The 72,089-nt window shown below is 44.3% G+C and overlaps 1 protein-coding gene across 2 annotated transcripts; it reads right to left on the reverse strand.

Moving 5' to 3' along the window:
• Positions 1-14,767: 14,767 nt before the first annotated feature.
• On the reverse strand, positions 14,768-37,430 carry LOC147115161 (polyadenylate-binding protein 1). 2 transcript variants are annotated; one of them, XM_085993464.1, is made up of 15 exons: positions 36,463-37,430; positions 29,756-29,949; positions 28,355-28,470; positions 27,189-27,328; positions 26,195-26,289; positions 25,547-25,684; positions 23,419-23,514; positions 22,797-23,069; positions 22,545-22,635; positions 22,289-22,402; positions 20,668-20,801; positions 19,530-19,614; positions 18,518-18,648; positions 18,124-18,223; positions 14,768-15,194 (listed from the first exon to the last, which is right to left on the reverse strand). In XM_085993464.1, the coding sequence occupies exons 1-14, from the start codon at positions 36,653-36,655 to the stop codon at positions 18,137-18,139; spliced, it is 1,887 nt and encodes a 628-aa protein (XP_085849590.1). In that variant the 5' UTR covers positions 36,656-37,430; the 3' UTR covers positions 14,768-15,194; positions 18,124-18,136. The 2 variants fall into 2 exon arrangements, with proteins under 2 accessions (XP_085849590.1, XP_085849589.1); XM_085993463.1 differs by having other exon boundaries at positions 20,668-20,810.
• Positions 37,431-72,089: the final 34,659 nt, after the last annotated feature.

Consider the following 72,089-nt stretch of genomic DNA (forward strand, 5'->3'; position numbering starts at 1 on the left):
AGGAGCTTGGGACATTGGCTGAAAGGTATGATGCTGTGAGTATGACTATGTCAGGCTGTTGCTTGACTAGTCTGTGGGACAGCTCTCCCAATTTTGGCACAAGTCCCCAGATGTTGCTGAGGAGGACTTTGCAGGGTCGACTGGGCTGGGTGTGCCATTGCCGTGTCCGTAGCCGGTGCCGAGGTTGATGCTGGGTAGTCTGTCCGGTTTCATTCTTATTATTGTGTTTCATAGCGGTTAGTTACAATCTATATTAATGACTTCGATGAAGGGACCGAGTGCAATGCATCCAAGTTTACTGACGATACAAAGCTAGGTGGAAAAGTGAGATGTGAGGAGGACGCAAAGAGCCTGCAAAGGAATATAGACCGGTTAAGAGTGGGCAATAAGGTGGTAGATGAAGTATAATGTGGGGTAATGTGAGGTTATTTACTTTGGTAGGAAGAATATAAAAATAGAATATTTTTTAAATGGTGAGAAACTATTAAATGTTGGTGTTCAGAGAGATTTGGGTATCCTAGTACAAGAAACACAGAAGGCAAAATCTTACCTTCCAGGCTGTGTTTGAGGTGGGACTGCTGGTTTTCAGGTTCCAGCCCCACCCCCAGCGACGTCTGATGAACAGACGCTATTTTCCCCTGATTGGCCTTGTTAAGCCCGCCCTGTGGGCTTGCCGGCCAATTAAGGGAAAGCCGGTGTCGGATGACGTCAGTTGATGACACTTCATCTGCTGGTTTTCTTAAAGGCATATGCACCACACTTGTTTGACAGATGATTTGACAGTGTTTGACAGCATTGAGGTGCTGTCAAGCACTGACAATAACTGTCCAAAGGTGAGCCCTTGCACCCAGGTGCTCCAATTACTCTCAAGATAAAACAGATGGCAGTTGCAGCTGAGATTGCAGAAGCCATCTGTCACTTCCCCCGATGAGATGAGGCTACACAAACACTTCACAGCTTGTCACCTGCAGAAACATCTAACCACATTAAAAATAACTTTCATAGCATTTCCTTACCTCTGATACTAACCATTGTCACTTTGCATCCTTCAGACCACTTCTGCAGCTGTCATTCAAACACGCCTCATTTACCCTGGCAGGGATCCCCGACGTCGGGAAGCCCTCAGCAGCAGTCAAAAGGTTGTTAACAGGCAGTTAAGTGGCTATAGTCCTCTTCCCGCCGCTAGGAGTCGGGTCCCTGCGCAAATCGGGGACCCGACTCCCGGGAAGATTGTATGGAGGCGGGTTGGGAGTGGGTTTGGGACCCGCTCCCATTCTTTTTGACTTTCCCAGCAGTCCCGCCTCCAAAGGGCTGGTAAAATCCAGCCCAGAGAGTTAGCATGCAGGTACAACATGCAATTAGTAAGGCAAATGGCATGTTGGCCTTTATTGCTAGAGGGTTGGTGTACAAGAGTGAGGAAATCTTGCTACAATTGTACATAGCTCTGGTGAGACTATACCTGGAGTACTGTGCAGAGTTTTGGTCTCATTATTTAAGGAAGGATATACTTGCTTAGAGGCGGTGCAACAAAGGTTCACTAGATTGACCCCTGGGATGAGAGGGTTGTCCTATGAGGAGAGATTGAGTAGATTTGGCCTATACTCTTTGAAGTTTAGAAGAATAAGAAGAGATCTCATTGAAACATATAAGATTCTGAGGAAGGTTAACAGGGTAGATGCTGAGAGATTGTTTCCCCTGGCTGGAGTGTCTAGAACTCGGGGGCATAGACTCAGGATAAGGGGTTCAGCCATTTAAGACTGAGATGAGGAGGAATTTCTTCACTCAGAGGGTTGTGAATCTTTGGAATTCTCTGCCACAGAGGGCTGTGGATGCTCAGTGGTTGAGTAGATTCAAGGCTGAGATAGATTTTTGGACTCTAGGAGAATTAAGGGATATGGGGATAAGGCAGGAAAGTGGAGTTGAAGTCAAAGATCTGCCATGATCTAATTGAATGGTGGAGCAGGCTCGAAGGGCCGTATGGCCGACTCCTGCTCCTAATTCTTATGATTTGTTCACCTGTATCCCTAGATCCCTTTGCTCTTCTATCCCATTCAGTTTCTTATTTTCTAATGTGTAGATTATGTTCCTGTTTTTCCTACCAAAGTGCATCTCCTCATATTTATCTATGTTAAAGTTCATTTTCCAATTAACTTCCCAGTCTGCAAGTTTTCTAATGTCTTCTTGTATTATGTTGCATTCTTCCTCAGTGTTGGCTATAACCCCCAGTTTGGGATCATCTGCGAATTTTGATACTGAGTTACTTATTCCCGAGACCAAATCATTCATGCAAATTATGAATAGCAGTGGTCCCAGCGCTGAGCCCTGTGGAACTTTCCACCTTCCTCCAATCTGAATAACTATCCTTTACCCCTACTCTCTGCTGTCTATGTTTTTGCCAATTTGCTATCCATTCAGCTATTTGTCTCCTGACCCCACATTTTCCATTGACCCTTAGCCTCTACAGCTTTTTGGGAGTGTTCCAGATTTCCACTACCCTTTGTGTGAAGTGCTTTCTGATATCACCCTTGAACAGCCGAGCTCTAATTTAAGGTTATGCCCTCTTATTCTGGAGTCTCCCACCAATGGAAATAGTTTTTCTCTATCTACCCTATCAAATTCTTTAATCATGAACACCTCAATTAATCTTCTTTATTCAAGGGAATACAAGCCCAGTCTATGCAACCTGTCCTCACAATTTAACCCTTTTAGCCCAGGTATCATTCTGGTGAATCTGCACTGCACTCCCTCCAAAGCCAATATATCAGTGCCCAGAACTGTATGCAGTACTCTTGTTGGGGTCTGACCGGAGCTCTGTACAGCTGTAACATAACTTCCAATCCTCCTGAAAAATTCCAACTTTCCATTAGCCTATTCAATTATTTTTTGTACCTGTCCACTAGCTTTTAGTGATTTCCGTACTTGAACCCCTAAATCTCTTTGCTCCTTCACAGTTCCTTGCTTCTTGCCATTTAAAAAATACTCTGATCTATCTTTCTTAAGTCCAAAGTGGATGACCTCACACATTACCATATTAAACTCTAGCTGCCACAGGTTTGCCCATTTTATCTATGTCCCTCTGCAACTTTCTGCTCCCACTTACACTATTTACTGTGCCACCTAAAAGTGTTACATCAAGTGTACAGCACAGAAACAGGCCATTCGGCCCAACTGATCTATGCCGGCATTTATGCTCCACTTAAGCCTCCTCCCACCCTACTTCATCTAACCCTATTGGCGTATCCTTCTATTCCTTTCTCCCGCATATGCTTATCTAGTTTCCCCTTAAATGCATCTATGCTATTTGCCTCAATTACACCTTGTGGTAGCCAGTTCCACATACTAACCATTCTTTGGGTAAAGAGATTTCTCCATTGGATTTATTAATGACTATCATATTTATGACCTCTAGTTTTGAACTTCCCTACAAGTGGAAACATTTTCTCTATGTCTACCCTTTAAAACCCTTTCATTACTTTAAAGACCTCTATCGGTTAACCCCTCAGCCTTCTCTTTAATTTAGAGAAAAGAGTCCCAGCCTGCTCAACCTTTTCTGATAAGTATAACCTCTCAGTTCTGGTATCATCTTTGTGAATCATCTTTGCACCTTCTCCAGTGCCTCTATATCCTTTTTATAATATGGAGACCAGATGTTTGATACAAGTTTAACATCACTTCTCTGCTTTTGAATTTTACCTCTCTAGAAATGAACACTAGTGCATGGTTTGCTTTTTATATGGCCTTATTAACCTGTGCCGCTACTTATAGTGATTTCTGTATCTGTACCCCTAGATTCCTTTGCTCCTCTACCCCATTCAGACTCTTATTATCCAAGCAGTATGTGGCCTCCTTATTCTTACCGAAATGTTTTATAGCCAGCTTGCTATCCATTCTACTTGTCCTCTGACTCCATATGCTCTGACCTTAGTCATAGGCAATGTTCCCTCTCATTTTTATTTTAGGTGCGCGGTCCTATTAAATTTGCTACACAGCCGCGCATGCGCAGTATCTTTTCCAGTGAAATGGCTGGTGAGCGGCCTGCAGGGGATCTCCCGATCGCTGCACGGCCGTGCACCCGCGCATAGGGGGAACGTTGGTCACGTGTCTATTATGTGGTACCTTGTTGAAGGCCTTTTGAAAATCTAAATATATTACATCTATTGCATTACCCTTGTCTACTATTTCTGTTACTTCAAAGAATTCAATAAGGTTGGTCAAGCATGACCTTCCCTTTTGAAATCCATGCTGATTACTCTATTATATTTTCAGTTTCTAGATGTTTTTCTATCACATCTTTGAGTAAAGATTCCATTATCTTTCCTACCACTGACATTGGGCTAACTGGTCTATAACTCCCTGGACTTGTTCTATATTGGAATAACATTAGCTGTCCACCAGTCCTCTGGCACTGCTTCCTTTTCTAATGAATTGTTATGTATATGTAATAGTGCCTCTGCTATCTGTTCCCTAACTTCTTTTGATATGCAATGGATGCAATCCATCCAGACCAGGGGTTTTATCCTCTATGTTTGATTAGTTTATCAATTATCTTCCCCCTTTCTATCTTGAGTGTCTTAATCTAATGTCATGCCCATCTTGTTATTTTCCCTGGTAAATACTGAAAAGAAGTCACTGCTGTTATATAGACAAATGTTGCAGCCACTTTGCAATTCATCAAATGAAATGAATGACCAGTTTTAGTAGTGTTGTTAAAGGGAGAAGGTTAACCAGGACAATTGTGTGCACTTCCACAAATACCGTTGTGGGATCTTTTACGGTAGATTGGGCATCAGTTTCACGCCTCAACACAACAAAGTTTATACAGTTCCCACCACTTATAGCGGGCATGTTTGTGCGAATACAATTTGCCTGTACACGATGGCCAGTGTAACATGACGGATGAGATTCTAGAGGTGGAGGGCAACGCGGCGCGGGACCGTGCTATCTTCAGTTACTGAGAACTTCCTGGCCAATATCTGGGTTACCTTCCAAAGGTTCATATTTATCTGTATAACTTGCACTGCTTTGCGAGGTAAATAGAAAAAAAGAATCCTGACAAGTGTCATTAATTTCAAGTACATTTTATCACAATTTAATATTTTTAAAGCATATATACTTTATTTATGTATGCTTGTTTGTAATTTAATCATCTGGACCCAGCCAAAAACAAGGCAGTTTATTAATGATTAATAGTGTACTATGCAACTCTAAAGGGAGGTTTAATTTATATGGCAAAACCTAATAATTTGAATGCAGGCAAATAGTAAAACCACTGTGCCTTGAAGAAAATGCAGTAATTCAACTTAAGTTTAGTATCAGAAACACCATTTTCAGAAATGCAATTAGTGAGTTGTTTCTGCCCAAAATACATAGGGCACTTAAAACGCTGCAACCGGAAACTTTGCAATTGACATTAATGCAACTGGGAAATGGTCATCGCTTTTTGCCCAATATAAATGACTGCCCATTTTAAACGTGAACATTTTAAGTGGCGGGGATTGGGGACTGTACTACTAAAACTTCAAGTGTCTCTATAGTTAGGGGATGAGAGGCAGTGTTTCTATTCCCGATTATTATCGAGTGAGCGCATGAATGAGTGCGGATATGAGGTGAGAATAGGATTAAGTTTGGCTGCAATGCCATTGACAATAGCCTGCCAACACTTATAACCACTGACTTGGCAGGGAAGCTATTTTACTCCCTGCATTGTTAAAATTGTGGAAGTAATGCTGCAAAAAGTAAGGAACACCATGGCATTATTCACTGCAACTGTTTTAGAAGGACAGGAGCGTTATAGCATGTATTGTGCAATGTATTGTAGTATACAACTACATTTAACTTTACCACAACGTCTAATTGCTGCATGTTCCTGAAGTCAGTTTAAGACTAATTGCTCCTATCACTAAGGAAATAGTACTCGGTAAAATAATGGGACTAAAAGATGACAAGTCCCCTGGACCAGATGGCCTGCATCCCAGGGTCTTAAAAGAAGTGGCTGCAGAGATAGTGGATGCATTGGTTGCAATATACCAAAGTTCCCTGGACTCTGGAGAGGTCCCAGCAGATTGGAAAACTGTTAATGTAACACCCCTATTTAAGAAAGGAGGGAGACAGAAAGCAGGAAACTATAGACCAGCTAGCCTAACATCTGTCGTTGGGAAAATGCTGGAGTCCTTCATTAAGGAAGCAGTAGCAGGGCATTTAGAAAAACATACTGCAGTCAAACAGAGTCAGCATGGTTTTAGGAAAGGGAAATCATGTTTAACAAATTTGCTGGAGTTCTTTGAGGATGTAATAAGCAGGGTGGACAAGGGTGAGCCAGTGGATGTGGTGTACTTGGATTTCCAGAAGGCATTCGATAAGGTGCCACATAAAAGGTTACTGCATAAGATAAGAGCTCACGGAGTTGGGGGTAATATAGTAGCATGGATAGAGAATTGGCTAACTAACAGAAAGCAGAGTCGGAATAAATGGGTCATTTTCTGGTTGGCAAACGGTAACTAGTGGGGTGCCACAAGGATCGGTGCTGGGGCCCCAGCTATTTACAATCTACATTAATGACTTGGATGAAGGGATCGAGTGTAATGTAGCCAAGTTTGCGGATGATACAAAGATGGGTGGGAAAGCAAGTTGTGAAGAGGACTCAAAGAGTCTGCAAAGGGATATAGACAGGCTAAGTGAGTGGGCAAACATTTGGCAGATGGAGTATAATGTGGGAAAGTGCGAGGTTATCCACGTTGGCAGGAAAAATAAAAAAGCAAACTATTATTTAAATGGAGAGAGATTACAAAATGCTACAGTTCAGAAGGACCTGGGGGTCCTTGTGCATGAAACACAAAAAGTTAGCATGCAGGTACAGCAAGTAATCAAAAAGGCAAATGGAATGTTGGCCTTTATTTCAAGGGGGTTGGAGTATAAAAGCAGGGAAGTCCTGCTACAACTGTACAGGGTATTGGTGAGACCACACCTTGAGTACAGTTTTGGTCTCCTTATTTAAGGAAGGATATACTTGCATTGGAGGCAGTTCAGAGACGATTCACTAGGTTAATTCCAGAGATGAGGGGTTTGACTTATGAGGAGGCTGGGCCTATACTCATTGGAATTTAGAAGAATGAGAGGTGAACTTATCGAAACATATAAGATACTGAGGGGGCTCAACAGGGTAGATGCAGAGAGGATGTTTCCCCTCGTGGGGAAATCTATTACTCGGGGGCACAGTCTCAGAATAAAGGGTCGCCCTTTTAGAACTGAGATGAGGAGGAACTTCTTCTCTCAGAGGGCTGTAAATTTGTGGAATTCTCTGCCCCAGAGAGCTGTGGAGGCTGGGTCATTAAATACATTTAAAGTGGAGATAGACAAATTTTTGCAAGATAAGGGAGAGAAGGGTTATGGGGAGCAGGTTGGGAAGTAGCTTTGAGCCCAAAATCAGCCATGATCTTATTGAATGGCGGAGCAGGCTCGAGGGGCCAAGTGGCCTATTTCTGCTCCTATTTCTTGTGTTCTCCTACAAATATCCCAGTCATTTAGAGACCAGAAAACAGGAAGTGACTGGCTTTCTTTCAGAAGAGTGGTACTGAAACTTGCATGTATGACAAGTGTGATACTTGAATTATGAACACAACTCAAAACATTTAAAATTTGTGTTGTGACTGTCACTCTCTAGAGGGTTAAGTCAGTCAGACTATTGTCAGTAGAAAAAAAACTTTTGCACCAGAATTCAGTCTACTATACATTTTCTTTTTAAATTAGCCTTCTCTGAATGTGCTTGCAGTGTATATTAGTCCTGCTCCCCATGTATTATGTAAGTCAGTATCTACATCAAAGCTCGCACATAAAGGTCAATTTATCAAGGTATTGGAGAGCTGTCGCCACCTGGAAACATCTATTCCAGCACCTTAAGGAGAAAATGGAGATTTAAGTTAGGTGGGCCCTGTGGTCCAACCTCTCACGTGAAGGATGACCACTTCAGTGAGCTGCTCGCACCTGTGGTACCATACCTCAATGAGTCACCTCAAAGGCAAACTTAAGGACAATACAATCATTTTGAATATCATAGAAACATAGAAGATAGGAGCAGGAGCCTGCTCCGTCATTTAATGTTTTACAGAAATATACACAATACACAAGAGAACGAGGAGAGAGATTGATTTTCTTTTTGCTTGGGGAAAAAAAACTATCCAGAAATTCAAATTGAGCAATTTAAATAAATCAGCACAGGAGAGGTGTTTGCTCAGAAAAGAAATTGAATTGACGAATAATCTGAATTAAGGAGTGAATGTCCAGAGTAAATGTTGAGGACTCCCAGGGCCACTCCTTCCCGACTGTATACCAGTGCCGCCACCCCTGGTGGGTCTGTCCTGCCACTGGGACACAACGTACCCAGGGATGGTGATGGAGCAGTTTGGAACATTGACTGAAAGGTATGATTCTGTGAGTATAACACTGTCAGGCTGTTGCTTGACTAGTCTGTGGGACAGCTCTCCCAATTTTGGCACAAGTCCCCAGATGTTGGTGAGGAGGACTTTGCAGGGTCGACAGGGCTGGGTGGGCCGTGTCCATAGCCGGTGCCAAGGTCGTCCATCTGGTTTCATTCATATTGTTTCATAGCGGTTAGTTACAACCGATTGGCTTGCTAGGCCATTCCAGAGGGCAGTTATGAATCAACCACATTGCTGTGGGTCTGGAGTCATATAGGCCAGGATGGCAGATTTCCTTCCTTAAAGGACATTAGTGACCCAGATGGGTTTTTACGACAATCGGATAGTTTCCCGGTTACCATTACTGATACTAACTTTTTATTCCAGATTAATTAACTGAATTTAAATTCCCCAGCTGCCGTCCCACCCACCTGGACGACGGTGGAGAGGCGTTGGAGAAGGATGGGAGTGGTCAACCGTGTCAAAGGCTGCAGGCAAGTCAAGGAGGACGAAGAGGGGTTTGTCAGCAACAAGGATGTCATTTGTGACTGAGTGGGAGGGGCAGAAGCCTGATTGGAAGGATTCAAATGTAGAGTCGCAGGAAAGATGGACACTGATTTGGGAGGCAACCACATGTTCAAGGACTTGAGGGGAAAGGAAGGTTGGAGACGGGGGCGGTAGTTTACAAGGACGGGGAAGTCAAGGGTTGGGTTTTTGAGAGCGGTGATGACAGCAGATTTGAGGCGGGACAGTACCGGAAGAGAACTATTAACAAAGTCAGCTAACATGGGAGCCAGAAAAGTTGGGTGGTCAGCAGTTTGGTGGGATTAGGGTCAAGGGAGCAGGAAGTGGGTCTCATGGACAAGATGAGCGCAGAGCAGTCATGAGGGGAGATCGGAGAGAAACTGGAGAAAGATGAGTTCAGGGCTAGGGCAGGGGAGGGAACATTGGAGGAGGTTTTGCTCGGTGGGCTAGGGGAAGTGGCAGAGGTAATTGAACGGATGGTCTCAATCTTAGACAAAAGATGTCCATGAGCTCCTCACACTTGTCGGAGATGAGGGGTGGAGTAGACCGGGGAGAGGGGTTTAAGAATACGATTAGCAGTGGAGAATAGAAACTGGGGGTTTATCTTTGCATTCCAGAATGATTCTGGGATAGTGAGCAATTTTGGCCTCTGTCCATGACAGCATTGGTGGAAGTGACCACCGCACAGTCCTTGTGGAGACGAAGTCCCGTCTTCATGTTGAAGATACCCTCCACCGTGTTGTGTGGCACTACCACCGTGCTAAATGGGACAGATTTCGAACAGATCTGGCAACTCAAAACTGGGCATCCATGAGGTGCTGTGGGCCATCAGCAGCAGCAGAATTGTATTCAACCACAATCTGTAACCTCATGGCCCGGCATATCCCTCACTCTACCATTACCATCAAGCCAGGAGATCAACCCTGGTTTAACGAAGAGTGCCGGGAACAGCACCAGGCATACCGAAAAATGAGGTGTCAACCTGGTGAGGCTACAACACAGGACTACTTGCATGCCAAACAACGGAAGCAACATGCGATATACAGAGCTAAGCGATCTCAACCATCGGATCAAATCAAAGCTCTGCAGTCCTGCCACATCCAGTCGTGAGTGGTGGTGGACAATTAAACAGTTAACAGGAGGAGGCTCCAAAAATATCCCCATCCTCAATGATGGTGGAGCCCAGCACGTGAGTGCAAAAGACAAGGCTGAAGCATTTGCAACTATCTTCAGCCAGAAGTGCCTAGTGGATGATCCATCTCGGCCTCCTCCTGAGGTCCCCAGCATCACAGATGCCAGTCTTCAGCCCATTCAATTCACTCCACGTGATGTCAAGAAACGGCTGAAGACACTGGATACTGCAAAGGCTATGGGCCCTGACAACATTCCGGCAATAGTACTGAAGACTTGTGCTCCAGAACTAGCTGCGCCCCTAGCCAAGCTGTTCCAGTACAGCTACAACACTGGCATCTACCCGGCAATGTGGAAAATTGCCCAAGTATGTCCTGTCTACAAAAAGCAGGACAAATCCGACCCGGCCAATTACCGTCCCATCAGTCTACTCTCAATCATCAGCAAAGTGCTGGAAGGTGTCATTGACAGTGCTATCAAGCGGCACTTACTCAGCAATAACCTGCTAACTGACACCCAGTTTGGGTTCCGCCAGGGCCACTCAGCTCCTGACCTCATTACAGCCTTGGTCCAAACATGGACAAAAGAGCTGAACTCAAGAGGTGAGGTGAGAGTGACTGCCCTTGACATCAAGGCAGCATTTGATCGAGTGTGGCATCAAGGAGCCCTAGCAAAACTGAAGTCAATGGGAATCAAGGGGAAAACTCTCCATTGGTTGGAATCATACCTAGCACAAAGGAAGTTGGCTGTGGTTGTTGGAGGTCATTCATCTCAATCACATGACATCACTGCAGGAGTTCCTCAGGGCAGTGTCCTAGGCCCAACCATCTTCAGCTGTTTCATCAACGACCTTCCCTCCATCATAAGGTCAGAAGTGGGGATGTTTGCTGATGATTGCACACTGTTCAGCACCATTCGAGACTCGTCAGATACTGACGCAGTCCGTGTCCATATGCAGCAAGACCTGGACAACATTCAGACTTGGGCTGACAAGTGGCAAGTAACATTCGCACCACACAAGTGCCAGGCAATGACCATCTCCAACAAGCGAGACTCTAACCATCTCCCCATGACATTTAATGGCATTACCATCGCAGAATCCCCCACTATCAACATCCTGGGGGTTACCATTGATCAGAAACTGAACTGGACCAGCCATATAAATACTGTGGCTACAAGAACAGGCCAGAGGCTGGGAATTCTGCAGCAAGTGTCTCACCTCCTGACTCCCCAAAGCCTTTCCACCATCTACAAGGCACAAGTCAGGAGTGTGATGGAATACTCTCCACTTGCCTGGATGAGTGCAACTCCAACAACACTCAAGAAGCTCGACACCATTCAGGATAAAGCAGCCCGCTTGATTGGCACTCCATCCACCACCTTCAACATTCACTCCCTCCACCACCGGCGCACTGTGGCTGCAGTGTGTACCATCTACAAGATGCACTGCAGCAACTCGCCAAAGCTCCTTCAACAGCACCTTCCAAACCCGCAACCTCTACCACTTAGAAGAACAAGGGCATCAGATGCATGGGAACATCACCACCTACAAGTTCCCCGCCAAGCCACACACCATCCTGACTTGGACCTGTATCGCCAATCCTTCACTGTCGCTGGGCCAAAATCCTGGAACTCCCTTCCTAACAGCATTGTGGGTGTACCTACACCATATGGACTGCAGCGGTTCAAGGCGGCGGCTCACCACCATCTTCTCAAGGGCAATTAGGGATGGGCACTAAATGCAGGCCTAGCCAGCGACGCCCACATCCCATCAATGAATAAAAAAAAGAGGACCTGATAATGCTTTATGCGGTCCAGCCAGATCTGGCAGTGAATGGCTAAACCAGTTGTCCGCCATATCTATTCAAGTCTGCATCCCTTGGACTTAAGGGAGCGAAGATGAGGGCCGTACCAGGGGAACAGCCAGGGTGAGCGAGAGTAATTGTTTTAATAGGGACGAGGGCATCAAAGGTGGTAGTGAGGGTGTGGTTGAGTAGATAGGTAGCTACAGAAATGTCATGGTGAATGGAGGGCCAAAGGCTGGACAGTTGGGATTTCGTAAGTGCAGTTGTAAGAGTTGGGAGAGTTATTTCCAGGGGCAGACACAGAAGGAAGTAGGGTCAGGTGGGTGGAGAGCGATACAAGGAAATGGTCAGAGATGGCCTTATCTGCGATTGACACGGTGGGAGTAGCGAAGCCACGAGAGATGGCAAGGTCAAGGGGGTGGCCGGGAAGGTCGGCGAGAGAGTAGGATGGGACAGTTGGGGTTGATGCCCGTAAGGAGGCAGCGATGAGTGCTTTGATGGGCCCTTCGTAGGATGCCAAGAGGGACCGAGGGAAGCTGTAGGTTTATCTAAGAGGGAGTCAAGCCTAGGACGGTGGCAGGAGTAGGAACGTTTTGAGTAATTAAGGATGGGGTAGGGATTTGGAAGGGCAGAGTATCTGGGAGGAGAGATGAAAGGAGGCATGACAACAGGAGAGCAGGGTCAGAGGGAGAGAAAGAAAAGGGAAAGGGAAGAGAAAAAAATGGAAGGCTCTAGTCCAGAGCAGCAAAGTGCACACACGAACAGACACAGGGAAAAGCTCAGGTTACACAGGCCTGGTTATGTTGCAATTAATGGGATACATGTTCCCTGGTAGCACGGAATAGGTTGGAGACAATAGTAGGGAGACCAGGGTTGAAGTCACAGGTCCCATGGAGGGACAAAGCCGGCGCAGAGCATCGATGAACTGCTGTCCAAATTCAGAGACAGGTGTAGCAGAGTGAAGTCCAGAAGCTATTTGAAGGTAGAAAGTTTGAGGATGAAGGTTGTTGCTGTAGGAATGAGAGTCGGTAGCGGTGCAGAAATTGACAAGTTGGAAGTCACCGTACATCAAAGCGGCAGAGAAAATATAAAACCACAAGTGAACGACCAACAAAGCTGAAAAACCAGATGAGTCACCGTGCAGTAAGTAAAACAGCAGCTGCTAGCCAGAAACCAACAAAGCTGAAAAAGTCTGCCATTTCCTCATTTCCAATTACAGTATTGCCTGCATGTGTCATTAAGGGGCCCACATTAGTCACGCTCCAATATATTTGTAAAAAACCTTTAGTGTTGTCTTTAATAAACATGTAAGCTTTTTCTCAATGTCTAATCACTACTTTCTGATTTACTGGTTTTTAAACTTAATGACTGCATTACACTAAATATTTGCATGGTATCATCCTTCTTAAACATTTGATTGGTATAACACAAAGTAGAACAGCAATTACTGGACTTTGTACATTTATTTTCTTCCTTTCCCATCCCACTCTTGCCACAAGTCATATGGGAGTGCAGCGAAGGCCCACAATCGAACCAGGTCCTAATGGTCATGGAAGACTTTTCACAGGCAGAACCTCCGGCCACCCCAAACATGCTGTCCCACAGCAGAGGGACCTGATGAAGGCATTTTCTGGAGCAACTTTCCAGCACTGCCTTTTCTGGCTCCACTGTATTGGCAGACATGCACAGCGGCATGGATGCCATCCAGAAAACCTCTCTCTGATGCCACTATCTGATGGGGGTCAAAGGCAAAAGATCGCAACATTTACATCCCAGCACTTACACCAAGATACATTAATTTGGGGTCTAGATTTGGAAAGATTTCTCAGATCTCTATATATATGAAAACAGATCTCTGTAGAGATCACTATACACAATACTGACCAGCTAGGTCTCCTGGAATGTTGGCAAATTAAGCCCAGATATAGATTAACGTGGGTATATGTAGAGGCCATGAAAGTACTGTAAACAATTTACCAGCGTCCACTGACAAGATGACAACCTGGAATTTCATCACATCTCTGAAAGGGTGTGGAAAGATCTCAGCTGTGTAGGGACTTCCCTCGTGAGACTTGCTCAAGAACCTTGTGTTGAGTATTGAACACTGCTCACAATTTATGATTCAATGTGTGGAGCATCTGTAACACAATGTAAATTCTAAAGCATGGTGGTAGAACTGGGCAGGGGCTGAGGTAAAGCTGACCACACTAGGGAGAGTAATACTCTGGTGTAAAGTGAAAAAAGTTTCCTAGACTTTCAGGACTGCTGGAAATGAATATTAAACAATAATTTACTATTTTTTTCTGGTACACTGCAGGAGGTGATTCATTGCTGGCAGTGAGAAATTCAGAACTACATATAGCAAAGCAGGTAGATTTCACAACTTTCCATACTTGTGTTTTAAAAGGGACTTAACCCCCAGGTTTTTTACTTTATGGATTGACAGCAATGGCCTATTTACGTGAAGGCTGAACAAACAGGGAGGAATGATTGCCACTGGTTTTCAATGTTCATCGAAAAAACAAAATCAGACTTTGGATACCCTCTGTTATCTCAGCCATCATTCAATGGCAATTAATCTACTGCATTTGTATCTTCAATGAATGAAGATCTGCACTTCAATTTACAAGATTACAAAAGAGTAAAATCTTAGCAAGTAGTTCTAAAGAAAATAACAAATAGCTAGTATGGTTATAGAAGATGGAATGTCCTTAATCTTTGGGGAATGGGGATGTTTGTAAATAAGCAAATTAGATTCTCCCCCCCCCCCCCCCCAATGTACAATCCAACAGGTACAAAAACAGTTACCAACCCATTTCCGGTCCCCTCAGTAGTAAGCGCACCACCTGTCCAACAAAAAGCCTTGGACATGAAACAAGAATCCAAACATAGTCATTATTCAGCATTTTTATTAAAGCAAGCATTCTATAATCCAAACGTTCAGTTTCAGTTTCTAATGCTCAACCATCAAACACACTGCCAACTAAAAACAGTGTGGATCTGCTGAGCATTTCCACAGTAATGGATTACAAAACTTTAAAGAAAGGAATGCATCAAACAACATTTCTGTGCATAAAACACCTACCCCGGCCTAGAAAACTTTTCATTTTACAATTTTTTTTTGGTATTTTCCCATTAAGTCTAGGACTAGCATCACTTATGCCAGACCTGGCAGTGACTTGGTTTCATAAGCTTAGAGGTTTCCTTTCTTTTTTTGTATACATTTTTTGTTTTGCGATGTTTTAAAATTTTTTAGCTTTTTCCAATGTTTAGAATTTTTTTCTTCGGTAATGCAAGCTTCATTCATGGTCCTCCTCTCCTACAAGGAAAAATAAAAAATGTTGTAGAATTAAATTTCATCCACAAACATCTAAAACTAATACAGGTAGACTATCCTTTATCCAAACTTCCAAAAACCAAAAGCCTCTAAAAACCGAAAGTTTTTTCGTTCAGCGTAAGTCGTGCACACGACATGACCCGAGTGGCGCAAAACATGACCCGACGCGGCCGATGCTTGACCCACGCAGGTGTGAGGCGTCAGTTGTGTCTCAGTGCTGTCACACGTGCGCCTGCTGCTCTGATATTTGTTGGTTTTTTACGATTTGTGAAAATGCTAAAAAGAGCTGCAGATACCCCTATGGGTAACAGTGAGAAGCAGAAAAGGAAGCATCTCATTATCGATATCGCAGAAAGTGGAGCTATTGCAGAAGCTTGATTCTGGTGTGTCTGTGCGACGTCTTACTGAAGAATATGGTGTGGAACTACCACCATATATGACTTAAAGAAACAGAAAGACAAGTTGTTGAAGTTTTACACTGACAGTGATGACCATAAACTAATGAAAAGTAGGGAAACATTGCATAGGGCAAAAAATGAAGATCTTGACCGTGTGCTGATTGAGTGGATTCAACAACGCAGAGGTGAATGTGTGCCACTGACTGGTTTGATGGTCATGAAACAAGCTAGAATATACCACGAAGAACTGAACATTGAAATTGAGTGTGAATATTCAGAAGGTTGACTGCATAAATTTAAGAAGCGTCATGGTATAAAATATCTGAAAATCTGTGGTGAAAAAGCTTCTGCTGATCATGAAGCAGCTGAAAATTACATAGATGAATTTGCAAAAATAGTATCTGATGAAAACCTCGGTCCTGAACAAATTTACAATGCTGATGAAACAGCTCTGTTCTGGCGCTACGTTCCTAGAAAAACATTAGCAACAGCTGATGAGAGTGCACCAGCAGGTTTTAAGGATGCTAAGGACAGGTTGACTGTTCTTGGGTGTGCCAATGCTGCAGGCACACACAAGTTAAAGTTGGTAGTGATTGGAAAAAGCCAACATCCAAGATGTTTGAAAGGTGTATGCAATTTACCTGTGCATTATTATGCGAGCAAGAAAGCATGGGTAACCAGAGGAATATTTTCTCACTGGTTCAATAACCACTTCGTACCAGCGACACGAGCTCATTGCAGGCAAGTTGGACTGGAAGAAAACTGCAAAATGTTATTGTTCCTGGACAACTGCTCCGCACATCCCCCCTCCAGAACTTCTTGTGAAAAGTTATGTTTTCGGCATTAACTTTCCCCCTAATGTGACATCTTTAATACAGCCTTGTGACCAAGGAATTTTACACTCCATGAAGAGCAAGTATAAAGACGTTTTTTTGAACTCTATGCTTGATGCAATCAACAGAGGCATAGGAATCCAAAGCTTCCTGAAAGAATTCAATGTTAAGGATGCCATTTACGCAGTTGCTAATGCTTGGAATGATGTTGGCAAACCAACATTAATAAATGCTTGGCACAGACTTTGGCCTTCAACGATGTTTCATGAAGATGGACCTGCAGATGAAGATTTTGAAGGATTTCCCGTCAGTCAGGAGAAGATGATGATATCAAACCTCCTTACTTACGCCAAAGGTTTATCATCCGAAAGTGTAAATAAGTTAGAGGAAGCTGACATCGAAGAAGTGCTGAACATTGACAATGATGCACCTGTTGTGCATTCGTTGAGTGATGGGGAAATTGCTGAAATGGTGTTAAATAAAGACAAGCATGAGGATAGTAGTGATGATGATGACATTGTGAACACAGGTGAAAAAATCCCCATAGACGATATGGTGACAATGTGTGATCAGTTAATTGCTGGCCTTGAACAACGTGCATTTATCAGTGAGCAAGAGATTATGCAAGTTTACTCAATTAAAGAGAGACTGCTTAGACAGAAACCAATGTTAATGAGACAGATGACACTGGAAGAAATCTTTAAAAAGGCCGCCTGTCGTAGTGCTGCTTCATCACTTGATAATCCTGTTCCTGGCCCATCTTCAGATGTCCGACTCCAACCTGATGACAATGATGACAACACTGATGTACCCTCTTCTCCAAGATCCTCAAGCCAGATGTAATGTACCTTTACTGCATGTATATGTACAGGTATTTAGCTTAGTTTGTACCTGTATATGTTTGAAGTTTTACTGAATGTTTTCCTTACAAATAAACTGTACTAGAGTATTTATCCCTGTAATACTACAGTATTTATAGTCTTTATTTATCCCACTCAGTGTGAATACAGGTATTCATAAGGTTCGCTGCAGAAATATTAATGTGGTGGCTTATGGGGTGCTGCCCCGTAATACCTTCTGAAATCCGAAATTTTCCAAAAACCGAAACACGGCTGGTCCCAAGGTTTTCGGATAAAGGATAGTCTACCTGTAGATATTTTATAATAGGTTTGCAAAATTTGAATTCAGCAAATCTGGATAGCACTGCAGTAAAATAAGCACATTTTTGGTCATTTCAAAAGGGAAATCAAAGAGTCTTGAATCAAACTATAGTAAGCACAAATGTGTGTTCATTATTGCAATCAAAAAATATGACTTGAGTTGCTGTCAACTTCTTAGAGTGAATGTCAATTGTCCACATCAGTGATTGTACAATCTCAATTATTTTTACCCTTGCAATCTATATTAGGAGACAAATGAGAACTGACTACTTTGTTCCAATTGCAGTTAGGGTGAACTCACCAGAATCAAGGAGCAACTGCATGTGAGAATTTTGCACATGTGGTTTCACCGGACCTCCAACTTCACCCAGCAGTACAACGTAAATGTGGAGTATATGCTACCAGATCTTATGGAATTGCTGGCACAATAAAAATTGGGTGCAACATACTACATTCATAGTAACAGAATTTTGACCACAGTAAGTGTCTGTGAAAGGGTACTTTCTCCATTAGTACTCACCTCCTGAAAAAATTTAAACACCTGCGGCATTTGGCACAACTACTTTCTGAGCAGCCTCTTTTGCCTGATGGGCCTGCAGTACAGCAACAGCTTCGTCAACCTGAATTAGAAAAAAAGGGTCAAATCTACAACAAAATGATTGCACAGTACTGTATCTTAGCAGAACTCAACTGTAGAAATATCACAAACATAAATTTTACTGGCGTGAGCTACGTTAATCTGGACAACATTGGAAATCTGAAGCTACTCCATATTTCTGCAGTAATTAAATGTTAAACTGATAGCAATATATTACAACTGCATCTTGTGGTTATTATTTTCTACATAAACTTAATTATACAGATCTTCCCAAAATAAAAGCATCTCAAATTTGAAACCAAAAGCAATGTTTTACCTTGGAGCGCAGAGACTCTGGGGACTCCAGCATATGAAGTAATTCAGAGTTGTCTATCTCAAGAAGCATCCCAGTGATTTTACCCGCCAGGCTTGGGTGCATGTTCTGAATCAGGGGGAAAAGCCGTTCACCTGTAAGACAACATTTCATTGAATAACTGAGGACAATGTAAAGATTAGTTGCATGTTAAGCATTTTTACAAGCTGCAGTAATAGAAACACTCCCTTCAAATCAAATTGACATCCCAGACATCTGCAATTGCCATTTTTTTCAAACTTTGTGCAATCAAGCCGAGGAACATTAGTGGGAAATGGAACTCTTTCCACCTTAGTCACCCTGTGGCAGCATCAAATATTCCCAAAATCATGTACAGCATGGTTACATGCAGTCTAAAGCTCCCATAACCAGGTCAACAATGTTCCGCAGCCTGAACAGCCCCTACTGCGGCCCCCAACTCCATCACTTAGTGCTAAATCAGAACTGAATTAAGACTGACTGAACTCATTCAATATCAAACCCTTACAAACCAGCGGAATGTTAAAGTTGCATCTGACCCAGTAGACTATCCAGCCCCCCAAATGTCACTGATTTTAACTATAATCTACTACACAGCTGTCTGTGTGGAGTTTGCACATTCTCCCAGTGTTTGCGTGGGTTTCCTCCGGGTGCTCCGGTTTCCTCCCACAGTCCAAAGATGTGCAGGTTAGGTTGATTGGCTATGATAAATTGACCCTTAGTGTTAGGGGGATTAAATACGTGGTGTTACGGGGATAGGGTAGGATATGTGTTGGTGTAGGGGTTACGGGGATCGGGTGGGATATGTGTCGGTGCAGGCTCGATGGGCCGAAATGGCCTCTATCTGCACTGTGGGGTTTCTGTGATTCTGTGAACATACTATCACAGTAACCAATATATCTAAATTCCAATATTATAGCAGTACATCTGCTCACCATTGTGTAAAGAGCAATTTCCTTTTTCACTATTCATCTTTATTAACTGATTGGATTCTTACCCAGCATCTGCTTTTGTTCTTGGGGAGGGGCAGCAGCCAGCATGGAAGCAGTCAGGGGTTCTTGGCCTTGTACATGAACTGCAGGCTGAAAAGGAAGAGTGTACATCCAATATAGTTGATTATGTCCAGTTTCATCAGGGGATTACTATTTTATAGAAAAATCTAATTCGGTGATTAAAATTGCCCTTGGAATCAGCAACTATACCACAGGATACATAATTTCCATGCATCCATTGCAGGGTTTGCTGACAGCAAACAGTACACCCTAATTATGGAACTATGCAGATAGGGCTACCGCTGATACTAGAGTAAAATAAACTGGGAGAATAGCTCAAGGAACCAGTGCAAACAGTTGTACCCAAAATATGGAATCATTTAGCATGCCAACATAGAGCCTAATTTATAACTTCATTATACACTTATTTGAACCACCTGCCAGCACATTATTTTATCCAGACTATTAAATATTCAAAAAAGCACTTGGAAAACCCTTCCCCATTTGAAAGAATGGCAGATTGTATTCAAACATACCACCGATGAAAGTTTAAATAGGCGCATTTATGTAGCAATAAACAAGACCGTGAATTTATATAGCGTTTTTCACCCCAGGACATCCGAAAGCATTGCACAGTACTCGAGTGTAGTTACTGTTTTAATGTAGGGGAATATGGCAGACAATTTATGCACAGCAAGGGGTTTCACAAACAACAATGAGATAAATGCGCAGATAATGTTTTAGTGATGTGGGTGGAAAGGATAATTGGTTTAATGTCCCAACCAAAAGTCAGAACTCGGTCAGTGCAGACTCCCTCAGTAGTGCACTGGAATGTTAACCTAGATTACAGGCTCAAGTCTCTGGAGTGGGGGCATGAATCCACAACCTTCTGACTCATGCAAGAGTGTTACCACTAAGCCAAGACTGACACTTGACTGAATATAGGCCAGGATATGCCAGGTTTACTGACTGGTCTATGTGGAGTAAGCCGATGTCAGTCAGGGAAGTACTAGGGGTACGACCAGCTTCCCTATTAAACTAATCTTGTGTAGTGATAGTATTCTACATAAACTTCAATAGTTTAATTTACAAGACACCGCAGCATAAATATTTGGAGCAAGAATATTTGCATAGTGTACATACCTGTTGCATAGCAACTGGAGGCTGAGCATTTAGATGTTGTTGAGGATTGCGTACTCCTGCAGCATATTTGTATTGTGTAAACGAACGGACACCAGGAGCAGTAGCACCAGGGCGAGGTCCCATTGTCTGTGTTGCTGTGTTGGCTTACAAAAAAGTAAAGATAAAACACTCCCAAAAGTTCAAAAACTTCCATCTTTTGTCAGCAATTGTCTAACCTATCACAAAGTAATATAAAGGAAAAGATTGATAGGTAGTATTCCTATCCTCCCTTGTTCCATTATTGGTTAGGCAGCCTGGAATTCTGCTGTTATCAGGATATATAAGTGAACAATTTTATTTAACAGCTCACTAAATGAATCATCATCCTCATTCTGAGGAACATTCAACCCACAGGCATGGTACCACCCAAGGATGAAACTTTCAATCTTTCTAGTCTGTTTGGCTCAGTGCATGACCAGTCTTCATTTATCCCGTGAGTCAATGGGAAAGCCCTTGCTTTGGCTCAAACCTTCATGACTCAGGAGGTCCCAAAGCACTACACAGACAATGCAATACTTTAAGTGCAGTCGCTGTTGTAATGTAGGGAAACGAGGCACCACAAGCAGCAATGAGTTAAGTGACTGGATAATCGCTGCACCAGTCTTCATCAAATATGGCACCGAGGGCAGATGGAGCCTTGGTTTAAAGCGTCTCATTTAAAGGCAGCATCTCAGACAGTGCAGCACTCCCTCAGTACTGCAGTGAAGTGTTAGCCTAGCCTCTGGAGTAGGGCTAGAACCCATGAGTTTCTGATTCAGAAGCAGGAGTGCTATCACCGAACCAAGGCTGGTAAATGAAAAAGATAAAGCTCGGTGCACAACCAAGTGATATTTCCTTTCAATGGAAATGTGGCAGATAAAATATCACCACCTTGAATTCCCAAGACAATAAACAAATACCAAGTTTTTGTTTCTGACAAAAGCAGATGGGTTCCATTTTGAATATGGTGATAAATTGACCACAGATTTAAGCCCATCTCGTCAAGCAGACTTTTCTTCAAAATAGAACATGAATGGCTTTAAATGAGATACATTTTAGATTTCCGCTTTCGACAAATACAACAAGACGACTGATTGAGACAATGGAATAGTTCACTATTAGCATGGCTGGATAGTTAACTTGAAGATAAATGTAGTTTCATCACTACACCTGCATTGCAACAGTGACTACACTTAAACACTTCATTGGCTGTGAAGTGTTTGGGATGTCCTGAGGTTGTGAAAGACAAGTTCCTTCCTTTAACCTGCACCCACCTACTACCACTTATGGAAGGGCAAGCAGTCATGGCAAAGCTGTGTCTTCAACTCCTCAAATTAAAAGGGGCGAGGGACAGTGGATGAATAAACTGCCTGCTTCTTTTAAAGAAACAGGCAGATGCGCTACCACCTCTAGTTCAATCCTCCTTAGTTACCTCACTCAACTAGAGATTTGACCAGGCAATGAGAAAAGCCATGTTTCCAGAATACACTGAAGTTATAGGAGAAATGAATGAAGCCATGTAGTGAAACTATACCTCAACTTAAACTTAATACAAATATCATCTCCATGAACGCAAGTTTCAAAAAAAGTACAGTCAACTCACCAACACGTTGAGTGCTCATGACACGTGGCACCTGAGCAGAAGTTGGTCTCATGGAGCTGATGGTTGGTGGTCGAGGTCCTGTTGGACGCATACCACTAGGCATGCTCTGGAATGCTGGCAAGATAACAATTTCACAGAAATTAAAGGAAATCTGAATTACAGTATAATAAAATTGTCCAAATGACAATTCATGCCACAAAGGTTTCCATTTGATTAAAATGATCCATTAAAACCACTATCTTGTTCCTATACTTACGTTGGGGTCTGACACTTTGGGCAGCCCACCGAGGGCTTGGTCGAAGCTGTGCAAGCTGACCTGCTGGGTAATATGCAGCGCGGTTCTGAGCCTGTGTGAACAAACCACTTAGTTAACCATTTATCAAACTTTTTAAAATAGCATATACTAATTGTACCAAAAGCATTCATTTTCTATAAATGATATACTCTACCAATACAAAATTTTCATCTCCACGGCCGACTTTTCTTCTGATATACAATATATATTTACCTGAGGGATAGCCGCCATGAAGTAGCCAGAGGGTGGAGCAGGCTGATAAGGATTGATAACAGGATTTGGTACAGCTCGGACACTCGCCATTCTCTGCATGTACTGGTTCGTCAAATGAGCTTGCCGTTCTTCTTTGCGCTGAGCCAGAGCAACATACAAGGGCTTGGTGCTAACGATCCGGCCATTCATCTCCGTTACAGCTTTGGTGGCCTCCTCTGGTGAAGAGAAACAGACAAACCCAAAGCCTTTGCTGCGTCCATGCTCCATCATCACCTGTACAGATAAAATGGAGACATTTGATCCCGTTGAATCACTGATTATTCCATTCATTACCCATATTATCTGAACATTTCAAAACAATTGTCTAGCCACAGTTTGGAAATTTCATTTGAAGTTTCACTTCTGTAATGTCTGCCTTCTAGATAGATGTCTAATGGAAACCATGCCAGCCACAAGTGTCAGAGCTTAAAGCAAAACACTTAACTGGAATTTAAAAAAATTTAAAAATCAAGTTATCTGCTAATTTATCTCTACAACTCACTGGCACAAAATTGTTCCTCTCCCAACAGGCATTATGGTAGCAACACAACTGATTATAGGGGAATAAAAAAAAGATCAATACCTTAGCACTGGTAATTGTACCAAATGGTGAAAATTCTTTGCGCAGACGCTCATCATCAATACCATCATCCAGATTTTTGACGTACAGGTTGACCCCCTATAACAGATAAATATCCATATAGTTGAAATTAAATAGTTAAGCACAAATTTACTTAAAATAACCACTAGCAACAGCATTTTCCAGGCTAGTTTCTGATCATAACTTGCCCTTTGGACTATTAGCAGGTCCAGAGAAACCATGGACTACATGCATGCTAAACAGCAGAAGCAGCATGCTATAGACAGAGCTAAGCAAGCTCACAACCAACAGATCAGATCAAAGCTCTGCAGTTCTGCCACATCCAGGCATGAATGGTAGTGGACAATTAAACAACTAACGGGAGGAGACAGCTCTAGAAACATCCCCATCCTCAACGATGGTGGAACCCAGCACACGAGTGCAAAAGAGCAAGGCTGAAGAGTTTGCAACCGTCAGTCAGAAGTGCCAAATAGATGATCCATCTCGGCCTCCTCCCAAGGTTCCCACCATCACAGATGCCAGTCTTCAGCCAATTCGATTCACTCCACGCGATATCAAGAAACGGCTGAGCGCACCGGACACCACAAAGGCTTATGGGCCCCAACATTCCAACTATAGTGAAGACTTGTGCTCCAGAACTAGCCTCACCTCTAGCCAAGCTGTTCCAGTACAGCTACAACACTGCCATTTGCCTGACAAAGTAGAAAATTGCTTAAATATGTCTTGTCCACAAAAAGCAGGATGAATCCAATCTGGCCAATTACCACCCCATCAGCCTACGCTCAATCATCAAATTGCTGAAAGGTGTCGTTGACACATCTATCATCAGCACTTGGTGTCACACAAGTGCCAGGCGATGACTATCTCCAACAAGTCTAACCACCACCCCATGACATTCAGTGGCATTACCATCAAATCCCCCATCAACATCCTGCAGGGGGGGGTCACCGTTAACCAGAAACTCAATGGGACAAGCCACACAAATACAGTGGCTACAAGAGCAGGTCAGAGACTGGGTATGCTGCAGCAAGTGACTCACCTTCTGACTCCTCAAAGCCTTTCCACCATCTACAAGGCACAAGTCAAGAGTGTGATGGAATAATCTCCAGTTGCCTGGATGAGTGCTGCTCCAACAAATCTCAAGAAGCTCAACATCCACAGCAAAGCAGTCCGCTTAAATCGGCACAACATCCACCACCGATGCAACATGGCTGCAGCATCCCAAAACCCCCTATCCAATAGCACTGAGAGTATCTTCAAGAAAGCAGCTCACCACCACTACCTTCAAGGGCAACTAGGGACAGGCAATAAATGGGCCTTGCCAGCGAACCCGCAAAAAGTGAATGAATAAATGAAAAATAAAAATCTTTGGATCAGCTCTTACTCAGTAACACAAACATTTAATGAAGTCATTCTGAAGACAGGATTACTTTATTGCAGTACAGTATCAACCTACTAAAATACAGGTAAAAGAAGAAAGGTCTTTCTTTCCCTCCGAAATGGGCACAACTTCCAATAGATTTGGGCTACCACCAGCTATTTTAGTCAATTGAGCAGGGTGTCCGTTGGGTTCCACATGTGCACTGACATGTGTTCTATGTCGCCGAGGGGCAGCATGCAGATGAGAAATAGTAGCAACTGCATACCCAAACACTGAGGTTGACAACAACCAGGTCACTTAAAACCACATTTGCTAGCAGTGCTCAGCAAAGATTGCACATAGAAAAGTAACCTCATTGACAGCTTAGGATCTACCGTTAACTTTAAACCCACCAGTTACTGACAAACAGCAAGCATTCTCTCCCTTATCTTTCATTATAGGGTGAAACTACACCCAACTAGACCAGGCCAAATTTTTCCTTCAAGATCAATAAACAGTCAAGTAATAAGCCACAGATTGCTTATTGTGTTTTATCAAAAATACTAATTGAAAATCTTAATTCCAGTAGCCATTTTACCAAGAATAGCAAAGCTACAGCAAAGATAACTACCAGAAGTGACCTTCAACCAGTTCAACACTAAATCACATATTTGGCACCCATTTTAAGAGGTAAAATTCCACTTGCTTGAGGTCAACAAGTTCACAAACGCCAGCAACTCTGCTACTCACCTGGTACCTTGTGATCCGGTCCTGTTTCATCTGTTCAAACTTGCGCTTCAGCTCGGTCTGTCTCTCAACCTTTTTCTGGGCACGGCCAACGTAAACCTGTCTCCCGTTAATTTCTTTTCCATTCATCTCATCGACAGCCTAATAAATGCATACATGTCAAGAGTGTAATTTCAGTCAATGCACAAGCTGAAGGACAAACAATTTGCTACACCTACATTCTTTCTGCTATTGGACCAGTATAATTGCAGGTTGAATTCCCACATGACTGCACACATCCTCTAGACACAGATAATGCCACTACATAATTGCTTGGAACACACCTTTGGAATCAATGCAAGACAAACACCAGGAGGGGAAAATCCAAGCAGCTATAACATTTGGCCCCTCTTCTGACATTCCTAGTCACTGCACAACTGGGTCACAATGCAATTCCCTCCCTTCTTCTCCACCCCAAGAAATTCCAACAGCACAACTGAGACTTGGAATTTTCCACATGGTCCACTGCAAGGGCTGGAAACCCTTGAACGATATACTAGACTAAGTCTAAAATCTCAGTTGAAAATTATGTACAAAACCCATTTCAGAAAAGTACATGTCTAGGCTTATCACTTGACCTTAAGCAGCAGAACTTTTATGGCAGCTGCTTACTTTTTGTGCATCTTCATGCTTTTCAAAACTGACAAAGCCAAAGCCCTTTGATCTTCCACTGTCATCCGTCATGACTTTTACACTCAGGAATGCCCCTATAAAAAAATGCACAAAATGCTTTATGAACTTGTCAGTACAGAGTTTTTAAATATATTGTTCAGACATTTGCAAGTTAATTGGTTCAATGCAGTACAATATTAAACCCACAAATTGTTACACCATTACATCACATTGTGGTACTTAGACAGTTACATTGCTAAATAGTTAACTGATGATAAAGCCAGAATATCAGGTAATGAAAGCCAAGTTATACGTAGTCATGTGTATTTTAATATTGCTAGATACTGTGCTCAATAGCTACAGCCCAAAATATCTCCCTGCAGACCATTACCAATTGAGATGTAGCTTGCATACATGGCTTGTAAAAACAATAAAAATCTGTTTACATGCCAATTACCTATGACAAGTTTCTGAGCCCTAACAATCTGGACCTTAAAGACAGGCAACATTGTCCTATTTGCTCGATGCTGCTTTGTCTCAATGAGGTTTAGTGCTGTTGTTTCATAGGTGGATAAATCCTATACAATACCAGGATACATTAGGATCAGCAACCTGAAACTCATGCAAATTAAATGGGACACAGACTTAAATCTTCAAATGTAGTTACCATGGCTCTATGGTGTGCCCTATACAATGCGCAAAGGCAAAAAGTTTGGCCATCTCTGGCATAACTAGTCCTGCTTATGCACAGTTCAGGAAATGTAAACTTCAAGACAAAAATGACTGCCAAGTATTAAATGCACAATGACTCCAATCACAATAAATCAGCTGGAAATGTTTAGACAAAACAAGTGGGGTGGGGTAGGAAATCAAGCTCTTTGATCCAAAATCTGATACCCGGGAGTGATAAGTTTTTTATGCAAAAGATAAATCAAAATTACTTTAGTGAATTTGCCAAATTTAAATCGAATTCAAAAGTGAAATGAAAACTCACCAAATTTGTTGAAGATTTCTTTCAACCTCTCATCATCCATATCTTCCCCAAAATTCTTGATGTATACATTGGTGAATTCCTTTGCTTTGGCTCCAAGCTCAGCTTCACGCTCTTTGCGGGATTTAAAACGACCTACAAAACTATAGAAAGCATAATGTTCCAAGTTTAAAAAAGACTGTAAATATTATTTGTAATGTTCTTATTCCTCCCTAAAAGCAGGGGCTCATGCAAAGGTATGGATTGACAGACAGAAGGCCTCTCTGTACCTCACTTAAGCAATCATTCTTCACCTTTGAATCTGGACAGCAAGTGCCAGTTTGTTCAAAAGTGGAGACCATTACAGTCAAGCACCATAATTTCCTCACCTTAACATCCAAATATTCATTTCTATTGAGGGCCATTGAAAAGCAACCAGGAGAATGGACCCTGGCTAATTGCCACACCCCATGACCACCTTAGTTCAGATTGGCCAACTCTTAAGCAGATAAGGGACAAGCCTAGAACTTCCCCAATTTGCATGGTTCAGTAGCTCCTTACCTCACCCTCAATACCATTTTCAACATCAGAATTTTTGGTAAGTAAAGCTTAAATTTAACTAACATACTGTGTTGCTAAGGAATGAGATAAAGAGGGCTAAAAAACTTTTGTACTACACAAGGACAGACAAAAAAGCCAGTGTGTTTTGGATAGAGACCAACATGTTACATCACATTTGAAGTTTTCACAACTTGCAAATTATTATTTTTTAACCAAGTCACTAACAGAGTACCCGATAGGTGCACTTCCTAAAAAACTTTATGGAATTAACATAAAAATTTGATTCTTTACAATTTCAACTGAAGTGCTTTAAAGAACATATTTTTCATTGAAGTGTTAGTATAGCTTCAATTGTCCTGAACCCTCTAGTAAACTAGCATCCAGAGACCGTGTCAAATAAATCACCAAGCCACATATTTGCCCAGATAAAAATCACAGACTTCCTGACAAATTCACTCCTCAGATACTAGAGAAGCAAGATTATGCTTTTATCACCATTTCTGCCAAGCGCCATTGTTCTCATGGGAAAAAAGGCTCCTGATAATTAAGAGTATGTCAGACACTGGTTTCTATTTTCTGCAGCAACTTTTTTATTGAAAATCCAGATATTTAAAAATCCATATACATACACTTTACGATCATTAAGAAGCATGCCGTTCATTTTTTCAATGGCTCTTTCTGCCGCTTCATGGGTCTCAAAATGAACAAATCCATAGCCCTTAGACCCATTTTCATCACAGACCACCTAGGCACAACAAAATCCTTGGTCAACAATCCACATTCAAAAGGTTATTTAGCATGATTTAAAGCCAAAATTGCACTTTCTATATTGATACAATTTGCCTTTGATATAGAAAAATGTCCCAAGGCGCTTCAGAGGTGTAATCAAACCAAAACAGATGCTGATCCTAAGCAGCAGATATTAGGAGGGGTGAGCAAACGTTTTGTCAGAGGTGGGTTTTAAAAAGCAGGAGGGGGAGGGGGGGAGGGGAGAGAGAGAGAGAGAGACAGGTGGAGAGGCAAAGTGGTTTAGGGAAGGAATTCCAGTGTGGGGCCTAGACAGCTGCCAATGGTGGGGTGAAAGGAGTGAAGGATACACAAGAACAGTTGGACAATCGGTATACAGGGAGATGCAAGGCCATGAAGGGATTTGAAGACTAGAATGAGAATTTTAATCTGGAGATGTTGGAGGGCAGAGAGCCAGTGTAAGTTTGCAAAGATAGGAGGACAGGATATGGGCTGCCACAAGAACATTGGATTGGTTCCAGTCTGGAGGTGACAAAGACACTATTGAGTGTTTCAGCATAGGGAGACACTTTTGAAACATTTATCTCAGGATTATTTTGTGACAGGTGGGGTGCTTATTTAACTTAACAACTTAGACCTGGGTTTAAATACAACCCCAAACATTTGGGATTCAAGTTCTAAAGGCCATTGTTAAAGCTACAGTCTCACCCATCTCTGAATGTATATAAAGTATTGTAAAATCTGTAGAAGTGGCAGTTCTAGATCAGGAAGAGTGTATAGCCACAGTAAGGAAATCTAACTGAACCTGGAGATTTATCAAGAGGGATAGAACAATAATCCCTGTATGTGCACCGATACATCCACATCTAGAATACTCTGTTCCGACATCCAAGTATCAGAGGCAGTGCAGAAAAAAGTATCAAGCTTAAAGCATCTGAGGTGATGAGAGGATGAAGAGCTTGGCATTGTTTACTCTAAATAGAAGATTTGGGAGATATTATTTGAGATTCTTGAACCCTAATATGTTCACGATTGCCAAACTCTAGAACCAGGGAAACGGGCTCCAGTTTAGAAGATGGAGGGTACACAATTTACATTTAACTATTTCATACAGAAGGTGGCGAGCTTTAACCAATTATAATACAAGTTATGGGTAGCTGCAAATCATTTTTGCTAGGGGCCACTGTTCTTTTATTTAAAAAAAAAAAAAAATATAGCATGGGAAACTTTAGATAATTGGAAAGATTTGAGGAAGAGATCAATTGAGGGCTATTAATTCTCACCTTGCAAGAAAGTATGTTTCCAAAAGCTGAAAATGTGTCATATAGAGCTTTGTTGTCAATGGATTTGTCCAAGTTCTTAATGAAGATGTTGCCAACTCCAGATTTCCGCAAAGATGGGTCACGTTGAGACCACATGATACGAACAGGCTTGCCTTTGATAACATCAAAGTTCATTGTATCCAAAGCACGCTCAGCTGAGGAGAGAAAATAAAGACATGTTAGTATGTAATGCTTGTTTAGATTAGCAATTTGCCCAGGGGGTTTAAAAAACCCTGCAACACTGAAAATCTGTAAGGGAAAAAATGCTTAAAATACATCAGTCAACATCTGAAACTGTCAACATTTCAGAGGATCAGCTTCATCAATTAACCTGCCCCATTCTTGCATTTTGTTTAGGTATGTTTGAAGTCTGGACTCCTGAAAATTAATTCTTATGGCTTCAATGGTAAATCAGAAGGAAACTGACATTGCATTATGTTGTACAATAATGTGATACAATCATAAGCAAGACTGAATGGAGAATTGATTAATAGCGTCAGCCTCACAGATGGATACATAGCCAATTCATTCCACATCTAACATGTAGGCTTAGAACTTTAAGTGAGTAATTCTGTAGGGTCCTCCTTTATGTTCATCTCCCCCCACCGACACAAAGTTATTAAGCCACTTATAAATCCAAATTTTCAATTTCCAGGCACGTCAATAATTTGCACATATTTTCCCTTGGAAGGTAATTGCATATGTGTAAATATGTCATGGCTAGTGGCTACATAGGGGAGGACCCTGCTCAGCCAACAGGATGTTAATGTTCCCATTCCTTACAAGGCCATAATATAAAATTTAAATGTCAGCAGCTACATCCCTTTCATCTACACTACTCAGAGTCAGTAGTTTATGGCACAGAAGGAGGTCATTTAGCCCATCATGTCTGTACCAGTTGAAAGAGCGCCTAATCCCACTTTCCCGCTCTTGGTCCATATCCCTGTAGGTTGCAGCACTTCAAGTGCATATCCAATTACTTTTAAAACGCGATGAGGGTTTCTGCCTCTATCACCCTTTCAGGCAGTGAGTTCCAGACTCCCCCCACCATCCTCTGGGTTAAAAAAGTTCTCAACTCCCCTCTAATCCTTCTACCAATTACTTTAAAATCCATACCCAATGGTTATTGACTTATCCGTTAAGGGAAATAGGTCCTTCCAATCCACTCATACACCTCAATCAAGTCTCCCCTCAGCCTCCTGTTTCAAAGAAAACAACCCCAGCCTGTGCAATCTTTCCTCAAACCTAAAATTCTCCAGTCCTGGCAACATCCTCTTAAATCTCCTCTGTACCCTCTCTAGTGCTATCACAGCTTTCCTGTAATGTGACCAGAACTGTACATAGTACTCCAGCTGTGGCCTAACTAGTGTTTTATGCAGTCCTAGCATAACCTCCCTGCTCTTCTAGTCTATACCTCTACTAATTATGGAATGTATCCCGTATACAATCTTAACCACCTAACGACCCTGCTACCTTCAGGGATCTGTGGACATGCACTCCAAGGTCCCTCTGTTCCTCTACACTTCTTAGTATCCTACCATTTATTGTACATTCCCTTGCCTTGTTAGCCCTCCCCGAATGCACTACACCTCAGTTCTCCAGATTGAATTCCATTTGTCACTTTTCTACCCACCTGATCAGTCCATTGATATCTTCCTGCTTTCTTCCCCACCATCAACCACATGGCCAATTTTAGTATCATCTGTAAACTTCTTAATCACACCCCCTACATTGAAGCCTAAATCATTGATGTACACCACAAAAAGCAAGGGACCTAGTACCGAGCCCTGCAGAACCCCACTCGAAACAGCCTTCCAGTCTCAAAAAGACAACCATTACCCTTTGTTTCCTGCCACAGACAATTTTGGATCCAACTTGCCACTTTCCCTTGGATCCCATGGGCTTTTACTTTTCTGACCAGTCTGCCATGTGGGACCTTGTCAAAAGCCGTGCTAAAATCCGTGTAGACTACATCAAATGCACTACCCTCATCAACACTCGTTACCTCCCCAAAAATTCAAGTTAGTCAGACTCAACCTTCCCGTAACAAATCTATGCTGACTGTCCTTGATTAATTAGTGCCTTTGCAAATGACGATTAATACAGTCCCTCTCAATGCCCACCACTGAGGTTAGGCTGACTGGCCTCTAATTACTCAGTCTATCCCTTTCTCCCTTTTTATGAAGACACATGTCCCAAGACATTAAATTGTGAAAACTGCAATGCCACCTTTATTTTAACCTGCAACACAAAAATGGACTAAAGAATTAATAGAATAAAGGATGTCTACACTTAACTAATCTCAAACATTTCCCTTATAATAAATAGTTCAATTCCTTTTTCCATAGAACATTTTAATTGCATCAAACCCATTAAAAATATTTGTATTGGTATTCCCTTAGTCTGCAAAAGTTCTGCCTGACCTTTTTTTTACTCCTAGCCTCTAGTTTTAAAAAGGTACATCCAAACATTTGAACTCTTAGAGATATTTGCCCAAATCAACCTGGGCAATCCCTATTATAATCTTGAAACTCTGAATTATGTCACCTTGAAGTCTCTTTTTCCAAAGAGAACAAGTTCCAACTGTCCAAACACCCAATTTAACTTCCCAATGCCCTGGTTACTCCTGCTCTTACTTCTGTACTCAAAACCATTTCTTTCCTACAATTTGGTGATCAGAACTGTGCATTGTACTTCATGAGATCTAACTTCTTGATTTGTACTCTATCCTTCTTTTGATCCAATCCAGTAACATTTACTTTCATTGAAGTTAAATATTCAGCAGTCCATTATATAATTGTATTGAAAGTGATTTAGATTTGCCACCATCACACTTAAAAGGTTTAGCAATCTTCTGTATACTTCACTATTAATAACCAAAAAAAGCAATTACAGGAACCCACTGTTAACCTTTTGAGTGCCTGAAAATTCTATAATGTGAGCAGTCTTTATTTGATTAAAAAATGTGAACTCCTGTGTCTTGATGCTGAAACGAACCCTACAGGTGGCAGGACGAAGTTTTCGCATACTGTAGTAAATACTGCTTATAAAAATTGTTCTGCATGTCTTCATCTTTCCCGTCCCCGTTCTTGTCGGGTTCATCCTCTTTGTGTGGCTCAGTTGGTAGCACCTTCCCGAGTCAGAAGGTTGCGGGTTCAAGTCCCACTGCAGGGACTGGAGCACAAAAATCTAGGTTGACACGCCAGTGCCATACTGAGGGACTGCTGCACTGTCGCAGGTGCCGTCTTTCAGATGAAACGTTAAACTGAAAATGCAAAGATTTGCCAACAGTCCCTTTTATCTTCAGTAACCACCCCCCCACCCCGCTTAATGTCAGTATGCTGTTAATTGTGGGCATCACTGCGAAGCCCAATCCCATCAGCACATGTACTTGCCATGTGTTTTTCCTCCCTACCCCTATAATGAGGCAATGATGCCAATTGCGCTGCTCGACTCATCAGGTCAACTAATTCCTGGGGGGGGGGGGGGAAAAGAGGAAAGAGGTGTCACTCAATTGTAATTTCAAAGTAAGCTTCAAAAAAAATCAGTACAACTTTTCCTATATTCAGGGACTTCTCCGAAGGCAGTAAGTAATAAGGATAATGCACTTATACCCAATCCATGCCAGGGCGCGAATTCCTGCCTTTTGCAAGCATCAGCAACTTAGAATCATAGAATGGTCACAGCTCGGAAGGCCATTCGGCCCATCGAGCCTGCACCAGCTCCTTGCAAGCTAGTCCCACTCCCCTGCCCTTTCCCCATAGCTCTGCAAAGTTTTTTCTTTCAGGTACTTATCCAACTCCTTATTGAAAGCCATGATTGAGTCTGCCTCCACCACCCTTTCAGGCGGTGCATTCCAGATCCTAACCACTCGCTGCGTAAAAGTTTTTCCTCATGTCGCCTTTGGTTCTGCTGCCAATCACCTTAAATCTGTGTCCTCTGGTTCTTGACCCTTCTGCCAATGGGAACAGTTTCTATCTACTCAATCTAAACCCCTCATGATTTTGCACACTTCTATCAAATCGCCTCTCAACCTGCTCTGCCACCTTCAACGATTTGTGCACATATACCCCCAGGTCTCTGTTCATGCACCCCCTTTAGGATTGTACCCTTTAGTTTATACCCTTTAGTTTATATTCCCTCTCCTCATTCTTTCTACCAAAATGTATCACTTCACACTTTTCTGCGTTAAATTTCATCTACCACATGTCCACCCATTCCACCAGCCTGTCTATGTCCCCTTGAAGTCTATCACTATCATCCTCACTGTTCACTATACTTCCAAGTTTTGTGTCATCTGCAAATTTTGAAATAGTGCCCTGTACACCTAATTCCAAGTCATTAATATACATCAAGAAAAGCAGTGGTCTTAGAACTGGCCCCTGGGAAACACCACTGTATACCATCCTCCAGTTCAAAAAACCGTTCAGCACTACTTTGTTTCCTGTCACTTAGCCAATTTCATATCTATGCTGCCACTGTCCTTTTTATTCCATGGGCTTCAACTTTGCTGGCAAGCCTATTATGTGGCACTTTGTCGAATGCCTTTTGGAAATCCATGCACACGTCAACCGCAATGCCCTCATCAACCCTCTGTTACCGCATCAAAAAACTCGATCAAGTTGGTTAAACACGATTTGCCTTAACAAATCCATGCTGGCTTTCCTTAATTAAGCCAATAGAAAACTGTAGTCCAGCCTCACATTGGTCTCTATTACTGAGGGGCACTTAATTCGTCAGACAGCTCCTACTTCCTGTGGACAAAGGTGCCGGCCCACTGTCATCTCCTCGGGTAGGAAGTACTAAGATTGGGAATCTATGCACACAACATACTAACTGAAGATTTAAAAACTGTTTCTAAGAATAGCCTGGGGGGGGTCACCAAGAAAGAAAGGTGATGGTGAGCATTTATTCTATTCATATTGTTACACACCATAATCTGGATAAGAGAGTCAGACAATCTGATGCAACTATTACCCATTTCTTTTCCCATTTCCCCCCCCGGCCGAAATGTCTGGGAACACAGAAAGGCAGTAGAAGCAAAGCCAAAATAATCATTCTAGAATACTGTTGATCGCTTGCTCAAATACCATTGCTGGCATTGGTCCACATTTTCTCTAAGTCCCCAGTTGTGCAAGAGGAAAATAGTTTGTTTCCTTATTCGCAGATGCAGCTGGTGTACAACTTACCTGATGTGACATTTAGCTCTAGCTCAAAACAAAATGTTTGCTTATAGTGTGCCCATCCAACAGGTCAAAACACAAGTGCAACAGATTGTGGCACCAAGTGTACAGACATCTCCTTTACAAATTAGAGATTAATTCTCTCAATTTCCATCCTGCTGCTTTAGATACACTGCCCTGGCTCACCCAGGCCACTGTAGAAATGTATCTGTCTATGCCAAATTAGATCCAGTTTCAGCATAGAACACAAGGGACTGATTGTAAGCAAATTAACTTGCATAGTTGCTTTCATGACTTCAGGACATCCCAAGGCACTTCAGTCAACTTTTGATGTGTAATTGTGGTCATAATGTCTGGGAACATGGCAACAATTTGTACACAGCAAGATCCCACAAGTAGCAATGAGATAAATGGCCAGATAACCTGATTTGGTGATGTTGTTTGAGGAATAAATGTTAGCCAGGACAATAGTAGCACTTTGCTGCTCTCCTTCAGATGGGGTCTTTTATGCCCATGAGGCAACAGGTGGGGTCTCATTTTAACAGCTCCTCCAGAAGATGGCACCTCCAACAGTGTAGCAACACTGCACTAAACTGTCAGTGCAAATTATGTGGTCACATCGCTGGAGTGAGGTTTAAACCTACAGCCTTCTGACAGAAGTACGGTTGCGACCACTGGATGTGATGCAGAGCCGTGTGTTTCTTGGACAAACATACAACTCGGAATTCTGCTGATGCCTCAGCAAGTTTACCGCCTGAGAAGTTGAATCAGTTTGATTGTTGATCCGATTAGAACTAGTTGACATCAAATCAGGGACATCGTCGGCAAGCTCAGCTGACCTCCGGGGGGGGGGGGAAGAGAAACCGAAGCTCGATCCCATTCCTTCGCAATATGCAGCAGGCCATACTGATAAGCACATGTATGGAATAAGCTGTCGAATTCTCACATGAAGAACGGCCACTCGGGCGAGGGTATGGGAAGCGGTCTTGAAATTCGATTCAATTCACCCGTGAGTTTAAAAAAAAAAGCCGGTTGGGGCACGCGGGTCGGATCCCCAATGTTAGGCGAGTGATTAAACATTTTTTTTAAAATACAGCCGGCCCTCATTCTACGTCAGGTGCGGTGAGTCAGAATAAGACGTGTGTGTGTGTCAAGGCCGCTCTTCAGGCGCCGTGCATAATGTGAGAGAGAGAGACACGCCACATGGTGGCTGCCAGGGCCCGAAACTCGGCTCTTTGGAAACAACTCAGGCCCGAGTTAAAGCCAGCACATGGAAACTCATGACACGTGGGTGCCGACATCTCTCTCCCATCCCCAAGTGTCAGCCCTTCCATGTCCAGCCCCCCACCCACCCCACAAACACATCCCCAGGTGTCAGCCCTTCCATGTCCAGCCCCCCCCCCCAAACACATCCCCAGGTGTCAGCCCGTCCATGTCCAGCTCCCCACCCACCCCACAAACACTCTTCTCCCCCCCGGCACTCACCGTCGGCCGGCTGCTGGAAGTTGACGTAAGCGTAGCCCAGCGAGCGGCGGGTGATCATGTCGCGGCAGACGCGGATGGAGAGGATGGGGCCGGCCGGCGAGAACTTCTCGTACAGCATGGCCTCGGTCACGTCCGGGTGCAGGTCGCCCACGTACAGCGAGGCCATGGGGTAGCTGGGGGCGCTGGGGTTCATGGCGATGGCGGCGGCGAGAGAGGTGGAGACCGAGAGAGAAAATCAACCCGAGGAGCTTTTTTTAAAAAAAACCACTCACTCAACTCACTCGGTGCTGCGGCAGTTGGGAGAGGAAAAAAAGGCCCAACTAGATGGAAGCGGCGCTTCGGGGGGGGAAAAAATTATAGGAGGCGGGCGGGGAACAAATTTTAAAAAAGAGACGAGAAAAAAAAAATCAGATCTCAAGCAGCGGGTCGGGTCTCTCGCTCGGAGGTCCAGGCGGCGGCGGCGTCGAGTGCGGGCCGGGGCCGGGAGGAGGAGGTCCTGCGGCGGGCAGGAGCAGCAGGAGGAGCCGAGGCCCGGTCGGTCGGTGGGTGAGGGGAGGTGAGGGAGTCGGTTTGTGACGATTCCCAGCCACTCGCGGGTCCGTGTTCTTGTCGGCGGCGGTTTCTTCTCAATTTTTTTTTTCCTTATCTTATTTTTCCTCCTTTCGGTTCCGGAGACTTCGGGAGAAAGAATCTTCTCGTCGTAAGACTTTGATTTGTTTTTTTTTAATTTTCCTTTTTTTTTCCTCCTTCTTCTCGTCCCTCCCGCTGCTGGCTGCTTTTTTTTTGGGATTTTTTTTTTTAAATTTTTTTTGGGGGGGTTTTTAAGAGTTTTTTTAAATTTTTTTTTTAAATCATTTATATATAAGAGAGAGAACAGAAAAGTGTGCTGACGGGGAGAGCTCGGGTGGAGCCTGGTGCACACGGACACACACACACACACAGCCGGGGATCGGAGGGTCCCAGCCAGCGGCTCGCCCCTATTTATAGGCGCGCACGCCCCGCCCCATCAACCACCCCCGCGTCGCTTCCGGCGGCGCACGACTCCTCCTTTTCCCGCCCCCCGCCTCTTCACCCTCGCTCCGCCCCGCCCGATCGTCCACACGCGGCACGCCGGCGCGTGCACAGACGTCACAATCGCGCGTCAGTGCGCCTCCTCCGCGCTCGGCCGGAAAGAAAATAGTCCCGACCACTCTGCAAAGTAAACCCCCCCCCCTCCCAACCCCCGTTCAATCATCGCGAGATTTCCAAAAGCCGGCCCTAAGTCGGCGAAGGCAGGTGGTTGCTCTCAGGTGCAGTGCTGGGCAGCGGCTACACACCTGCAATGCCTGGAAGTGGAGCTCAACTATGCACATTAATGCTCCTGGAGGACTCCGTGTTTGTAGAGTGCGAGAGGTTGCAGCCCCTCTTCCATTATTTGAAGGGGCTGCTCCTCGATATTTGGCTGCACTTCAGTCCCACGCTCCTTATCTTTGGTCACCCGGTGCGGAGGAGAGCGGGTAGATCGGAGGACCTCATTGTAGGACTGCTCCTGGGCCTGGCCAAGGTGGCCATTAACTGGGCCAGGCAGCGGGCGGTTGAGGGGGGTCATTCGGCCCGATTGCCTGCCTCTCTTCCGTGGCCATGTTCGCGCCCGGCTGGTCCTGGAGATGGAGCACGCGGTGTCTGCCGGCAAGCTTGAGGCTTTCTGCGACCGGTGGGCACCGCGCGGACTGGAGTGCATCATCACCCCGGCCAATCAAATTTTAATTAAATTTGTTAAGGTTTATTTAAAGTTTTATTAAGTTACAGACAATTTGTTTAATCACCCCACTAATCACCACACCTGTAATGCCTGGAAGTGGAGCTCAACTATGCACATTAATGCTCCTGGAGGAGTCTGTGTTCGCAGAGTGACAAAGGTTGCAACCCTTCTTCCATTATTTGAAGGGGCTGCTCCTCGACTTTTGGCTGCACTTCAGTCCCACGCTCCTGATCTTCGGTCACCTGGCGCAGAGGGGGCAGGCAGGTAGGGCGGCCTCCTCGTAGGACTGCTCCTGGGCCTGGCCAAAGTGGCCATTAACTGGACCAAGGCAGCGGGTGGTCGAGGGGGTCGTTGGGCCCGACTGCTTGCCTCTCTTCTGCGGAGACGTTCGTGCCCAGGTGTCTGTGGAGATGGAGCACGCGGTGTCCGCTGGCACGCTCGAGGCCTTCCGTGACCGGTGGACACTGGAGGGACTGAAGTGCATCATCACGCCCAGGAATACAATTTTAATTTAAGTTGTTGAGATTCTTTTAATGTTTTAGGTTAAGTTACAGTTTTATTGTTTTAACCAGAAGAGTACACATTAATGCTTTGCTCAGATTTATTTACTTAAGAGATATATTTCATATGTTATCTCATATTTGACCCTGAAATGAGCTTCCAACCACATATCCACTCCATAAAGAAAAAAACTTGCATTTATATAGCGCCTTTCACGACCACCGGACGTCCTAAAGTGCTTTACAACCAATTAAGTACTTTTTGAAGTGTAGTCACTGTTGTAATGCGGGAAGCGCGGCAGCCAGTTTCTGCACAGCAAGCTCCCACAAACAGCAATGTGATGATGACCAGATAATCTGTTTTTGTTGTAGTGATCGAGGGATAAATATTGGCCAGGACACTGGGGATAACTCCCCTGCTCTTCTTCGGAATAGTGCTGTGGAATCTTTTATGTCCACCCGAGAGAGCAGACTGGGCCTCGGTTTAACGTCTCATCCGAAAGACAGCGCCTCGCCGGCAGTGCAGCACTGCACTGGAGTGTCAGCCTAGATTTTTTTTTTTGTGCTCAAGTCTCTGGAGCGGGATGAGCTGAGCTTCCGACCACACATCCGCGCCATAACTAAAACCACCTATTTCCACCTCTAACATTGCCCGACTGCCCCGCCTCAGCTCATCTGCTGCTGAAACCCTCATCCATGCCTTTGTTACCTCTAGACTTGACTATTCCAACCCACTCCTGGCTGGCCTCCTACCTTCTACCCTACATAAACTTGAGGTCATCCAAAACTCAGCTGCCTGTGTCCTAACTCTGTCCAAGTCCCGTTCACCCATCACCCCTGTGCTCACTGACCTACATTGGCTTCCGGTTAAGCAACACCTCGTTATTGTCGAAAAGCTAGATTGAATTATTAGTTCATAAAATCTTTCAATTCCCTTTTGCCATACATCAATTTTACTTTTACACACAATTTCCAGATTTATCTATATATAAATGTTTTGTATCTGGCTGAAGCACACAATACTACGGAGGTGGGAGTTGGGTTTTGTGATGGAGTGAATTTGGGGTTGGATAGCGTGGTTGTGAACAGTCTTGTTCAGTCTGAGCTAGTGGCCATGGAAGTGAATGGAATTGGTGGCGAAAATATGGAGTTTGTGGTGTGGGCCAAAGACGATGGCTTTATTTCCCAATGTTTTAAGTGGAGGAAATTGTGGCTCACTCGAGACTCAGGCTCTGATTTTAACTGGGGGCCAGTTTTCAGATGGTGAGTTTTGATGTCAATTCAAAACTCACCAAATGCAGCAAAATGAGCTCCGGGATATTTTAACTTTCCTGTTCCTCCTGGCCCCATAAGGAAATGTAAAAGAAGTATTAAACTTACCTTTTGGATGCTTCCTCACCTCAACCCGGTTCCTTGCTGCATAGGCCTGTCAGAGACTCAGTGACATTTCCTGCTCAGATCGACTATTAAAAATTGGGCTGTGCCTATTTCCACCGGACCAGATTTCTGATTGGTCCCTTTGGAGGACAAGATACACCCAACAGTTTGTCTGGAATGTGTAATTTGATCCTGTCTGGTGTAGAGTAACTGAAGGTCTCTTCAATGTGTAATTTGATCCTGTCTGGTGTAGAGTAACTGAAGGTCTCTTCAATGTGTAATTTGATCCTGTCTGGTGTAGAGTAACTGAAGGTCTCTTCAATGTGTAATTTGATCCTGCCTGGTGCAGAGTAACTGAAGGTCTCTTCAATGTGTAATTTGATCCTGCCTGGTGCAGAGTACCTGAAGGTCTCTTCAATGTGTAATTTGATCCTGCCTGGTGCAGAGTAACTGAAGGTCTCTTCAATGTGTAATTTGATCCTGTCTGGTGTAGAGTGATTGAAGGTCTCTTCAATGTGTAATTTGATCCTGCCTGGTGTAGAGTAACTGAAGGTCTCTTCAATGTGTAATTTGATCCTGTCTGGTGTAGAGTGATTGAAGGTCTCTTCAATGTGTAATTTGATCCTGTCTGGTGTAGAGTGATTGAAGGTCTCTTCAATGTGTAATTTGATCCTGCCTGGTGTAGAGTAACTGAAGGTCTCTTCAATGTGTAATTTGATCCTGTCTGGTGTAGAGTAACTGAAGGTCTCTTCAATGTGTAATTTGATCCTGCCTGGTGTAGAGTGATTGAAGGTCTCTTCAATGTGTAATTTGATCCTGCCTGGTGTAGAGTAACTGAAGGTCTCTTCAATGTGTAATTTGATCCTGCCTGGTGTAGAGTAACTGAAGGTCTCTTCAATGTGTAATTTGATCCTGTCTGGTGTAGAGTAACTGAAGGTCTCTTCAATGTGTAATTTGATCCTGCCTGGTGTAGAGTAACTGAAGGTCTCTTCAATGTGTAATTTGATCCTGTCTGGTGTAGAGTGATTGAAGGTCTCTTCAATGTGTAATTTGATCCTGCCTGGTGTAGAGTAACTGAAGGTCTCTTCAATGTGTAATTTGATCCTGTCTGGTGTAGAGTGATTGAAGGTCTCTTCAATGTGTAATTTGATCCTGTCTGGTGTAGAGTAACTGAAGGTCTCTTCAATGTGTAATTTGATCCTGTCTGGTGTAGAGTAACTGAAGGTCTCTTCAATGTGTAATTTGATCCTGCCTGGTGTAGAGTAACTGAAGGTCTCTTCAATGTGTAATTTGATCCTGTCTGGTGTAGAGTGATTGAAGGTCTCTTCAATGTGTAATTTGATCCTGCCTGGTGCAGAGTAACTGAAGGTCTCTTCAATGTGTAATTTGATCCTGCCTGGTGTAGAGTAACTGAAGGTCTCTTCAATGTGTAATTTGATCCTGCCTGGTGTAGAGTAACTGAAGGTCTCTTCAATGTGTAATTTGATCCTGCCTGGTGCAGAGTAACTGAAGGTCTCTTCAATGTGTAATTTGATCCTGCCTGGTGTAGAGTAACTGAAGGTCTCTTCAATGTGTAATTTGATCCTGTCTGGTGTAGAGTAACTGAAGGTCTCTTCAATGTGTAATTTGATCCTGCCTGGTGTAGAGTAACTGAAGGTCTCTTCAATGTGTAATTTGATCCTGTCTGGTGTAGAGTAACTGAAGGTCTCTTCAATGTGTAATTTGATCCTGTCTGGTGTAGAGTGATTGAAGGTCTCTTCAATGTGTAATTTGATCCTGCCTGGTGTAGAGTAACTGAAGGTCTCTTCAATGTGTAATTTGATCCTGTCTGGTGTAGAGTAACTGAAGGTCTCTTCAATGTGTAATTTGATCCTGTCTGGTGTAGAGTAACTGAAGGTCTCTTCAATGTGTAATTTGATCCTGCCTGGTGTAGAGTAACTGAAGGTCTCTTCAATGTGTAATTTGATCCTGTCTGGTGTAGAGTAACTGAAGGTCTCTTCAATGTGTAATTTGATCCTGTCTGGTGTAGAGTGATTGAAGGTCTCTTCAATGTGTAATTTGATCCTGCCTGGTGTAGAGTAACTGAAGGTCTCTTCAATGTGTAATTTGATCCTGTCTGGTGTAGAGTAACTGAAGGTCTCTTCAATGTGTAATTTGATCCTGTCTGGTGTAGAGTGATTGAAGGTCTCTTCAATGTGTAATTTGATCCTGCCTGGTGTAGAGTAACTGAAGGTCTCTTCAATGTGTAATTTGATCCTGCCTGGTGTAGAGTAACTGAAGGTCTCTTCAATGTGTAATTTGATCCTGCCTGGTGTAGAGTGATTGAAGGTCTCTTCAATGTGTAATTTGATCCTGTCTGGTGTAGAGTAACTGAAGGTCTCTTCAATGTGTAATTTGATCCTGCCTGGTGTAGAGTAACTGAAGGTCTCTTCAATGTGTAATTTGATCCTGTCTGGTGTAGAGTAACTGAAGGTCTCTTCAATGTGTAATTTGATCCTGCCTGGTGTAGAGTAACTGAAGGTCTCTTCAATGTGTAATTTGATCCTGTCTGGTGTAGAGTAACTGAAGGTCTCTTCAATGTGTAATTTGATCCTGTCTGGTGTAGAGTAACTGAAGGTCTCTTCAATGTGTAATTTGATCCTGCCTGGTGTAGAGTAACTGAAGGTCTCTTCAATGTGTAATTTGATCCTGTCTGGTGCAGAGTAACTGAAGGTCTCTTCAATGTGTAATTTGATCCTGCCTGGTGTAGAGTAACTGAAGGTCTCTTCAATGTGTAATTTGATCCTGTCTGGTGTAGAGTAACTGAAGGTCTCTTCAATGTGTAATTTGATCCTGTCTGGTGTAGAGTAACTGAAGGTCTCTTCAATGTGTAATTTGATCCTGCCTGGTGTAGAGTAACTGAAGGTCTCTTCAATGTGTAATTTGATCCTGTCTGGTGTAGAGTAACTGAAGGTCTCTTCAATGTGTAATTTGATCCTGCCTGGTGTAGAGTAACTGAAGGTCTCTTCAATGTGTAATTTGATCCTGCCTGGTGTAGAGTAACTGAAGGTCTCTTCAATGTGTAATTTGATCCTGTCTGGTGTAGAGTAACTGAAGGTCTCTTCAATGTGTAATTTGATCCTGTCTGGTGTAGAGTAACTGAAGGTCTCTTCAATGTGTAATTTGATCCTGTCTGGTGTAGAGTAACTGAAGGTCTCTTCAATGTGTAATTTGATCCTGTCTGGTGTAGAGTGATTGAAGGTCTCTTCAATGTGTAATTTGATCCTGTCTGGTGTAGAGTAACTGAAGGTCTCTTCAATGTGTAATTTGATCCTGCCTGGTGTAGAGTGATTGAAGGTCTCTTCAATGTGTAATTTGATCCTGCCTGGTGTAGAGTAACTGAAGGTCTCTTCAATGTGTAATTTGATCCTGTCTGGTGTAGAGTAACTGAAGGTCTCTTCAATGTGTAATTTGATCCTGTCTGGTGTAGAGTAACTGAAGGTCTCTTCAATGTGTAATTTGATCCTGTCTGGTGTAGAGTAACTGAAGGTCTCTTCAATGTGTAATTTGATCCTGCCTGGTGTAGAGTGATTGAAGGTCTCTTCAATGTGTAATTTGATCCTGCCTGGTGTAGAGTAACTGAAGGTCTCTTCAATGTGTAATTTGATCCTGCCTGGTGTAGAGTAACTGAAGGTCTCTTCAATGTGTAATTTGATCCTGTCTGGTGTAGAGTGATTGAAGGTCTCTTCAATGTGTAATTTGATCCTGTCTGGTGTAGAGTAACTGAAGGTCTCTTCAATGTGTAATTTGATCCTGTCTGGTGTAGAGTGATTGAAGGTCTCTTCAATGTGTAATTTGATCCTGTCTGGTGTAGAGTGATTGATGGTCTCTTCAATGTGTAATTTGATCCTGTCTGGTGTAGAGTAACTGAAGGTCTCTTCAATGTGTAATTTGATCCTGTCTGGTGTAGAGTAACTGAAGGTCTCTTCAATGTGTAATTTGATCCTGCCTGGTGTAGAGTAACTGAAGGTCTCTTCAATGTGTAATTTGATCCTGTCTGGTGTAGAGTAACTGAAGGTCTCTTCAATGTGTAATTTGATCCTGCCTGGTGTAGAGTAACTGAAGGTCTCTTCAATGTGTAATTTGATCCTGCCTGGTGTAGAGTAACTGAAGGTCTCTTCAATGTGTAATTTGATCCTGTCTGGTGTAGAGTAACTGAAGGTCTCTTCAATGTGTAATTTGATCCTGTCTGGTGTAGAGTAACTGAAGGTCTCTTCAATGTGTAATTTGATCCTGTCTGGTGTAGAGTGATTGAAGGTCTCTTCAATGTGTAATTTGATCCTGTCTGGTGTAGAGTGATTGAAGGTCTCTTCAATGTGTAATTTGATCCTGTCTGGTGTAGAGCAACTGAAGGTCTCTTCAATGTGTAATTTGATCCTGCCTGGTGTAGAGTAACTGAAGGTCTCTTCAATGTGTAATTTGATCCTGTCTGGTGTAGAGTGATTGAAGGTCTCTTCAATGTGTAATTTGATCCTGTCTGGTGTAGAGTGATTGAAGGTCTCTTCAATGTGTAATTTGATCCTGTCTGGTGTAGAGTAACTGAAGGTCTCTTCAATGTGTAATTTGATCCTGTCTGGTGTAGAGTAACTGAAGGTCTCTTCAATGTGTAATTTGATCCTGTCTGGTGTAGAGTAACTGAAGGTCTCTTCAATGTGTAATTTGATCCTGTCTGGTGTAGAGTAACTGAAGGTCTCTTCAATGTGTAATTTGATCCTGTCTGGTGTAGAGTGATTGAAGGTCTCTTCAATGTGTAATTTGATCCTGTCTGGTGTAGAGTAACTGAAGGTCTCTTCAATGTGTAATTTGATCCTGCCTGGTGTAGAGTAACTGAAGGTCTCTTCAATGTGTAATTTGATCCTGTCTGGTGTAGAGTAACTGAAGGTCTCTTCAATGTGTAATTTGATCCTGCCTGGTGTAGAGTGATTGAAGGTCTCTTCAATGTGTAATTTGATCCTGTCTGGTGTAGAGTGATTGAAGGTCTCTTCAATGTGTAATTTGATCCTGTCTGGTGTAGAGTGATTGAAGGTCTCTTCAATGTGTAATTTGATCCTGTCTGGTGTAGAGTAACTGAAGGTCTCTTCAATGTGTAATTTGATCCTGTCTGGTGTAGAGTAACTGAAGGTCTCTTCAATGTGTAATTTGATCCTGTCTGGTGTAGAGTAACTGAAGGTCTCTTCAATGTGTAATTTGATCCTGTCTGGTGTAGAGTAACTGAAGGTCTCTTCAATGTGTAATTTGATCCTGTCTGGTGTAGAGTAACTGAAGGTCTCTTCAATGTGTAATTTGATCCTGTCTGGTGTAGAGTGATTGAAGGTCTCTTCAATGTGTAATTTGATCCTGCCTGGTGTAGAGTAACTGAAGGTCTCTTCAATGTGTAATTTGATCCTGTCTGGTGTAGAGTGATTGAAGGTCTCTTCAATGTGTAATTTGATCCTGTCTGGTGTAGAGTAACTGAAGGTCTCTTCAATGTGTAATTTGATCCTGTCTGGTGTAGAGTAACTGAAGGTCTCTTCAATGTGTAATTTGATCCTGCCTGGTGTAGAGTGATTGAAGGTCTCTTCAATGTGTAATTTGATCCTGTCTGGTGTAGAGTGATTGAAGGTCTCTTCAATGTGTAATTTGATCCTGTCTGGTGTAGAGTGATTGAAGGTCTCTTCAATGTGTAATTTGATCCTGTCTGGTGTAGAGTAACTGAAGGTCTCTTCAATGTGTAATTTGATCCTGTCTGGTGTAGAGTAACTGAAGGTCTCTTCAATGTGTAATTTGATCCTGCCTGGTGTAGAGTGATTGAAGGTCTCTTCAATGTGTAATTTGATCCTGCCTGGTGTAGAGTAACTGAAGGTCTCTTCAATGTGTAATTTGATCCAGTGTCAGGCCTTGTTCGGCAGGCTCCAGAGTTCACAGTATTAACACTTTCTGATTTCAGAGAACAGACAGGGCTCACACTCCTGGGTTAGGAGCATGCACAGTGCTCACACTCCCGGATTCAGGTCTTCATCGCTGACAGTCAGACTTCAACTTTTAAACCCTATACTCCTGATTTCACAAGAATGTCAAAAGAAACCTCACAAACCTACTGTTAACATCTTTCCACCATACAGAGAGCATTGTGATTCCGGTGGAAGTGAATGATACCGGGGCTTAAAGTGTTAAATTATGAGGCCATTTTTTATAAACTTGGCTTGTATTCCCTTGAACTTATAAGATTGAGGAGTGATCCAGTCAAGGTGTTTAAGATGTTAAAAGGATTCAATAGGGTAGAGAAACTATTTCCTCTGGTGGGGGGGATACCTGGGATGGCAGGAATGACGTATGAGGAGAGATTGTGTCGATTGGGCTTATACTCACTGGAGTTTAGAAGATTGAGAGGGGATCTCATCGAGACCTATAAAATTCTGTCAGGTCTGGACAGACTAGATGCAGAAAGGATGTTTCTGATGGCCGGGGAGTCCAGAACCAGGGGTCATAGTCTAAGGATAAGGGGTAAGCCATTTAGGACTGAAATGAGGAGGAATTTCTTCACCCAGAGAGTGGTGAACCTGTGGAATTCTCTGCCACAGAGGGCGGTGGAGGCCAGTTCATTAAATATATTCAAGAAAGAGTTGGATATGTTTCTTGAGGCTGAAGGGATCAAGGGATATGGGGAAAAGGCAGGGACAGGGTACTGAATTTGGATGATCAGCCATGATCACATTGAATGGCGGAGCAGGCTCGAAGGGCCGAATGGCCTACTCCTGCTCCTATCTTCTATGTTTCTATGAATCCAGAACAAGGGGCCATAACCTTAAAATTAGAGCTGGGCCTTTCAGGGGTGATGTCAGGAAGCATTTTTTCACACAAAGGGCAGTGAAAATCGAGAACTCTCGCCACAAAACCGCTGTGGATGCTGGGGGTCAATTGGAGCTTTCAAGACTGAGATCGCTAGATTTTTGTTAGGTACGGTTAACAAGGGATAGTGAGCTAAGGCAGGTAAATGGAGGTGAGATACAGATCAGCCATGATCTGTTTGAATAGCCGAGGGGCTGACTGGCCTCTTTCTGTTCATATGTTCCAATGAATGTGACCCCATGAACGAGTGATGCAAGATCATGCGGGGTGCTGTAGCCTTTTCTCTGAGGCTGAATTCGACAAATCCACAGCATTGACTATTTTACATAATTTGAGTTGCAAGGTCGGTTGTGTGAGGCGCATTTCATTCAACGAGAATAGGTGAGGGCGACATTGTTGGAACATAAGAATTAGGAGCAGGAGTAGGCCATACAGCCCCTTGAGCCTGCTCTGCCATTCAATAAGATCATGGCTGATCTTTGACCTCAACTCCACTTTCCTGCCCTATCCCCATATCCCTTAATTCCCCTGGAGTCCAAAAATCTATCAATCTCAGCCTTGAAAAATCTCTATGGAAATAAATGTGCAGGGCTACGGGGATAGAGCAGGGGAATGGGACTGACTGGATTTTTCTACAGAGAGCCAGCACGGACTCGATGGGCCGAATGGCCTCCTTCTGTGCCGTTATGACCCTATGAAGATATTCAACGATTCAGCATCCACAGCCCTCTGGGGCAGAGAATTACAAAGATTCACAACCCTCTGAGTGAAGAAATTCCCCCTCATTTCAGTCTTAAAAGGCCGGCCCCTTATCCTGATACTATGCCCCCTAGTTCTAGACTCTCCAGCCAATGGAAACAACCTCTCAGCATCTACCCTGTCAATCCCCTTCAGAATCTTATGTTTCAATGAGATCACCTCTCATTCTTCTAAACTCCAGAGAGTATACGCCCATTCTACTTAATCTCTTCTCATAGAACAACCCTCTCATCTCAGGAATCAATCTAGTGAACCTTTGTTGCACTGCTGCTAAGGCAAGTATATCCTTAGATAAGGAGACCAAAACTGTGCACAGTACTCCAGGTGTGGTCTCACCAGAGCCCTGTACAATTGTTGTAAGAGTCATAAAAGTTTAAGAAAGTGTAAAGAAGAAAGAAAATACCTTAAAATATTGGTTAAATATTATGGTACAGTATGTATGTACATTTGTTTATTATTGATGCATATTCTAGTATAATATAGTTAATTTACCTGACTGACTTATTGTATTGAGAAACCCCCTCTTGTTCCAATAGTATAGTCTGAGAGACCCCCTTTATTCTTGCTCCAATGGTATAGTCCTTAAGCTTGTCACATGATATATCCAGCCATTTTTACAGTTCAAGCACCACGAGGCTAGGAAAGGTAGACGCTTTGATGGCTGTGGAGCAATACAGTTTTTGACCGTGTTTAAACGTGTTTTACTTTGAAATCCTGTTTGAAATGTATTACAGTAAACAGTTAAAAGACAAAGTTACGTTTTGGAACGTTTTATTTCGACATGCGTCTACTCGTTGCTAAAGGCCTCAAAGCTAAAGTAAAGTGGCTGCATATTGAAAACTACGGAGCACCACTACAATTGTAATAAGACTTCCTTACTCTTGTACTCCAACCGCCTTGCAATAAAGGCCATCATGCCATTTGCCTTCCTAATTGCTTGCTGTACCTGCATGCTAACTCTGTGATTCCTGTACGAGGACACCTAAATCTCTCTGAACACCAACATTTAATAGTTTCTCACCATTTAAAAAAATATTCGGTTTTTCTATTCTTCCTACCAAAGTGAATAACTTCACATTTCCCCACATTGTATTCCATCTGCCACTTTATTACCCACTCACTTAACCTGTCTGAATCCATTTGCAGGCTCTTTGTGTCCTCCTCACATCTTACTTTCCCACCTAGCTTTGTATCATCAGCAAACTTGGATACATTACACTCGGTCCCTTCATCTAAGTCATTAATGTAGATTGTAAACTGCTGAGGCCCACTGATCCTTGCGGCACTCCACTAGTTCCAGCCTGTCAACCTGAAAATGACTCGTTTATCCCTACTCTCTGTTTTCTGTCTGTTAACCAATCCTGTATCCGTGCTACTATATTACCCCCAACCCCATGAGCCCTATCTTGCGCAACAACCTTTTATGTGACACCTTATCGAATGCCTTTTGGAAATCCAAATATACTACATCCACTGGTTCCCTTTATCTACCCTACCTAGTTACATCCTCAAACAACTCTAATAAATTTGTTAAACACGATTTCCCTTTCATAAAACCATGTTGACCCTGCCTAATCATATTATGATTTTCTAAGTGCCCTGTTACCATTTCCTTAATAATGGATTCCAGCATTTTCCTGACAACTGATGTCAGGCTAATGTTTTGTTTCTCCCTCCTTTCTTGAATAGCAGGGTTATATTTGAGTAACATTACATTGGAAAGTGACATCACTAGCAGATTCTTAGCATGCGCTGAGAATGACATCATCATGTCACCCTGTGCATGAGCCGGGCCACATCAAGGGTCGACCAAAAACCAGAAGTACCCACACGGTCGCTAATCACTCCGTCAAACTAAACACTCTGGTGAGAGCTGCGGTGACTGATGAAGCATTGCGTGAGGGTCATGGATTATTGGGTAGAAAGTGGGGGGAATCACCTTTTACATTGCAAAGTGAATAGTGACAGTGTCATGACTGTCAGATTTCGTCCAGTCCAATTGTCACTTGTCGCACACGCACTGGGCTTTATGAGAATTCAACTCACTGCCGTTTATGTTCAAGAGCAGGATCCAGATTTAGGGGGAGAGGAGAGGAAGAACGTGGCGCAGGTTTAAAGGGGGTGGAAGAATGTGATCCAGGTCTAACAGAGGCGGGGGAAGACGTGACCTGTCATTCCATCTGGATTACGTTCTCGCTCTCATCCCCCCCTTTAGACCTGGCTCACGTTCTTCCCCTCCCCTCCCCACTGTTCTCTACGTGCTTCCCCCCGCCACCCCCCACCACAAGTTCCTGGCCTTCTGCTCCCCCCCCCTCGGAATTCCTGGCCTTCTCTCCCCGAGTTCCTGACCTACTCTCCCCCCAAGTTCCTGACCCTCTACCCCCGTGTTCCTGACCTTTACCCCCATGAGTTCCCGTCCTCTCCCTGTTCCGATCTCCTGATCTTCTCCAGTCTAAAAAAAAGAACGGCTGACAACAGGGAGGAAGTGTGGTTCAGGCAGCAGGGCGCAAGCTTGGGTAAGGTGCGTGCGGGGCTCCGGTGCGGGGGCGCACGGCCCCAGAGAGTTCGGTTCAGCTCGTCTCCGTCCCCATACAGGTGCGCACGCGCAAAACGACTCAAACTTCTTTGTGTCAGCAATCACTCCCTAAAAATTGCAAACGGATCCCGATGATGTCGTCAGGATCCAACATGCATATGTTAAAAGGACCATGGGTAGCTGTCCTTTCTGCCTGCGGTGAAAATCCCAGCAGGTTAAGCTCTCAGCGGCTCCAGCTCAGTTACCCACACTGGGGGATTTTAACTGCCCACCCCCTGGGTGTCTGACAAGCAGTCTGACAACACAAAATTGGTTGAGCTGTCAATAGAGCTGATAGAGAGGTAGAGCTGGGTGTCGTTAGTGCAGATGTGGAAGTGAATTCCTGTGTCTGCTAATGATGGTGCCAAGGGACAGCCTGTAGCTGAGGAAGAGGAGAGGGCCAAGGATCAATCCTTGGGGAACCCTGGAGGTCGCAGTGTAAGGTGGGGGGAGAAAGTTTTGCTGGAGATCAGGTAGGCAAGAATGGAATCAAGCGAGGGCTATCCCACTAAGCTGAACAACAGAGGACAGGAGTTGAAGGAAGAGAGTGTGGTCCACCATGTCAAAGGCTGAAAAGACATCAAGGAGGGATAATGCACCACCATCAGTGTCACAATGTCATTTGTGACTTTTGTTTGGGCCCTTTTTTTGCTGTGGCAGGGACGGAAACCTGATTAAAGAGATTCAAACATGGATTGCGTGAAAAATGGGCACAGATTTGGAAGGCAATAACATGTTCAAGGACTGGAGAGGAAAGGGAGGTTGAGATGGGGTGGTAGTATGGAAGGACAGGGGATGAGGGTGGTTTTTTTAAGGGGTGGGGGGGCGGGTGATGGCGGTTTTGAAAAGGGGAGCACAGTATCTGAGGAGATGGAACCATTTACAATGTCAGCTAGCATGGGGCCCAGGAGGGGAAGTTGGGTAGTCAGCTTCCAACTTCAGATGCACCTTTGATGTGAAACAAACAAGTCAGAAACCACAAATGAAAAGCAAAAACTGGAATGAGATTGAAATCTGAAACAAAATCAGAAAATGCAGGAAACACACTGCATCTGACCAAGAGAACGTTGGAACTTACTGCATCTTTCAGAGCTTTGCAGATGCATGCTCTCAGTGCTGGTTCTTACTACACTGCCAGACATACTATGCAGCAGGAACAGGAAATAGTCAAGAAGCAGCATCCTTTTAACGGCCTACCTGAAAATCTAAGTCTCAAAGATCCAAAAGCAATTCTTCCTAGAATAATATCTGCTGTTATATCAACAGTATTGTGTCTGTGTCAGTGCCAGGAAACAAAGATAGAGTTTTTTTTAGTTCCACAGTCTTCTGTGAATAGCTTCTCCGTTTAGTTATTCATCAAAAGAGAAATATAAATTTAAAAAAGCTACTGAAATTAAGAGGCAAGCGCATCATATATTGGGATAGATGTCAGATTTGACTCCCACATTGATACCTGGTGTTGCAGTAAAAGCAGTTTGGAACCGTCTCTCTGTATTCCCTCCAAGAACCATGATTTTCTTGCTGAATTCAGGACCATGAGAATCATTTAAGAGCTTCCTCCCATATCTTCTGGAAAAACTCCTGGGAATGAAATGGATAAAAATTTGCAGGATTGCTTCATGAGTAGAGGTAATTGAAACTGATCTCTGCAATCTCTGTTCCTGTGAGAAAATTGTCATTTCCGGATGGAGTGTGTTGCAAATATGTCCATTTCCCAATAACCATGATTGGGATAGAAAATCAGTAACGTCCAAATACAGTGACCATTCATGGGGTTATACAGCAGTGTGACTTACTGAGCCAGCTATCACTTTGCTCACTCTAGTCAGGTATTGAATAAAGAGCTATACTATGGGGGTGAAATTGGGTATTGCCCTGTTTGGGGCATTAGTGTTTCTAAACTTTTCAAAAATTCAGTTTTGCGCTCCAGGAAGGAAGTGGAGTGCTAAATCAAGCGCTCCACTTCCTTTTTGGAGTGCAATCGGCAGCAGGCGGGGCGCCGCGTTCAAAGGCTCCTTCCCTCCCTTAAAGGGAAGGGCCATCGCTGCAGGCTCTGCAATATAAAAAGTACCTACCTGGACCACCAAGGCAGCCATGATCCCCCGCGATCAGCCTGGCACTCAAGCAGAGTACCGGGCTGATCGATCACGGCCAGGACAGGAACCCACAAAAAAAACTTCAACAGGAAAGGTAAGTTTTTTTTTTCACTTACCTCGGCCACCTCGCCTTTAATCATCACCCCCGAAGTGGCCGGCTGCTCGATGCATGCCTCCTGCAGCTGTTGGTGTTGTCGACCGGCGCTGCTGTAGGGGGCGAAAGTCAATTTCGGGTTCAGGGCGCTATTGGGGTGATGACATCACGATCTCCGGGCGAAGGAAATTGGGGCGCAACGCTGTAGCGCCGCCGCAAAACTCCCCCCGAATATGGCGGGAGGTGATGTCAGTGCCGTGCCCGGTCGCAAAGCCATTTGCGCCCCGTTAGCACCCCCGGGGGTGCTAACGGGAGGTGCAAAGGCCCCCAATTTCTTGCCCTATGTGTTTTAGCATTAGCACCCAATCTGAACAACATTATTACAGATAACATGAGAAAAAAATTCTCATGCACAGATTGGTTGCCGATTATGTTCTGAATATGCTTCAGAACTAGATATACTAATCTCAATTCTAGGCTGTTCATATGCCATTGGGGCTCTTGCTTAGTCTAAAGGCTCTGAACCCAATTTCTCTGCAACTGAGCCCGCAGCCCCAACTCTCCCTCCCCCCCCACCCAAAAAAACCTGCTGGAGAAGAATTCATCACCAATGTGCAGAGTGGTGCTGAAGGTTTTGTAATTTTCATCCTGGGGCCTTATGTTCTTGAGCCCACCAGAAAGTCCAAAAGGTCTGGTCTATTTTTACTGTGATTTTGAAAGAAGCTGAAAATATGATTGAGAGAAGTTTGAGTTGAAGTGGCCGAATACACAATCACAGGCCGCAGTCATGGCTGTAGCCATGAGTCACAGAACACAGAAAAAAATGTTCAACAGTAAGTTAGCAATTTAGCATTCTTTTGCAATGTTGGAAATCGGCCTGGGATACGATACAAACCTTAGGCCTGTCTGAAATGAATCACCTGGAACCTGAGATCCTTCGGAGTTTCCATTTATAACATCTCGATGTTAAGAAGAAACGTTAGCTCCAGAAATGTAGCAAACAGGTAGTGGACAGTGATGCCTGGGAACCTTGGGAAGAGGAGCTGCTGAGATACTTGGCTAAGGATAGGCAGATGTGCAAATGCTAAAGTTTAAAAAATGCAGCAAAGGAACTTCACAAGAATTTAGAGTGCTAATGTTAGTTTGAACGGATTACCTTACATTGGTAACTTTTCCCTTGAAAGTGAATTTCCTTTGTTGTGTAGACATACTTGCTTTCAGATAAGCACAATCAGGGGCTTCTGCAGTTGACCAATCGCCTGGGGAGACTGTCTGAATTATTTGAGATAGTGTCGCCTTTTAAGTTTGTAATCTATCCTTCCTCTTCACTCTTGAAATTCTTTCAGTTTATTTTATAGAAGTTAAAATTAACCAGAATTCAAGATTTTCAGGGACTCCTCTAGAAATGCACCATCAATTTTATGCCTTTGACATTTGGATTTCCCCTTCAGGTTTTCATGTACCTTTTCCCCCCATGATACAAGAGAAGGAATGTTGTGTATACTTTCCACTTAAGTTATAAAGCTCATGTTAATACTGTATTTGTTTTCACATGTCAGGGCCATTCTTAAGGTGTCAGCTTTTGCTAACTTTCTAAGTTGGCATGTATGCATCTGTAGGGTTTGTGCAGTTCTGTTCATCCAGTGACCTTTGTGTCACAGTTATCTAAGGTGATGAGAGGGTCAAGATATTTAAAAGTCAGTTCATCCTTCAAGATTAACTTGAAATATACGTTGAAGTGATGAGATCGACATGTCTTGTTTTGTCATCAGTGATTCCATTCAACGACAAAAATTTGCATTTATCTAGCGCCTTTAACGTAGAAAAATGTCACAAAGCATTTAACAAAGGCGTAATCAGAAATAAATGGATGGCAACAACAATAAGTTGCATTTATATAGCGCCTTTAACATAGTAAAACATCCCAAAGCGCTTCACAAGCGTTATTAAAGAAAATTTGGCACTAAGCCACATAAGGAGACATTAGGACACATGACCAAAAGAGGCAAGTTTTAAGGAGTGTCTTAAAGGAGGATAGAGTGGTGGAGAGGTTTAGGGATGGAATTCCAGAGCTTAGGGTCTAGGCAGCTGGAGGAGGTTACAGCGATAGGGAGGGGCAAGGCCATGGAGGGATTTGAAAACAAGGATGAGAATTTTAAACTCGAGGCGTTGCCGGACCGGGAGCCAATGTAGGTCAGTGAGCACAGGGGTGATGGGTGAACGGGACTTGGTGCGAGTTAGGATATAGGCAGCAGAGTTTTGGGTATGCTCAAGTTTATGTTGGGTGGAATGTGGGAGGCCGGCCAGGAAAGCATTGGAATAGTGAAGTCTAAAGGTAAAAAAAGCATGGATGAGGGTTTCAGCAGCAGATGAGCTGAGGCAGGAGCGGAGTCGGACAATATTACGGAGGTGGAAGTAGGCGGTCTTGGTGATGGAGTGGATATATAGTCAAAAGCACATCTTGGGGTCAAATACAACACCAAGGTTGCGAATGGTCTGAATCAGCCTCAAACAGTTGCCAGGGAGAGGTATGACATCTGTGGCTAGGAAACAGAGTTTGTGGCGGGGACCGAAGACAATGGCTTCAGTCTTCCTAATATTTAGTTGGAGGGAATTTCTGCTCATCCAGTACTGGATGTCGGACAAGCAGCGTGGGAAATCGGATACAGTAGAGGGGTCAGGAGAGGTGGTGGTGAGGTAGCCAGTGTACATGTGGAACCTGATGTTGTGTTTTCGGATGATGTCGCCAAGGGGCAGCATGTAGATGAGAAATAGAGGGGGGGGGTGGTGCAAGGATAGAAACCTGGGAGACTCCAGGGTATGGGTGTGGGAACAGGAAGTGAAGCCATTGCAGGTGACTCTCTGGCTACAATTGGATAGCCAAGCCAAAGAAAGAGATATTAGCGGGGTGATCAAAATCTTGGTCAAAGAGGTAGGTTTTAAGGAGGAGGGGTGTTAGATCCGTGATTCTTTAAATAGGATGTTTCCCCAAGAACTACACGGAGACGGTAACTTAACAATCAACAGGTATTTACTGGAGTAGAGTAGTCTCAAGACTGAAGTACAGAAGCCTGCTCCGGCCTCATATACAGGTGTGGTCACTGCCGGTACTACAGTATACAGGAGCTGTAAAACAGTTCTCTCTTAAAGGTACATACACAACAATTCCTCCCCTTTTAGATTAACAGTACCCATAACATTCAAATAACAATTAACACTTTAACATGCACATTAAACAGAAATAGTCCATTTATAAATTCAGTCTTTGGGGCGGTTTCCTGATCCTTTCTGGATAGCGCCTTTCCTGAGGTTCTTGTTCTTGGTGCGGAGGGGATTCTGGCCCCTTTCCATCGGTTCCCACTGCTACTGTTTCTGAGGTAGATGCTGCCAGTATGTCGGGTTCATTCCCAGGTACGCGAGACATGGGGTTGACTCGTTCCTGTGACGCTAAGATCTGGTCGACGTGGCGTCTCACAATGTTCTCCCCGACATCCACTGTGTACATTAATGGCCTCTGCCGTGTGCATATCGTTCCGGGTTGCCATTTCTCTGTTCGGTAATCACGGGCCAAGACTGGTTGTCCTACATTGAAGCTCCTTGTCGGCTTCTCATTGATGTGCTGGAATTGTTTATCCTCAACATTTCTTCGAACATTTGGTCTGAGCAAATCCAGACGAGATCTCAACCTTCGGTTAAAGAACATCATGGCCGGGGTCTGGTTGGTGATTGTATGTGTCGCATTTCTGTAGGCTAACAGGAAATTGTCCACCTTATGTTGCAGTGGAATGTCGTCATCGCACATGGCCCTTACTGCTTTTTTAAAGGTTTGTACAAACCTCTCAGCCAATCCATTGATGGCTGGATGATACGGAGTGGAGGTGTAATGCCTTACCCCATTTCTTTTCATAAATCTTCGAAACTCTTCGGACACAAACTGTGGTCCGTTAACAGAGCAAATCTGCTCTGGCAAGCCGTTCCTGGCAAAGATGGTCCGTAGGACTGCAATAGTTTTCTCCGTGGTGGTGGAGGACATTTGGATCACCTCAGGCCATTTCGAGTGCGCATCCACAGCTATTAAGAACATTGAGTCCATGAATGGACCAGCAAAGTCAATATGCACCCGTTGCCATGGAGAGGAGGGCCACTCCCAAGGGTGTAGAGGGGCATGTGGTGGTGCATTTCGGACCTTCTGGCATCCTGAGCAGCTCTTAGTTAGGTCCTCGATTTGTTGATCAATCCCCGGCCACAACACATAAGCCCTAGCAAGGCTTTTCATTTTCACCCCTCCCAGATGACCCTCGTGAAGCTCATTTAGCACTCTCTCCCTTAACTTGGGTGGAATTACCACTCGGGATCCACACATCACTGTCCCCTGGCATACTGACAGCTGTTCTCTTCTGGATGAGAATGCTGGCAACAGTGGGTCGCCATGTGTTGGCCATCCCCTCACCGTCAAATCATATACCCGAGACAGTGTCGGATCATTGCGGGTCTCTATATCTGCGTTAGTTACTGGCAATCGTTCAATTATTGACGAATAAAATATCTCGATAGGGTCCACTGCTGGTGCTTCCTCCACAGTAGGCAGTGGCAAACGTGATAGTCCATCAGCATTTCCGTGCTGTTTCGTGCCTTTATATTTTATTTCATATTGGTTCGCCCCTAGAAAAAGGGGCCATCTTTGTAACCGTTGTGCAGTCATTACCGGAACGCCCTTCTTTGGATTAAAGATGGAGACAAGTGGTTGGTGGTCAGTCAGCAAGGTGAACTTCTGTCCATGCAGATAGTGGTTGAATTTTTTTACTCCCCATACTAGGCTGAGGGCCTCCCTGTCAATCTGGGCGTAGTTGCGCTCGGCTGAGGTTAGTGACCGAGACGCAAAGGCTACTGGCCTCTCCAACCCGTCCGGGAATTTGTGCGACAACACCGCTCCAATATCATAGGGTGATGCATCATATGCCAACCGGATTGGTAGTGCTGGGTTGAAATGGGCCAACACCTCTTTTGATGTGATCAAATCTTTGCACTTCTGGAAAGCTCGTTTACATTCGTCATTCCACTTCCATAGTACCCCCGTTTGCAGTAGGGTATTCAGTGGGTGTACTACTGTAGACAAATTTGGTTAGAACTTATGGTAGTAGTTCACCAATCCGAGGAACAACCTCAGTTGTGACACATTTTCCAGTGCTGGAGCCTTGACTACTGCCTCAATCTTTTCAGGGGACTTATGTAACTTCTCTTCATCAATAATGTGGCCACAATACGAGATCTGCTTCTGGAAAAACTCGCACTTGTGGCGATTAGCTCGTAGCCCATATTCCTTTAATCTAGCGAGCACCTTCTCCAGCTTGGCGAGGTGCTCACTGTCATTTTCGCCCGTGACCAGGATGTCGTCCAAATAACACTGGGTCCCTGGAATTCCTTGCAGGACTTGATCCATTGCCCTTTGCCAAATAGCTGGAGCCGATGCTACCCCGAAAATCAGTCGGTTGTATTGATAGAGACCTTTATGAGTGTTGATCGTGAGGTATTGTTTCGAGGCTTCTTCTACCTCCATTTGCAAATACGCCTGGGCCAGATCAATTTTGGTGAAGCGTTTACCCCCAGATAGCGAGGCGAAAATATCCTCAATCCGTGGAAGCGGATATTGTACCGTGTGAAGGACTGGGTTCACTGTCACCTTAAAATCCTCACAGATGCAGACCTTCTTTGGTTCCCCAGGTGTATTACTCAACAACCTCTTCATTACAGGGACGATGGGTGTAGCCCACTCGCGCCAGTCTACTTTGGACAGTACTCCTGAACGTTCCAACCCTTCCAGCTCTGCTTCAACGGCTGGTCGGATCGCATAAGGCACCGGTCTGGCCTTAAAAAGCTTTGGACTTGCATTTTCCTCTATTTTAATCGTTGCTGTTATGCCTTTTAGTGTTCCGAGTCCCTCCTGGAACACTTCTTGTGCGTCAGTTAGCATTTTTGACAGTCGTCCAGGTGTGGCGTCGTTATCCTTTTTGGCCTCAACCTTCAGTGCCTGTATGGAATGCCAATCTAGTTGTATCTTCCGGATCCATTCACGTCCTAGTAGTGGTGGTCCTCCATCTGGCAATACATATAGGTCCATTTTAGGTATTTCCTGGCCTTTGTATATCACTTTCACCCTTATTTTTCCTTTGGGGTAGACTTTTTGCCCCGTGTACGTCTTCAAGACAATCTCTGTAGCTTCCAAGGGTATATGTGGAAATAGTCGCTTGTAGTCCCTTTGGTTTATGACTGTTAGGGCTGATCCAGTGTCCAATTCCATTTTCACTTGGACTCCGTCTATCTTGAGTGTGACCCAGATAGTCTGATGATCCTCCATTTTGGTTACCTTATGTAGTTTCAGACAACCCAGCTCCTTGCTTCCGGAGTCTGTATCACTTCCCTGTTCGTCTGAACTACTGTCCATCACCTTATGTACCTTTTTGTACTTCTCCTGTGGAGATTTCCTGCTGTTGGTTTTCTTCCCTGACCTGCAGACTCTTGCTATGTGTCCTGTCTTTCCACACTGTCTGCACACTTGGTCCTTGAACCAACAATCCTTCTGATCGTGTGTCGTTCTGCCGCAGCGATAACACTTCTCTGCTCCATATGACATGTCATTGGTGCCGTATTCTTGCGGCCTCCGTTGTATCTCTGCAGCGCCCCGTGCGGCTGCTTCGTGTGATACTGCCATGTTGAAAGCCTTGTCCAGCGTAAGATCCTTTTCTGATAGAAGCCGTTTCTAGGTTCCTTCACTTTGAAGCCCACACACAAACTTGTCCCTTAATGTATCTGATAGACCCGCTCCAAACTGGAAGTGTTTCGATAACTTGCGCAGTTCCGTTAAGTACTCAGCATTACTTTCGTCTTTATGCTGGTTCCTTTTGTGGAACTTAAATCTTTCTGCTATCAGCAGCGGTGTGGGGCTTAAGTGGTCCTGTAGGATTTCTACTATGCTTTCGAAATTCTTCTCCACGGGCTTCTCTAGGGTTATCAGGTTTCGCAGTAAGCCATAAAAGTTTTTGCACCCATGGAATTTAACAAAACCAGTGCTTTCCTAGCGTCTGGCACTTCATTCGCCCTGCCGTACACCTCAATGCGTTCCACATATGTTGCCCAATCTTCGACTTCATTGTTGAACGCCGTGATACTGCCACTCTTCGCCAGCCCTGGGTGTATTTTAACTGTCTAAATGGCGTCTCCCGCGCTCTCCCTTCTTCTCCGCTGGAACAAAATGGCGTCTCCTGCGCTTTCCTTCCTTCCTGCGCTCGCCCTTCTTCTCCGCTGCGGCTTCTAAAAATTGCGTCTCCCGCGCTCTCCCTTCTTCTCCGCGGCTCGCTGGCGTCTCCCGCGCTCTCCCTTCTGCTCCCCGCGGACACGGTTCAGCCCTTGAGCCCTGGCTGTGCTCTGCGCGTTCTCCTGTGCGCCTTTCCCGTTGCCGTCGCTCGGTCCTGAACCCGGCTGCTGCTTTACCCTCTCTCTCTGCTCGTTTGTCCTCGACGCCGCTCGGTCGTTTAACCCCCGGCCGCGCCCTGTGCGCTTCACCCTCTCTTTTACCCCGTCGACGCTGCTCGGCTTTTCTACGCCATCGGTCGACTCCCGCCGCCGCTGTCCGGGAAGGGTGTGCGCTGCACCTGTTGCCAGTCTGTTGCTGGATTGTCGTGGCTGGGGAACCAAGCCTGGCTCTCAACAGCCACTCCTGCAATGTTGACTTGCTGCCGCATGACTGGGTGGTTGCTTGTGGTCGACGCCCGTGCTTCTGGCCTCGACTTTTTCCACTGTCCTCCCGGAGCGACTCCTCGACGGGAAATGCAGAGTTGCAGGCAGATTCGAATCAACCTCGTCGCCACTGTTGGATCCGTGATTCTTTAAATAGGATGTTTCCCCAAGAACTACACGGAGACGGTAACTTAACAATCAACAGGTGTTTACTGGAGTAGAGTATTCTCAAGACTGAAGTACAGACGCCTGCTCCGGCTTTATATACAGGTGTGGTCACTGCCGGTACCACAGTATACAGGAGCTGTAAAACAGTTCTCTCTTAAAAGGTACATACACAACAAGGGGTACAGAGGTGGAAGGGCTTAGACAGGGAATTCCAGGCTGCTGAAAACATGGCTGCCAAAGGTGGGGCAAAGGGACCAGATGCACAGACCAGAGTTGAAGGAACAGAGAATTTGGTGAAGTTATAAGGCCAGAAGAAATTACAGAGGGGCCAGGCTATGTCGTTATTTAAACACAAGGATGAGAATTTTAAACTGGAGGCGTTGGAGATTTGGGAGCCAATGTAGATCAGCAGGACAGGTGTAATGGATGAGTGGGATTTCATGAAGGATAGGATATGGGCAGCAGAGTTTTGGATGAGCTAAAGTTTACAGAGGGTGGAGGGTGGGAGGCCCACCAGGAGAGCATTAGAATAGTCAAAGGCAAAATACTGTGGATGCTGGAAATCTGAAATATAAACAGAAAATGCTGGAAATACTCAGCAAGCCAGGCAGGTGGAGAGAGAAACAGAGTTAACGTTTCAGGTTGGTCACCAATTATAATAGCAAAGTTTGGAGCTAACAAAGGCATCGATGTCAGTCCAAATTTCTTGGAATGATTCAGCTTGTTCAATAGACCAGGAGACTGAGCTTTAGATTCTTTTGTCACAGATCAATATCATCTGCAAATCTCATTTGTCATTGGTCATCCATGAATAGCTACACCACCTTTGTAATTGTCAATTGCTTTCTCTATAAAGGTATTCAAACAGGTTCAACAGGTTAAAGTGAAAGCAAGCAATCCTGTCTCTCTCAATCATCTGTTCTGTAAAACGAAAGCAAAAGGCTCTGTATGCTGGAAATCGGAAATAAAACCAGAAAATGCTGGAAAGCACCTAGCAGGTCAGGCAGCATCTGTGGAGAGAGAAACAGTTTCAGGTCTTTCATCAAAACTGGAGGACGTTAGAGATGAACTGTGTTTAAGCAAGTACAGAGCCAGGGAAAAGGTGGGGGTGAATGAACAAAAGGAAAGGCTTGTGATAGGGTGGAGGGCAGGAGTAATTAAATGACAAAAGAGATTATGGTGCAAGGCAAAAGGAGGTGGTAACGGGACAAAAGATGGGTCTAGAGGAACTATAAATGGTTACAGCAGAATAGCAGAGGGGGGAGGGAAGCATGGAAATTCTGGAAAAAAGGAAAGGCTCACGTGGCCTGGGAATGTGGTGGAGAAAGATGGGTACACCCCAGGGGTGCGCACCACCTCACTGGCCGTGTACCGATATGGGATCCCCACCCCAAGCACCAGCCCACACCTCTTCCACTCCCAATGGCTCTGGTGGAGCCATCCTCCATTATGAGCACCTTCTGTCGAGAAAAGGGAGCGGTGGTTAAGATCCAAATTTTTCAACTCGATGTTAAGGCCAGAAGGCTGTAAAGTGCCTAATAGAAAGATGAGGTGCTGTTCCTTGAGCTTGCGTTGAGTATCATTGGAACAATGTAAGAAAGACTCGCATTTATATAGCGCTTTTCAGGACGTCTCAAAGCGCTTTACAACCAATGAAGTACTTTTGAAGTGTAGTCACTGTTGTAAGGTAGGAAACGTGGCAACCAATTTGTGCACAGCAAGCTCCCACAAACAGCAATGTGATAATGACCAGATAATCTGTTTTAATTATGTTGATTAAGGGATAAATATTGGCCAGGACACCAGGGATAACTCCCTTGCTCTTCTTCGATATAGTGCTATGTGAACCAGATTCTAGAACGATCCCAGTGGATTGGAAGGTAGCAAATGTAACCCCGCTGTTCAAGAAAGGAGGGAGAGAGAAAACAGGCTAACTGGCCTGTAGTTCCCTGACATCAGTTGTCAGGAAAATGCTGGAATCCATTATTAAGGAAATGGTAACAGGGCACTTAGAAAATCATAATACAGTATGATCAGGCAGAGTCAACATGGCTTTATGAAAGGGAAATCGTGTTTGACAAATTTATTAGTTGTTTGAAGATGTAACTAGCAGGGTGATAAAGGGGAACCAGTGGATGTAGTATATTTGGATTTCCAAAAGGTATTTGATAAGGTGCCACATAAAAGGTTGTAACACAAGATAAGGACTCATGGGATTGTGGGTAATATATTAGCATGGATAGAGAATTGGTTAACAGATAGAAAACAGAGAGTAGAGATAAACGGGTCATTTTTAGGTTGGCAGGCTGTAACTAGCGGGGTGTCGCAAGGATCAGTGCTTGGGGGCACAGCTGTGGCCCAGTAGGTAGCAATCTCACCTGAGTCAGAAGGTTCTGGGTTCAATTCCCACTCCCAAGTCCCAATCTAGGTTGACACTGCAGTGCAGTGCTGAGGGAGTGCTGTACTTCAGATGCAACGTTAAACTGAGGCCTCGTCTGCCCTCTCAGGTGAATGTAAAAGATCCCATGGCACTATTTCAAAGAAGAGGAGAGTTATCCCCGGTGTCCTGGCCAATACTTATCCCGCAATCAACATCACAAACAGATTATCTGGTCATTATCACATTGCTGTTTGTGGGAGCTTGCTGTGCCCAAATTGGCTGCCGAGTTTCCTACATTAAAATAGTGACTACGCATCAAAAAAAGTACTTCATTGGCTGTGAAGCGCTTTGGGATGTCCTGAGATTGTGAAAGGCGCTATATAAATGTATGTCTTTTTTAAAATTTACAATCTATATTGATGACTTAGGTGAAGGGACTGAGTGTAATGTATCAAATTTTGCTGACGATACAAAGTTAGGTGGGAAAGTAAGCTGTGAGGAGGACACAGAGCCTCCAAAGGGATATAGACAGGTTAAGTGAGTGGGCAATAAGGTGTCAGCTGGAGTATAATGTGGAAAATGTGAGGTTATTCACTTTGGTAGGAAGAATAGAAAAACAGAATCTTTTTTAAATGGTGAGAAACTATGAAATGTTGGTGTTCAGAGAGATTTAGGTGTCCTCGTACAGGAAACACAGAGATAGCATTCAGGTACAGCAAGCAATTAGGAAGGCAAATGGCATGTTGGCCTTTATTGCAAGGGGGTTATAGAATCATAGAATGGTTACAACACAGAAGACGACCATTCTGCCCGTCGAGCCCATGCCGGCTCTCTGCAAGAGCACTTCAGCTAATCCCACTCCACTGCCCTTTCCCCGTAGCCCTGCAAATTTCTTTCCTTCATATTCTTATCAAACTCCCTTTTGAAAGCCATGATTGAATCTGCCTCCACCACCCTTTCAGGCAGTGCATTCCAGATCTTAACTACTCGCTGCATTAAAAAGTTTGTTTTTTAAACGTTGTCTTTAGTTCTTTTGCCAATCACCTTAAATCTGTGTCCTCTGGTTCTCCACCCGTCTGCCAATGGGAACAATTTCCCTCTATCTACTCTGTCCAGACCCTTCATGATAATCTATCAAATCTCCTCTCAATCTTCTCTGCTCCAAGGAGAACAACTCCAGCTTCTCCAGTCTATCAATGTAACTGAAGTCCCTCATTCCTGGAATCATTCTCAAAAAGCTTGACACCATCCAGGACAAAGCAGCCCACTTGATTGGCACCCCAGCCACCACCTTAAACATTCACTCCCTCCACCACTAGCGTACCGTGGCTGCAGTGTGTACCATCTACAAGATGCACTGCAGCAATTCGCCAAGGCTTCTTCGGCAGCACCTCCCAAACCCGTGACCTCTTCCACCTAGAAGGACAAGGGCAGCAGGCACATGGGAACACAATTACCTCCAAGTTCCCCTCCAAGTCACACACCATCCTGACTTGGACATATATCACTGTTCCTTCATCGTCACTGGGTCAAAATCCTGGAACTCCCTCTCCAACAACACTGTGGGAGTACCTTCACCACACGGACGGCCTTGCCAGAAACGCCCACATCCCATAAACAAATAACAAAAAAAATCTTTTCTGCACCCTCTAAGGCCTTCACATCCTTCTTACAGTATGATGCCCAGAATTGACACACTACTCCAGTTGGGGCCAAACCAGTGTTTTATACAGGTTCATAATTTCCACACTTTTGTACTCCTATACCTTTATTCATGAAGCCCAGTTTCCCGTAAGCCTTTTTAACTGCTTTCTCAGCCTGCCCTTCCATCTTCAATGATTTGTGCACGCATACCCCCATGTCTGTTCGTACACCCCCTTCAGGATTGTACCCTTTACTTTATGCGTCCTCTCCTCATTCTACCAAAATGTATCACTTCACACTTTTCTGCGTTAAATTTCATCTGCCACGTGGCCACCCATTTTACCAGCCAGTCTATGTCTTCTTGATGTCTATCACTATCCTCCTCACTGTTCACTATACTTCCAAGTTTTGTGTCATCTGCAAATTTTGAAATTGTGCCCTGTACACCAAAGTCCAAGTCATTAATATATATCAAGAAAAGCAGTCATCCTAGAACTGTCCCCTGGGGAACACCACTGTGTACCTTCCTCCAGTCCGAAAAACAACTGTCCACCACTACTCTTGTTCCCTATCACTTAGCCAATTCCATATCCATGCTGCCACTGTCCCTTTTATTCCATGGGCTTCAAATTTGCTGGCAAGCCTATTGTGTGGCACTTCGTCGAACACCTTTTAGAAATCCATGTACACTGCGTCAACTGCATTATTCGCATCAACCCTCTGTTACCTCAAAGAACTCAATCAAGTTTGTTAAACACAATTTGCCTTTAACAAATCCGTGCTGGCTTTCCTTAATTCATCCACACTTGTCCAGGTGACTGTTAATTTTGTCCCTGATTACTGTTTCTAAAAGCTTCCCCACTACCGAGGTCAAACTGACTGGCCTGTAGTTGCTAGGTTTATCTTTACATCCTTTTTTGAACAATGGTGTATCATTTGCAATTCTCTAGTCCTCTGGCACCACCCCCGTATCCAAGGAGGATTGAAATATTATTATGTCCGTGTATGATTGAGACACGGACAGCAGGAGTTGAACAAAACAAGTCTTTACTGAAAGGAGTCAATCGGGAAAACTGAAACTACAGAGGCTTACTAGCGCCTTTTTATACAGGGGTGGTGACTGCCGGTACTGCAGTCTGAGACCAGTTATTCTCTTAAAGGTACATACACAACAATTCCTCCCCTTTTAGATAAACAGTACATAACATTCATTTAACAACTAAATGATAACTAATTACAATCACAATTACGGTTGCTAGATACATTGGTTAAGTTTAAGCAATTATAAGTTCAGTCTTTGAGGAGGCTTCCTGATTCTGTCTGGATAACGCCTCTTTGGGGTATCAGGTTCCTCTGGCAAGGTTGAGTCGGGATCAATATCGTTGTTTGGTTCATCTGCTTCCAATATCACCGATTCTGCGGTAGCTGCAATTGGTACGTCGATTTCCTTACCAGGTGTATCAGATCGTGGTGTGGAGTTGACGTTTTCCAGTGACTCTAGAATCTGGTCAGCATGGCGTCTTACAATGCTCTCTCCAACGTCCACGGTATACATGAGAGGTCCTTGCCGTGTACAAATCGTTCCTGGCTGCCATTTCTCAGTGCGGTAGTCCCGGGCCAAAACTGGTTGACCTATTTTAAAACTCCTGGTCGGCCTTTCATTCATATTCTGAAACTGCCTGTTCTCCACATCTCTTCTGACATTTGGCTTAACCAAATCCAAGCGGCATCGTAGTCTTCGATTGAAGAACATCATGGCTGGAGTTTGGTTGGTAACCGCATGTGTCGCATTCCGGTAGGCAAACGAGAAGTTGTCCACCTTGTGTTGTAGGGGTATATCTTCATTACACATTGCCTTGATAGCCTTCTTGAATGTTTGGACAAACCTCTCGGCCAATCCATTAGTGGCTGGATGATATGGGGCAGATGTGTAATGCTTAACACCATTGTTCTTTAAGAACCTCCGGAACTCTTCAGACACAAACTGTGGTCCATTGTCAGAGCAAATCTGTTCAGGCAGCCCATTCCTGGTGAATATGGTTCGTAAAACTGTGATAGTTTTTTCCGTGGTGGTTGAGGACATTTTTATTACCTCTGGCCACTTTGAATGTGCATCCACCGCAATTAAAAACATCGAGTCCATGAAGGGACCAGCAAAATCAATGTGCACCCTTTGCCATGGAGATGAGGGCCATGCCCATGGATGTAGAGGAGCTTGTGGTGGGGCATTTTGGACCTTCTGGCATCCTGCACAGCTCTTGGTCATCTCTTCAATTTCTCTATCGATTCCCGGCCACCACACAAACGCTCTGGCCAAGTTCTTCATTTTTACCCCACCCAGCTGACCCTCATGAAGCTCATTGAGCACTCTATCCGTCAACTTGTGTGGATCCAGAGTAGTAATTCCACCTATCAAGGTTCCTCTGCACACTGACAGCTGTTCTCTTCTTGGCGAGAATGCTGGCAGCAGTGGTTCGCCATGTGCTGGCCATCCCTTCACCGTTAAATCATAGACCCGTGATAGTGTCGGGTCATTCCGCATTTCCTTTTCTATGCAGCACGGTGGCATAGTGGTTAGCACTGTTGCCTCACAGCGCCAGGGACCCGGGTTCAAATCCGGCCTCGGGTGACTGTCTGTGTGGAGTTTGCACATTCTCCCCGTGTTTGCGTGGGTTTCCTCCGGGTGCTCCGGTTTCCTCCCACAGTCCAAAGATGTGCGGGTTAGGTTGATTGGCTATGATTAAAAAAAATTTGACCCTTAGTGTTAGGGGGATTAAATACGTGGGGTTACGGGGATAGGGTGGGATATGTGTTGGTGTAGTGGTTACGGGGATCGGGTGGGATATGTGTCAGTGCAGGCTCGATGGGCCGAAATGGCCTCTATCTGCACTGTGGGGTTTCTGTGATTCTGTTTGCATTCGTCACAGGGAGACATTCGACTATGGTCGAGTGGAATAACTCCATTGGATCCACTGCAAGGCCTTCTTCTTCCACCGTCGGCAACGGTAGGCATGACAATCCATCAGCATTCCCATGCTGTTTAGTTCCTTTGTACTCGATGTCATATTGGTGTGCCCCTAGGAAAAGGGACCACCTCTGCAGCCGTTGCGCTCTCATTATCGGTACGCCCTTCTGAGGGTTGAAAATGGAGACAAGAGGTTGATGATCGGTTAGTAGAGTAAATTTTTGACCGTGCAGGTAGTGATTGAACTTCTTCACCCCCCACACTAGGCTGAGGGCCTCTGTCAATCTGGGCGTAATTATGCTTGGCAGAAGTTAACGAGCGTGACCGCAAAAGCTATCGGCCTCTCTAAATCATCAAGGAATTTATGTGACAGTACCGCCCCAATGCCGTAGGGAGACGCATCACACGCCAGTCTGATTGGCAGTGCTGGGTTGTAGTGAGCCAATACTTCTCTTGAAGTGATTAAGTCCATACTCTTCTGAAAGGCCCGCTTACAGTCATTGCTCCATTTCCATGCTACTCCCGTTCGTAGCAGGGCGTTCAGTGGGTGCAGGATTGTCGACAAATTCGGCAAAAACTTATGGTAGTAATTCACCAATCCGAGGAATGACCTCAGTTGCGACACATTTTCAGGCGCTGGGGCCTTAACAACTGCTTCAATTTTGTCAGGGGACTTATGTAACCCCTCTTCATCAATCACGTGGCCACAATACGATATCTGTTTCTTAAAAAACTTGCACTTGGGGCGGTTGGCTTGTAGCCCATGTTCCCGTAGTCTAGTGAGCACCTGTTCTAGGTTAAGGTGTTCACTGTCATCATCACCTGTCACAAGGATGTTGTCCAAGTAACACGGAGTCCCCGGAATCCCTTGCAGGACTTGTTCCATCGCTCTTTGCCATATCGCTGGAGCCGATGCTACTCCGAATACCAATCGATGATACTGGTAAAGACCTTTGTGAGTGTTTATTGTGAGATACTTCCCAGAGGATTCTTCAACCTCCATCTGCAAATATGCTTGTGCTAGGTCAATTTTTGTAAAACGCTTCCCTCCAGACAGCGAGGCGAAGATGTCTTCTATCCTTGGAAGAGGATATTGTACTGTGTGAAGGACTGGGTTCACCGTCACCTTGAAATCCCCACAGATGCGAACCTTCCTCAGGCTTATTGCTTAACGTTTTCTTCATGACAGGAACGATGGGTGTCACCCACTCGCTCCAGTCGACCTTAGACAATACGCCTGCCTTCTCCAGATTCTCCAGCTCTGCCTCGACGGCTGGGCGAATTGCATATGGTACCGGTCTTGCTTTGAAAAACTTGGGAATTGCATTCTCATCTATTTTTAATCGAGGCGGTTACGCCTTTAAGAGTGCCCAGTTCTTGTTGAAATACCTCTTTGGCGTTAGCTAAGATTGTTGACAATCGTCCAAGAGTGACGTCTTCATCTTTTTTACCATCCACCGTCATTGCATGAATGGAGTGCCAATCTAAGCTTATCTTCCTGATCCATTCACGTCCCAATAACAGTGGTCCACCATTTTGCAGTATGTAGAGATACAATTTCCGTATTTTCTTGCCGTTTTATTCGACAGGCACCCTTTTTTTTTCCTCTTGGGTATACTTTTTGCCCCGTATATGTCGTCAAGACGATGGATGTTTCTCTCAAGGGTATGTGTGAGAATAGCCGCTCGTAGTCTCGTCGATTCATGACGGTTAGCGCTGATCCTGTATCCAATTCCATTTTAACTTGGGACCCTGCTATCGTGAGGGTGACCCAAATGGTTCGGTGATCCTCTTTTGCGATTACATTGTGAAGTTTGAGACAGCTTAGCCTCCTGTTCCCGGATTCACTATCGCTCATCTGGTCTTCGGAACTACTGTCCGTCATCTTTTGTACTTTCTTGTACGGTTCCTTAGTAGCCTTTGTTGTCGTTGGTCTTCTTCCCAGACCTACAAACTCGTGCAATGTGTCCCATCTTTCCGCATTGCCTGCATATTTTGTCCTTGGACCAGCAGTCCTTCTGGTCATGGTTAGTTCTGCCGCAGCGATAACATTTTGCAAATCCCCGTGTCATTTCGTGGGTGCCGTATTCCTGTGGCTTTTGTTGAATTTCCGCAGCTCCCCTTGCTGCTGCTTCGTACGATACTGCCACGCTGAAAGCCTTATCTAGCATCAGCTCTCTCTCTGAGTAACTTCTTCTGTGTTCCTTCACTCAGGAGTCCACAGACAAATTTGTCCCGTAGGGTATCTGCCAGTCCTGCTCCGAACTGGCAGTGCTTTGATAGCTTGCGTAGTTCCGTAAGGTACTCAGCATTGCTCTCATCTTTATGCTGAGTTCTCCTGTGGAATTTAAATCTTTCGGCTATCAACAGCGGTGCAGGGTTTAGGTGTTCCTGTAGGACAGCAACAATTTTGTTAAAACTCTTCGCCTTCGGTTTGGCTGGAGTAATCAGGTCCCGCAATAGGCCGTACGTTCTAGCGCCCATTAAGTTTAGCAATACCGATGCCTTTTTCTCATCGGCTATTTCGTTTGCCTCGCAATATACCTCGACTCTTTCCACATACGCGGTCCAGTCCTCTATTGTATTATCAAAGGCAGCGATACAGCCAGTCTTCGGCAACTTGAAAATGTAAAATGGCGCCTCCCGCGCTTTGCCTTCTTCCCCGATTTAACAAAATGGCGCCTCCCGTGCTTTTGCCTTCTTCCCCGCTTTTGCTAGCGCTGCTTTCCGTGGTTTCCGTTGCAACCTGCAGCTCCTCGCGGTTTCCTGCGCGTTTAATATTTCTTTTTTTAATTATTTTTCCGTCGTGGAACAACCCTGTGGGACTCTTGCCTCCCTCTTCTCGGGTCTATATGCAGCCCGGCTTCGTAGCACCGGCCGCGCCCTGTGTGCTCCACCCGCTCTCTCTCCTCTTCCCAACAACGCTGCTCGGCCCCGTTGCAAGCCACCCGCTCGAGTTCGCGACCGCCGCAGCCCAGGAAGGATCAGTGTACTACCTGCCACCAGCCCGATTAGCTGAAGCACCGTCGACAGGAACCAGGCCCCGCTTTTCGACAGCTTCTCCAGCAATCTTCAACTCCGCTAACACAGGGGCGGATGCCCACAGTCGACGCCCGTTTCTACTGCTTCTTTCTTCCTTCTGGCCTCGACCTCTGCTCACTTCACTGCAGGAATGGATCCCAGGAGGTGGTGCAGACTGTAGGTAAGTTCGTATCTGCTCGTCGCCAGTATTATGTCCGTGTATGATTGAGACACGGACAGCAGGAGTTGAACAAAAGAAGTCTTTACTGAAAGGAGTCAATCGGGAAACTGAAACTACAGAGGCTTACTAGTGCCTTTTTATACAGGGGTGGTGACTGCCGGTACTGCAGTCTGAGACCAGTTATTCTCTTAAAGGTACATACACAACAAATATTATGGCCAGTACCTCTGCGATTTCCTCCCTCAATTCCCTCAGCATCATAGGATGTATCCCATCCACTCCTGGTGACTTATCTACTTTAAGTACAGCCAGCCTTTCGAATACCTCCTCTATCAATTTTGATCCTATCAAGTATCTCCACTACCTCCTCCTTTACTATGTCTATGGCAGAATCCTCTTCCTTGGTGAAGACAGATGCAAAGTACTCATTTAGTTCCTCTGCCTCCATGCATAGGTCTCCTTTTTGGTCCCTAATCAGCCCCACCCCTCCTCTTACTAATTTTATGCCTATAGAAGACTTTTGGATTACCTTTTATGTTGGCTGCCATTCTATTCTCATACCCTCTCTTTGCCCCTCTTATTTTCACTTCTCATCTGACCTTTCTATATATAGCCTGATGCTCAGATGTATTGGCAACCTGACATAAGCGCTCTTTTTCTGCTTCATCATATTCTCTATCTCTTTCGTCATCCAGGGTTCCATTATAGTTTGGAGTACAAGTGTAAGGACGTCTTGCTATCATAGTAAGGAAGTCTTGCTAGAATTAACAGGGCTTTGGAGAGACCACACCTGGAGTACTGTGCACAGTTTTGGTCTCTTTGTCTAAGGAAGGATATACTTGCCTTAGAGGAAGTGCAACAAAGGTTCACTAGATTGATCCCTGGGATGAGAGGGTTGTCCTATGAGGAGAGATTGAGTAGATTGGGCCTATACTCTGGAGTTTAGAAGAATGAGAGTTGATCTTATTGAAACATATGATTCGGAGGTGGATTGACAGGGTAGATGCTGAGGTTTTTTCCCCCTGGCTGGAGAGTCTAGAATTAGGGGGCATAGTCTCAGGATAAGGGGTCGGCCATTTAAGACTGAGATGAGGGGGAATTTCTTCACTCAGCTGTGAATCTTTGGAATGCTCTACCCCAAAGGGCTGTGGATGTTCAGTCGTTGAGTATATTCAACGCTGATAGATTTTTGGGTCTAAAAATTCAGGTGTTTAACGCCACCCGTTACCGCGAAAAAATGGTGGCCGCTGCTCTTCTGCCAGCTGATGGCTGCCATTTTGGGGATGGCCAGCAGTGCTGCCGATAGAAGTGATCACTGAAGGGATTGAAATTAACCAGATTGTGACGTCAGTGAATGTGCAATGCTCACTTGATGCCCGATCTGCAACATTGGATTTCGCTGCTGCACTTGCCAGCATGCCTTAGCAATGACAAGCAGAGGAAGTGTTCAAAAGCAGGAAAGCGGCTCCAGCAGTGGTATTTAAAGGGATCGTCAGCAATCAGTTGCACCTGACATGTTTGTTCA

Source organism: Somniosus microcephalus, chromosome 7 (assembly GCF_052327205.1).
Source record: "Somniosus microcephalus isolate GS21.2 chromosome 7, FLI_Smic_1.0, whole genome shotgun sequence".
Taxonomy (NCBI): domain Eukaryota; kingdom Metazoa; phylum Chordata; class Chondrichthyes; order Squaliformes; family Somniosidae; genus Somniosus; species Somniosus microcephalus.

Coding starts and splice junctions, on each gene's coding strand:
- LOC147115161 (XM_085993463.1), bottom strand. CDS start 36,655: ATGAACCCCAGCGCCCCCAGCTACCCCATGGCCTCGCTGTACGTGGGC. Junction 23,070..23,418: donor GTACAATTACCAGTGCTAAG/GTATTGATCTTT, acceptor TTATCTGTACAG/GTGATGATGGAGCATGGACG. Junction 22,403..22,544: donor CCAAAGTGTCAGACCCCAAC/GTAAGTATAGGA, acceptor TTATCTTGCCAG/CATTCCAGAGCATGCCTAGT.